The sequence below is a fragment of the Triturus cristatus genome, chromosome 7, assembly GCF_964204655.1.
Source record: "Triturus cristatus chromosome 7, aTriCri1.1, whole genome shotgun sequence".
In the NCBI taxonomy this organism is placed as follows: domain Eukaryota; kingdom Metazoa; phylum Chordata; class Amphibia; order Caudata; family Salamandridae; genus Triturus; species Triturus cristatus.
In genome coordinates this window covers 818178567-818250655 of record NC_140590.1, presented here as the reverse complement: position 1 = coordinate 818250655, position 72089 = coordinate 818178567, and positions in this window count along the sequence as shown.

Genomic DNA, 72089 nt, shown 5'->3' with positions numbered 1-72089 from the left:
CTCTCTATGCCTCACCACTCTACAACACTCTACTCCACTCTATGCCACTCTACAACACTACTCCACTCTATGACGCTCTACTCTACTCTCTCTATCCCACTCCATGCCACTGGACTCCACTCTATTCTATGACACACTACTCCACTCCATATCTCTACCCTACCCCACTCCACTCTATGCCAATCCACTCTATGAAACTCTATGACACTCTATGCCACTCCACTCCACTCTGTTTTTTATTTTATAAAGTTTCATATAGCGTGAACAGGATCCCGAAGGATATCAGAGCGCTTTACAAAAGGATGGAGGGAAGGTAATAAATGCAATATCGACATCAAGTGGTAATAACAAACAAGAATAATCACATGATTACAAGACAAAGGAGTCAAAGGCGAGTAATACAATCAACATGTACATAGCGGGCTACGAGGGGGGCACACGATAAGGTAAAGAAGAGCAGCATCAACTGAGGGTCTAATGGTTGCAGGATCAAGGACTTAGAGCTTTTGATCCTCACTCAATTAAGGTAAGAACTTGTTCATTAGGAATCTTTTGGCTTCCAGTTTGAAAGCAATCGTGGAGGAGATTCTGCGTCCTTCCGGTGGAAGAGAGTTCCATGTCTTCAGGGCAGCGCTCTATGCCATTCCACTCTCCGACACTACTCCACTCTATGCCACGCTGCTCTATGATAATCTACTCTGCATCTGCTCCACGCCACTGTACTCTACAATGCTCTACTCCACTCTAAGCAACACCCTCTATGCCACTCCACTCAGCTCTACACTATTCCAGAACATTCTATGTCACTCCACTCTATGACACTCTACAACTACTCTGACACTCTACTCCACTGTATGCCACTTCACTATACTCCACTCTACGACACTCCACTCCACTGCCTCCACAACACTCTACTACACTCAACTCAACTCTACTCCACTCTACACCACTCCACTGCACTCCATAACACTCCACTCTTCTCCACTTTATGACACTCCACTTCATGACACTCTCTTTTACCCCACTAACTTCCAGCCATGCTGAATAGCAGACATGCTGGTGTACAACATGGCTAAAACATATTGGCAAAGCCAATAGCTCTTGCATATACAAGACCTATTGACTTTGCCAATGCTTGTTCTCACTGTGACTGATTTTACTTTACTGCAGAAATGTGAGACACTGTGACTTCTTTTAGTGTGTTCTGCAATGCATTACGGAACTGGGGTCCTGGTCAGAGTCGTAGCGTATGTGTCATGGCAAAGGTGGAAGCAAGGACTAGGCCTTACGCCCACTTGTTAGGGCCTCAAACACAGCCACAACCGGGGTTCGGTGGCTCCCTAACAATTCTGGGTCCTGGTGCATTTGCACCTGCCACACTATTGATTACTACGTGCCTTCTTATCACTTTGTGATTAACTTTAAAGCAAGTGTAGTTCGGCAAATTGCATCCCTGTTTTTATGGTTTGTAGGTCCATCATGAAACTGGTGTTTTACGTCCAATTTGTTTACTGGTGGGGAAGGAATCACGCTTGGCAACCGTGCAAAGGCGTCCTGGTTGACCGTTAAACAATAATACCACACACAAATTAATTTGAACTGTGAATTTAATCTACCACAGATTTAATCAAAGACAAAAAGAAGCACATTTGCTCTGGGATAAACCGCGCAGGCAAATGCGTTTTATGTGGAATGAGAGTGCTAAAATGATGCTGAAATATTTGAAAAATCTCATTAACCAGAAGAATGCTGAGGCACTTTTACTGTGGTTTCAGAAAGCTCATTTGGAGCGAGGTTTATTGCGAAACTCATTTAGTAGGAATGCATTTCTTCCAGGCCTCCTCTTGTATTTCATTTCAATATGAAACAGTTTCCGGAGGCGGCCGGGCAGATGAGGGGCTGCTCTGCACGTGCACACTCTCTCTGCACGTGCACACTCCAACCGTGGCCCCTGAGCCTCAGTCCCCTCCCACTGCCCTCCCCCTGACACAGTCTTAACATTCAGACAGAACTATAGATATCCGATGTGATCGTACCGCGGCGGTTCACATCCAAATAAAGAAATACAAACGAAAACACAACTGCTAAATGCAAACACACACAAGATTAATTTCTCTTTGTTTGCACAGTGATTGGCCTCGAATGCCTAGTCTTCAAAAAGAGATCAGATTGTACACAGCACTGTCCAGCTCAATGAGCAGTCAGGTCCTTCATTAATTATACGTCTATTAATACACCAGCATCTATAAGTTGCTCCATATGTAACACTATTGACCAATTATATAGGTCCCACCAAAGATGCAACTGTTGTTATAAATGTCAATGCAATGTCATCGGGCTTTCTTCCTTAAATCTCACCTGAAATTATGAACTTTAATAATCGCACTCTGCGCTGCCAGATGGGCCAGCCTGAAAGAGTCAATGTGTTGACTGTGTGTGTTTTTGGTCCTGTCACGGCCCAGGGAGCCAACATCCTTGACACATGCGTTGGCAGTGCAAGAGTACCCGTCAGGCCAATCCAACTGAATGGAGCAATATGCTCTTGTGCTTTGAAATGAGACACTTAGAAATGACAACAAATAATTATGTCTGACTTTTGAAGATTTGTCTCATCTTACTATGTGCCGGGTGTTGCATGACTCACATGGCAGGTCTTTCCATGGATCAACCAAGGTTATTGCTCCTTGGGACAGGGTGTTGACTCTGCACACCCTATGGAATGTGCAGCTGCCATCATTTACATTTACACAGCAGAGTTACTAACACATTGCCTATAAACGCTGGTCAAACTGGTGTAGTGCTCAGGAGTTCCCAATTCAAAGGCTGTTCTACCTACTATACTGAAAAAATTATGTTTTTAGGTGTGTTTAAAACATCGAGAAGGAGGCAGCCTCTTGCACTAGGGCAGGAAGCTTGTTCCTTGCTGACCCCCTCAATAATGACAATTTTTAATCCATCACTTGATACATTTGGTGGCTTTTCAAAGAGTGCTTTCCCCTGTCCAAGTGGAAGCCTTGTTTTACCCAGGCAATTCTCTAATGAGGCTGCTTCAAACCAAATTTAAAAAATGGAAGATCTTATTGCGGACTGGCTGCCAGAATATTGTTCCTGGCTATCGAGGCATCAGCATATTTTCTCAGGCCGACACCTAGACTCACTGTAGCCGTCTGCACATTGTGCTGTTCATTGAGCTGGTCTTTGGCATCCCTCGCGCACCGTGATTCCGTAATACAGTTAAGGGGTTACTGCTACTCTGACCGCAACCCGTGAATTTTCCATGAGGATATTCAGTGAGGATCCAGCTTGGTTTTCGAAAGATCAACAGAATATTCTTCACTACTGGATTTACCAGAGGAAGGAAAGGGTGATGGCACCATGTAGCCTGTGAGGTCATCAGAGAGATAATTGCCATCACTTTACCCCAAAATATGGCCAGGTTCCTGCTGACTTGGAGTCAATCTCTCTTAGCCAGTTAAAGTGTTAACTTGTGTAAACACTCTCAACATGGCAGCTTGGCCCTCTGCCAACGTTTGAAATTCTTCTGCATCAGCCGAATTCTAAATGACCCCCTTAGATTGTTTTCTTTCCTTCTTATTCTACTCATACCAGTCACGTGCCATCTCCCATTATGTTACACCCTTCTCCTCACCCTTTCTCGTCATCAGCCCTCAGCGCCATCTGATGTTCCACTCATTTTACTACAGCTTGTCCACAGGAACTTTTCAGCATTCCGAACAACTGTTCCATTGTCAGCTTTTGGTCCAATGATCACTCATACTCCCCTTATTTTTCCAACTGGATTATTGTGCTCCTCTCCCTGGCTTTCTACTAGCACATGCCCTCCATTCATTTCAACTGATCTATAATTTTGCTATCTACTTTCTCTTTAAACTTGCTCCTTCTTCGTTTTTAGGTCGTAGGCTACTAGACAGCATGGCTGTCTGGTTTGATTAAGACTTTTTGAAACATTCTGAAAGCTTTTCTGGGAATGCATTCTACCCATTGCTGACCATTGGTTTTGTGTTTTGCAACTCACAGTTGCTTGATTTCTATTTGCTTGCTTTATTTGTTTTAGGGTGTCCAGCTTGAGTTAGTCCCTCCTGTGGAGCATAGCACGTGGTGCATAGCCTGTTCACTGTATTGTTCCATTAGTGCTCACTTTCTGTAAAAAGGTCTATACATGTTGTTCTTATCTTGTCACATTTGCTGTGCAGTTAAAGACAGTGGTCAAATGTCAGGCTTCTTTCTCTGATTTCAAAGTAAGAGGATCTATCTGACAATTTTGGGTGGGATGAATGGAAAGGTTTTATTCTAGCACACAACACAATTTAAATGTCTATAAATGAACTGTGAAGATTTTTCAGAATATATCAGAATTAGGAAGGCGCAATGACATACTTTTTTGTAATTCTGAAGTGTACTGGAAATAAATGTTTTAATACAATCAAAACAAATCAATACACTCGGTGCCGTAATTTACACACATTATCGTTGTGTGCTGCATAGTTTTATCTGTAAAACTGTATGTCTGTGCAAATGTAATGGTTATTTTAATTGAAATTGTGTTGTCTGTAATGCAATGCCCTATCACATCATGCCTACTCCTCTCTATGACACCCTACTCTACTCTATGCCATTCTACGCCGCTCCACTCTAGAACACTCTACACCACTACACTGTTTACCACTCTACTCTATGCCACTCCACTCAATGCCACTAAACTCCAGGTCACACCACTCTACTCTACTCTACAACACTCCGCTCCACTCTGCGTCATTCCACTCTATGATACTCCACACCACTCCAATCCTCTCTACAACACTCTACTCTGCTCTTCTCCACTCTACTCCAGTCTACGCCACTCCACCCTACCCGTGCACTCTATGACCCTCCACTCTATGCCAGTCCACTCTACTCCACTCTGTGCAACTCCACCCCACTCTGCAACACACTACTCTACTATACACCACTTCACTCTATGCCACCTCACTCTATGACACACTACTCTACTCTACTCCACTCTACACCCTCCCACTGTATGCCACACTACACCACTCGACTCTACACCACTCTACTCTAACCACTTTACTCTACGCCACTCCGCTCTCCACCTCTCCACTCCACATCACTCCACTGTACACCACTACACTCTACCCAGCTCAACTCTACTCTACTCCACTCTACACGACTCTGGTCTGCTCTACTCCAATCTGCTCCAGTCCATTCTACTCCACTCTACTCTACTCCATGACATTCTACTCTACTCCACTCTACCTCAATCTGCTCCACTCTACTCCTTGACATTCCAATACACTCCATGGCCCTCCACAACACTCCACTCTATGACACTCTACAACACTCAACTCTATGACACTCCACTCTGCAGCACTCCACAACATTCTTCTCTACTCTATGTAACTCCACAACCTTCCACTCCATTCTATGCCACTCCACGACACTCTTCTCTACTCCACTCTATGACACTCTTCTCCACTCCACTATGCAACAGTCTACTCCACTCTACTCTCCTCTACGCCATTAAGTTTTAGCCATGCTGAACAGCCACGCTAGTGTACAACACGGCTAAAACACTTTGGCAAAGCCAATAGCTCTTGTGTAGGCTAGAGTAATTGGCTTTGCCAGTGCTTGTTTGTACTTCCCATCATTTGCTCGCCTTCACCTCTTGAATAAAATGTAGCTTCCTCTTCATTGACTGTGTTCTCTCACTGGCCTGGACTCTGTCTGTTCTTTCATTAGGTCTCGCCTGACCCAGCGAATGCGCTAGTCTGGCGAGACTTATTGAGAGGGCTCCAAAAAGTGCTACCAGGCCAGCCTAGAGCCACAGTGCATGTGCGCGGGCGCGCGCGCCGCTTTTACCGCAATTACTTTCACTTTCGCGGCCGCATGGCCGCTTTGATGTTTGATCGCGATCACTTTCACTTTCGTGGCCGCTTGGTATAGCCAATAGGTCTCGCTTTTGGGACCTTATAAGTGTTTAGTTATGCAACTGTTGCATGGCTAAACACTTATAAGGTCCAAAAGGCGAGACCTATTGGCTATGCCAATGCTTGTTTTTATTAATCTCCCAGCTCTCTGCTTCGTTCAGCAACCTTGTTTCCTCATTCTTTTCCTAGCCCTGCTTCTGCCACTTCTTTTGTTTTTCCTCTTTTCTTGCTCCCTATGTTTGGAATTCTTTACCTCTCTCTCTCCACACTTCTCCTCTTATAGTTCTTACTCTTCGGTCTAAACGAAACATCTGTTATTATTAGGCACGTGTGGCTTTTTTACCTCATCATATTGCTGGCCATGTAAGTATTGTATAACGCTAGGAAAAGGAGATGGGATGGCAGAAGGCGTAAGACAGGGGTGATGTGACAGGTTTGTTGGACCCATGCACAACAGGGAGAGAGGTGGCAATAGAATTTTGCCAAGAGTGCTCCCTTGACAGTGAAAAAAGGCTATAGTGGGTGTTTTAAGTAGTTTGGTGCCACCACCGAGAGGTACCACAAGTGCTGGTTTACCGTGCCTTATTGAAGCATGCTGCTTCACAGCACTGAAGGCGGAGAGCAGAGTGGGAAAGGGAGGGAAGGAGAGCAGAAAGGAGTAAAACATTGGCTTTACGATATGTAGATTTTTTGTATACAAATAGGTCTCCTCAAGGCCACTTCAAAGCACATAGGGAGACCAGGAGAGACTCTGGTCTGATTGTGAATGCTTTTGATTAAATTTCCCTGCATTCCCTGCATGTATGCATACATGGTTAATTGAAAAGTGCAAACCTGGTTTTAAAGCAACAGCGCACTAAGGAAGTGAAGGGGTGTACAGTGATGGAGAGGCAAGTACAGCTTTCTATACATGAGATGGGCTTGGGATCTGGTAAGTGTTCTTAGATGAGAGGTGTGTCATCAGCTCTTTGATGAACAGAGGTAGAGAAGGTGTTTATGAATGTGGCTGGGTGAAGAAGTTACAGATTCTACGACTCGCCTAGCAGAGGAAAGCTTTTCTTCTGGTCTTTCGGGATTTGTCTCCCAGGTGCGGGTCGGTGCAGCAGGCCCCCTCTCTCTATCACTGGTGGCTCTCTAGCTAAGGTACAGGTTTAATGCTGACAAGCAGTGAGAGATCACCCAGCAGGACAACAAGCACCTTCATGGGCTTCAAGGGGCAGACAGCGATCACCCTACGCAGAGACGTGTACTGTGAAAATGTGGGAGGTTCAAAAGCATGGTAGTGTATCTCTATGTACCTTTCCAGACGCGTGCAGGTGGCAAAAGGGCAACATAGCTCGGACTCACACTCAATAGCCCTCCAGCCCAGCGGCTGAGACCCCATGGTCTTCTCTTCAGTGGCCATAAAGCGTCTCCCGAGCAAGGGGATACCCAACAGGGGCCATATAATGGAAAGGGCACGCTGCCCCTGTTTGCACCTCTAAACAGGTGTGCTGGGCACAAACAGGGACAGTGTGCCCAATGACAATGAATGAAGGCCCTGTCCCCAGGGTAACCACAGACGCATGCTGTTCTGGGGGCAGCATAGTCAGTCGAATAGAGTAGCTGCTTAAAAGCCGCTCCGTGTTTCGCATAGCAGTCGGCATGCCCCCTGCACTTTAAAGAAGAGAGAGAGGTTCCCCCTGCAGGCGGGTGCAGTGAGTGACTGCACCCGCCTGTAGGGGGATATCTGAAGGGTCCATAGGATCCCCTTTGCCCTCTCCAGAGGGCTGCCTTCAGGAGACGCACCGACTGTGAGCCACCTTTTTGTTGTCACTGTGAGAGAACCTCTTATGGGTCTGTTTGTGGCTGATCCTGCATCTATAATACGACGCAGGGGCAGGGGCAAAGAGATTCCCTCATTTGCGTGGGACCACACCCCCATGCAAATGAAGGAACTTTCACTCATGATAGCCTTGATGCTACATGTGCACCAGCGCTATCAGTATTACAGAATAGCATGCAGCCCCTTCTGTAAAACTATTGTGCCTATGGTGTGCCCATGATGTGCGGACACGCCCTTTGTACTTTCCCTGGCACTATGTATCATACAGCCCCAGTTGAGCTTCCCTTCTTGTCTGCAAGGTAGTACATTTAAGGCCTACCACTTGCACTACATTTCAATAATTTACACTCCTTTGCACCATTTTACACAGCTTTGACTCAGATTTTTAATGTCTGCCTGTCTGAGTGTACATATGGAATCTGCTACTTGCAGACTTTTGCACAACTTTGAACTCTCCGTTGCATATTAGCACTATGGGCCTGATTTACAGTTTGGTGGAGTGCCACTCCATCACAAACATGACGAACAACCTGTCCACCTTTTTACAAGTGCCATAGGATATAATTAAGTTATAGTAAGGCGGATGGGCTATCTGTAATGTTTGTGAATAAGTAACCCATCTGCCAAATTATAAATCAGCTCCTATGTCTTTTCGTGCCCCAAAATGTGAGTAATGTGTAAAAATATTTAACCCTTGAAAGTAGATTGTGAATTGAAGGGCTATTGCTTGCATTTACATCTCTTTAGTCTACCTGCCATATCACTGAGGGGAAAAAGGGACTTGTTAGGAGGAATTGGTGACATATCTTTTTTCATTTTAGTGGCATCGTGGGGCATATTTACAAAGAAATGATGCAGCACAGCGCTGCAAGCAATTTAGCAGCTCTGCACTGCGCCATTTTAAAAACGCAGGGATGCATGGTAATCACAAGAATACAGCACACACCTGTGTTTTCCCTTGTGCGAGCACTAAAATAGCTGCCTAGCGCCAACTCAGGAACCCTTCCGCCATGGTGCCTGCTTTGCAGGGATGATCGTTTATTGTGCAGGAGGGGTCACCTTCCTGCACATAAACAATCATTAAAGGAGATTTGCTCTTTCTATGTGTGCTGCAATGCAAAGTGGCTTAGTGCTGCATTGCAAATATGGAGCAAGGCATTGCACCACCGGAGCATTGGAAAAAGTAATGCTCCGGTGGCACAATGCCCTTGTAAATATGTCCCTGTAAATATGCCCCAGTATTTGCAAGAGTTCATTTTTAGCGGGACATTTCTTCTCTTGATGTGTTATAAGTATTGTGATTATCGGGGCTGTCTATTTTCTGTTTTTCTCCCTTTGCTCTCTGCCCTCCTCTAACACTGCTAGATAGGTCTGAGGCTTGGCAAGGTCATGTGATCTGAATCATCACTCAGAACACCTCCAATCTGGCCCTTATTACCTTAATGAGCTCCTTCTCCCAGGGCGTGGCTCCCAGGCAGCCAGGTGAAGCATTGCAAGCTTAAGGCATCTTCCCTGTTTGGGCCTCCTAGGCCCTGGAAAAGGTCAAAGGCAGAACTGCTGCTCCTTTGAACCCCATTACGTCAATTAAACCTGATTCACCCATTAAACACTTTTTTTTACTCCGAGGTGTTTTGATGCATATAATAGATGCAAGACAGCTCTCTTCCTCCGCTCTTCCTCCGTTGCGCCTCCTCCAGTTCTTGGTAGACCTCACAGATCTACTACTGTGTGTGGAGGTCCTTCACACAGTTGCTCATACTCCACGTCTGGGTAAGGCTCGCAGATCTACTAAGGTAGCATGTAGGCCACTATTCCACTTCTAGTACCAGGCCATCTTGTTACTAGGTTGACCCACTCATGCCCCATTATTACCACTCCTACCTGGTAACTAAGCGGCTACCACCAAAAGGCCTTGGAGTAGAAACTTCACCGATTTACCACACTAAAGTTCTTAAATCTTCTACATCCTCTACCTTTTGTGTTATTGACATATATCTCAGTCCAGAGCTGATTTATACTATGATCTGCACTTAAAATATTACTTTTTAGCAGGTCTTCCAAAACTTCTGCGTCTATTGCTCCTGCCTGAAATGCATCAAGTTATTCTTCTGCTGGCTTTACAGTACTTCTAGGCTTTGTGGCTTCTATTACTCATGGATGGACTCGATACAGTGTCCCATCTGATGGCTTAACAGTGCCACAAGGAGTCTGTTGCTTATGTTGCTTCTAGATTGAGTTAACAGTGCCTCCAAGGGCATGTGGTTTTCATTGCTCCCTGATGGGCTCCATATAAAGTCTCATCTGGTGGCTTAAAAATGGCTCCAAGGGTTTCAGATTCATTTACTCATGATGGATTCCCACCAAAAGCTCCATCCTGGGAGCTGTTTCTGTGACCATACAGACAAACCTTGGACATGCTCCCATAGTGAACAATGATCACCTAAAATCTCCATAAACTCAGTACAGTAATAAGACTGGGATGCTTCCAAAATCTGACAAAGATGACTTTAAGTCAAACTGATTCCTATACTCTGCCTGTGAAACTATCATTCTTGCTACCTGTGCATTCTGGGTCTTGCACAAAATGCTTCTATATGCTGCCGTGCCAAGCTTGGGGCACACTCTCCTAAATTCCAATACTGATAGATGATGCAGCGCCCAACACCTTTTCCTCATCATGAAGCTTGAGTAGCTACCAACTCGACCATTTGGAAAGCACTTTGAGGATTCGAGCTAGGAACGCACTCTTGAATTGTCATGATGCAATACACTACAATAAAGTAACAGAATCTTAAAAGGCATGTGAAACCCAGAACAAAGGGACAGTAAACATTTCATGAAAACCAGGGTAAAGGCCCAGTGACTCCGGAATGCCTTTTTAGGTCGAAGCCTACCAGACAGTGCAGACTTCTTAGGGACATTCTGAAAACTTCCCTGGGAATGCATTACGCCCATTGCTTACCATTTACTTTGAGATTTGTAACTCACATTTGCTTGCTTTCTATTTGCTGGCTTTGTTTGTTTTCGGCTGTCCAGCATGTCTTTGTCCCTCCGGTGGAGTATAGCCTGCTTACCGTCGTTCTTTGTATTCTTCTACGAGTACTCGCTCCCTGTAAACAGGCCTTTGAATGATGTTCTTATCTAGTTACATGTGCATTTAAAGGCAGAGGTCAAATGTAAGACTCTGTCTTCTGAGAGAGCTTGGTGTTTTCTTTTCTTTTGTTGACTTCAAAGTGAAAGGATTTATGTGAATCTTGCTGGATACTGTGGGTTGGAAAGAAAAGCTTTTTTCCTAGCACACAACAACATTTAAATGTCTGTAAATTAGCCAAGCAAATATTTCAGAATATGTAAGAAAAATGTCTGTAAATGAGAATTAGGAAAGCACAAATGAAACAATTTTTTTAAAGATTCTGAAGTGTGGTGGAAACAAATATTTTAATGCGATCAATACACTAGGTGATGCCATTTTCACACACTATCATTAGGCATTGTGGGGCAGATTTATAAGAAAGTGACTCATCTGTATAGATGCGTCATTTTCCCTGTGCAACCCTGAGAAACACTTGCGCCACCATGGATGCGCCGCATTTACAATACGGCACACCATGGTGCAAGGATTGACAGATGCCTCAGAAATTCTGACGCATCTGTTAGGGCAAAAGTCACGCATTGCTGGAGTCATGCCGCAAGCACAACGCAACTCCAGCAATGCATTTTGAGGCCTATTCCCACTACACTGTGTCACTCCTTACGCCTGCTTGAAGCAGGCGTAAGGTTTTGACGCAGTGGTGTTCCAGAAGGGACAAAGTGAAATCTTGTAGATTTCAGTGCGTCACTTCTATGAGGCTTTTCTGCATGGGAATTCCCACCCTGCATACATTATATCTGACGCAGGTATAATGTGACGCAGGGCTTTACAACGTGACGCGTCTCCCTAGATGCGTCACGTTGTAAATTGGCAGCACAAAAGTGACGCAACAGCGGCACAAAAGTGTCACAAGGGGATTGTAAATCTGCCCCTGTATAGGTTTATCAGTAAACCTTTGTGTACATGATATGGTCATTTCGATTGAAAATGTGTTGTTTGTAATGGCAGTGCGCTACCACACCATGCATACTCCACTTTACGCCACTCCACTCTACAACACTATACTGCTTTCTATGCCCCTCCACTCTAGCCCACTAAAAGACGTTCTATGACACTCCACGGCACTCCAGTCTACAACACTTCACTTACAACACTCCTCTGCATGACACTTCACTCCGCAACCCTTCTCTCTATGACATTTTACTCTACCATAATCCACTCTACGACACTCCACCTTACAACAGTCTGTGCCACTCTACAGTACTCCACTCTACAAAACCTGACTCCACTCTACCACACTTTACTCCACTCTATACTATGCCACTCCACTCTACTCTACTCCACTCACCACTCCACTCTACTCCACTCTACAACGCTTTACTCCACTCCACACTATGCCCCTCTACTTTATCCCCCTCACCTCTACGCCCCTCCACTCAATTACACACTACTCTATTCCACTCTATGACACTCTACGACACTCCACTTTAAGACACTCTACGCCCCTCTATCACTCTACTTACGTCACTCTATGCCACTTCACTCTAGGCCACTCTACTCTACTCTATGCCACTCCTCTGTATGCAGGCCACTCTATGATTCTACACCACTCAACGACACTCCACTCTATCACACTCTACGACACTCCAATGTACTCCACTCTTTGCCACTCCACTCTGCTCCACTTTACTCAGCTTTTCGCCACTCCACATAGCTCCACTCTACGTCACACCACTCCACTCTATTTTATGACACTTTACTCCACTCTACGCCCCTCCACTTTATGACCCTCCTCTTTACAACCCTCCACTCCACAAAAATCCACTCCACAACACTGTACTCCACTCTACGACCCTCCACTCTCTAACACAACACTGTACTCTGTGACACTCTACTCCACTCTATGCCACTCCACTCTATGCAATTCCCTTTATACCACTGCACGCCACTTTACCCAGCTCCAACCACTTCACTCTACTCCATTCTATGACACTCCACTCTACGACGCTCTACAACCCTGCACTCTATGACACTCCACTCTACAACACTCCACTCCACACTATGCCATTTCACCCTGACACTCTACTCCACACCCCTCCACTTGAATCTACACCACTCCACTGTACACCAATCTATGTCACTCCACTGTGACACTCTACTCCACTCTACCCCACTCTACTCCACTCTACACCAGTCCACTGTACACCATTCTATGTCACTCCACTCTACGACACTCTATGCCATTCCACTCTACGACACGACACTCCACTATGACAGTCTATGACACTTCGCTCTACTCCAATCTATGACACTCCACACAACACTCTATGGCACTCCACACCACTAACTCTTACCCATGCTGAACAGCGGCCACGCTGGTGTACAATATGACTAAAACACAGACCGATTGGCTTTGCCAGTGCGTCTTGTGTATAATAAGCATGACCATGGACATGGCCGATTACCCTTTCAAAATCCTTTTCTAACTTTGTTTGTATTTATGTTTGTATATATAGCGCAAACTGAAGATACAATTGCTTCTAGACGCTGAACTATGTAGGCACTTTTTAGTAGTCCGACTCATCAAAATGAAACGCAACTTCAGCCATCTTTAAAAGGCGGTCAAGGGTTAACGGGGTGAAAATGGGTCTCTTCAGCTCTTGCCTTCCAGATTTAAGCCAGTAAATTCAATAATTGGAGCTTATTTCCTTTTCAAACACACTCCACTACACAGTATCCTCCCTGGGGGGCTGCCAGGGGTCCCGGCTGAATGAAAGGGGGTCTTACAGTGCCGGACTCTTCAGCTATGGCGTCCTTGTTCTTGGGCTGGGAGCCTGGCTAGAAGCAGATTTGGTTTCACAGATTTGCCTGTTGATATTTTCATCAGGAAGTTGATGGGCGTGGTCAGTTTAACTATAAGAAAAACATCTCTCGGGACCTTAACGCAGCATATTGCAGACTTCTCTTGCTATGGGTTCTGACGTGGTGACCTGCTGAACCCAAACACAAAAGGGTTAAATGTGTGCAGCGAGATACTATCTCAATACTCTACAGATTATGTAAAGAACTTCACACAACAGAGGCCCTGGGGCCGGATTTCGCTTCCCATTTTGAATGTTGTGGAACATTTTCAACCCCTGGTTCTCTCCAGGAATTTAAAGGAGCGGGTCAGGTTATAAGCCACTTTTTACTGAAACGCGTTATTTCGCGATGCACAAACGTACAAAGCATGTACTCACACTGCCGGTTTCTGGTGTGCTTTATGGCGCATAAGCATGGACTGGAAAGACCTACTTTAAAAATTAAAAAGAGTCTCACTGCTTGCTGCAGTCGCGTCAGTGCTTAATTTGTAAGAAAATAAGAGCCAGGGCTCTCGTGAGGAGGCCTCTGCAGCTTGCACCACTCATTGCCCCTGCCAAGCTGCAAATTATATTAACAATACAACTACTAACCATCACACTCCTGAAGTGGGACGTTTCAGACTTTTCCAGGCCCCCGAAGCTATAAGAATGACTTGGGTGTCAGGTAATAGTCATGTTTAATTAATTGTTGGTAGTCAGACAGTGCAACCTTGTGGCAGACTTCAGCGCGCCAGTGTTGACAATCAAGTGCCAGTGCCGAGCAACCAGCGGCTCAAATTAAGCACTGAGTCACATAACTGCCAACTCTATTGACTTAGTCATTTTAGCTTTGTCTCACCTAAAACTTCCTCCACTATGAAAGCTAATGGGAAAACCTAGGGGCGGATCACAAGTAATTTTTAACTGGCACTTTTTTTAGGACCTTAGTGGTGAGCTAAAGCAGTCCTTGGTGCAAACACCTTTTCTCAGGGTATCATGGAAGCAAGTTTCTGAAGTGGTAATGTGTCACAAGAATGTTGGTGCATATTTGTTGAGTATCTGTTTGTTGTTGTGGCTGTAATGATGGGTCCTAGGCCCACATCCTAAGATTAAGAATGACACAGGCCCCACTACTTATCTTATTGAACTGGCCCAGGAAACGTGCACCTGGCCCTTTTTATTGGCAGGGTCATCTGACTGGTGACGCCTGTGAGGGATGGGTGTAGACTGGGTGTTAGGGCAGCCTCTGGGAAGGGTCTGCATCATTATGCGTCCAGCACAACACTATCTTCTTCCAAAAATCCAAACAAAAGAACAAGTCCAACTGTGGAAACAAAACAAAAATAAATTGTATACCACATAGTTCATCAGTCTCTGGAGTCAAAGAGCAGGACAACAGTGGATGCATGGACTGATGAAGCTCACTGCAACAGGACATCTCTGCTCAAGACCATAATTTAATCTCGATTAAGACAAGACACGAACACTGGTGCCAAGAAGTCAACATTTTCTGGCAGCATATAGGTGGAAGTCACGTCCATAGTATAGAGTTGACCCAGTCTGCTGATGTTCTGGGTGACTTGTGGTTGATGCCAATAGTTCAAAACAGGGTGTATTAGGAGGGTTGTCGGAGTCTACCTCGAAGCATCCCTCATGAAGCTTGCTTTGGAGGTATTGCTTGGCTCATTGAACATGTCTGCAACCTGTTGAGGTCCCCACTGCTAGGACTTTCCACCTCCTGGTATTCGACGGTGGGGCAGTGTCAAGTCTATCTCTCCCGATTGTGGTGGCCCCATGGATGGGCTGCAACAGGACTGCGTGTGGTCTGCGCTGGGACTGCGTGTGTGCCGCATCTGGGACGCTGCAAGACCGCCGAGGAGCTACTGTCTAGTCACTCGTGCAAACACTGGGGTAGATAGAGCGTGGTCAAGACTCAGTCTCACCAATGGTATCAGGGTGCACGCAGGGAGAGCAGGTATTCTCTGGTTGACGGACTCTTCTGAGTGTCACTGGTGCTTCTCGTCTGTAGTTCTGATAGCGGTTTTGGACTCTGCTTGGGATGTTCAATGCTCCATGGATGGTAGGGATGACACCTTAAGACAGGGCTGGCATGCTGGGGTTACCAGTCGTATAGTGAACCTGCACGATCTGGGGCGACAACTTGCCTTGATGGTTGAAGGCATTCTTTCTTGGGTCATCGGCAGCTGGATTGATGGTGGTCAGGTGCTTACATTCTTTCATTGAGGAAACTTCGGCGTCCGTTTCCTAGATGTTTTGAGTTGCTGAGCCATTGATGACTGTGTCTGGATGGGTATGTTGGAAAGCGTGGGGAAGAGACTCGCTTTACATGTGCTTGCGGCTTACTCAGGGTTCTCCTGCTGTGCTGTCGCCAGATTGTCCTCTTTTCAGCTTGGTGGCTTGCTGCTTGTGTCTAGATGTGCTCTGTCAACAGGTTAAGTCTTCTCGAGTATGCCTTTCAGGCCGAGCCTCTGTTGACCTTCCCACCTGGGGCATTGTTGGTCGTAAGGATTCCCAGTGTGAACCAGCAGGTCACACTTCCTTCTCCTCTTTCTCCTTGGTGCTTTAGCATGGACCTTCTTGCCACTTCTGCTGGTGAGAATTCTCATTGCTTGTGTCTCTTCTTCTGGGTGCAGCATCATGCATCATCTTCGGGAGTATGCTATGACATCTTCATTCAGCGCATTACGGCGTCTTTAGATAAGTTGGCCCCATTAAGAAAGAGACGAGACAGGAAAAGGGTTGCCATGCCTTGGTTTTCGAGAGAGCTTCTCCAACTAAAACTCCAGTGCAAACGGGCAGAGAGAAAGTGGCGGAAACATTATCTGGCATCGGATCTGCTACTTTTTAGGCGTGAGTTGGCAGCATATAAGATCCAGATTAAAGGCGCAAAAGCAAGGTTCCTTGAGGAGACTTTGTTGTCAGCCTCTAATAAAGCTCAGGCCCTATTTAAAATGGTTAATGAGTTATCTCGACCGGCTAGTGCGTCCACCGCCATTCCTGCCTCTCAGTCACTTTGTGATTCGTTGGCTGCGGCCTTCGAAGACAAGATTGCGACCATCCTGAGTAAAATGAATCCTAATATCTCGGTGATTACTCCCTTGTCTACACTGGAGGCGGAGGATGGAAGAGCAAGGCTGGATAGTTTTCCCGCCCCTTCCTTTACAGAATTTGTGGCGTTAGCTAATAGTGTGTCTTCAGGCTCGCCCCTAGACGTTCTTCCGCACAAGTTCTGGAAGGTGTTTGGGCGGGAGTTGTTTCCTCCTCTCCATGCAATCTGCTGTCAATCTTTAGGCTCTGCCCAGGTCCCGGACAGCTGGAAGCTTGCGGTAGTTTCTCCGCTGCTGAAGAAGGAATCACTGGACCCCTTATCTCCTGCTAATTATAGACCGATCTCATTGCTCCCGTTCCCGATTAAGATTCTGGAGAAATTGGTCACAAGACATCTATCCAATTTCCTGGAAGCTAATGATTATCTAGATGCAGCGCAGTTTGGGTTCAGACCAGCCCATGGAACCGAATCAGCTTTGGTATCCGTTTTGAGCGACCTTCGTTCGCGTGCCGATCATGGTCAGGCAGCCTTTTTAGTGCTGCTTGACATGTCGGCAGCGTTCGATACGGTCAATCATGCCATCTTGACCAGGAGGTTAGAGGAGGCTGGGGTGATGGGTCTGGCCCGAGATTGGCTTGTTTCATACCTGACCAATAGACATCAGGTGATTGCCCTTCCTCCCTTCAAGTCTACCATCAGAAGGGTAGGGCAGGGCGTACCCCAGGGATCAGCCATCAGCCCTATTCTTTTTAATCTTTACCTCCGCCCCCTGGTCAAATTAATCAAATCCTTTGGCATAACGGTTACCAATTATGCTGATGACACCCAACTCGTCTTCTCCTTTGAGGGGGAGAAAGCGGTGTCATTGGAGACCTTCCATCACTGTATGGTCTCCACGGCAACATGGCTAAGTAACAATTCGCTGCAATTTAACAGCTCCAAGACGGAGGTGTTGCATTGCTCAGTGGATCGTGTTTCACGTCCTCTGCCGCAAGACTTCTGGCCTCCTTCTGTTCAAGGCACGGTAGCAGCAGCAAGCTCGGTTCGCAATCTGGGTGTGATCATGGAACCCAATCTTCAACTTGAGGGTTTCATTGACAAAACAGTGTCTTCCTGTATGGGGCTTCTACGTACCCTACGGAAGATTCTTCCTCTGCTCCCTGCCCATGCCAGACCAGAAGTAGTGCGTAGTATCATTCTTAGTAGACTTGATTACTGCAATGCACTACTTCTGGGGGCTCCCATCACGGCACTGGGCAAACTGCAACGGGTCCAGAATTTTGCCGCCAAGCTAGCACTCTCTCGCCGACGGTTTGATTCATCATCTGCAGCCCTCAAAGATTTGCATTGGTTGCCTATTGCTCAGCGGGTCGAATATAAAGCTCTGTGTTTGGTCTTCCGGGCCTTACATGGTTTGGGACCACTCCCCTTACAGGAGCTGTTCAGTTGGTACAGCCCTGCCAGACTTCTTCGCTCTGCGTCAGCCAGCTTGGTAACGGTCCCCAAAATCCGGAGGAAGCGGATGGGGGGACGCTCTTTTGTCTACATGGCATCTAAGCTGTGGAACAATCTCCCATTGTCGCTTAGATGTGCTGCAGACTTTCTACCCTTCAAAAAACAATTAAAAACTCATCTGTTTCCTAGGATAGAGTAGCCTGTCGCTGTTAGTATTAACGTTTATACAGGTTTAGTCGGATTATAGCGCCAGGATGCCCGTTGGGTGATTGGAGCGCTTTACAAATATGTTATACATACATACATACATGCTGTGAGATTCTAGTCACTTGAGTCTCTTCACCCTCTGGGTGCAGCAGCATGCACCAGTGTCAGGGCTGGTCAACAGGGCCTCTCAGTGGTCAACTGTCTCTGTAGTCTGGCCTTGGGTGTTGGGCTCTGGCTTAGTAATGATCAGACCAGCCGCTGATCTGGTTCTTCTTTTCTTAATAAGTGCGGTGTAGTGTCCAGCCACGAGTTATGTGTTCCCTCTTCAGGGACCTTCTTGGAGCTCCTACTCCAGGGTGGTCCCTTCTTTGGGGACTTTGTGCCATGAGCAGTAAGGCGATGTGGCTCTGACACACTTTCCCTGGGTGGCGCAAGACTTGCATCTTGAGGCGTCGCTGCCATCAGGCATGGTTGGTGGGGTGTGACACGGTGTGCCTTCAGAGTGCAGGATGATGTGGTCCTAGTGGCTGGACCCACATACACGGCGCTGAGTGCTTCTCTCTACCTTCTGGTCCAGACTTGCTCTCCTTGTACCTTCTTCTGCTTGGGTCTCTGTCCAACTGGTAGTCTTAGACAGACAATCTGATGACTCTGGGGCTCTCTGTCTCTTCAGTGGGTGGCACTAGGTGGGGTGCACTTCCTGGGATGCTTCCACATCCCTGTCATGCTGAGGAAGTGTCAGAGTGCTTGCCTCCCTTTTCTGCTCAGCTCTTCTGATCCTTGCTGGGGTAACACACTTCTGTTCGCTTACTCTCTGGAGCCCATTCTCTGTTAGTGCCACAATGGAGTAGAGGTCTCTCCTTCCGGCTTGTCAGACCATACCTAAGTGTCGCTGGGGCCGACCACTGCTGTCGGCTCTGGGCTTGGGTGGCTTTGTAGGCATTGCCACTAGAATACAGGTACATGAGGCACTGACTGAGGTTTGGATTCAAGCAGGGGGTTGGCGGTCTTGCTATAAGCACAGAGCTTATGTCTATCTATGGTTGTATGTATGGTGAGATGTACCTTCCCAGTTTTTTTCTTGTCGAGGCTATGGCTCTTTGAACCTGTCTCTCCCTCTGGACAGTGTGGATTACTTCAAGCCCTGGTTTTCCTTCCCCCACACACACAGCATTCTTTTATTCATTGTCAGTAGATGGGAACACTACTATTTTGTCGAGGTCCTGGCCAGTAGTGAGTCTCACTTCTCTTGGCTACTGCACTCCAGTGCCCTCCCAAGTTAGGACTGCTAGGCTGGACAATTGCGGTGGAACAAATTAGCTCTGGCACCTTCTGGAGCCTTTTAGTGGTACTGCAGGGTTTGTCCAGATGGCCTCATCTCACAGGTCTCGGCATATCTGGCCTGCTGCTCTGTGAAATGCAGCTCTCTCATAGCAACTGCTGCAGTCTCTCCTCTTATTCAGCTGTTTAGCTGGTGTCCTTAATGTGGCATTTATTGGAATGCATCTGTTTCTCTTTCAGGTGAGAATGAGACCTGTGTGCCCAGTTAGCCCACCTGCTGCTCGGGTCTCAGGCTGCTATAGATGTCGTCTCTGGTAGTGCCCTGAAGGCTGTTTGGGTTTGCTCACATTTTTTTTTTGATAAACACATTTTTATTTTCATATAGGCATCAAGATCAACAAGCATTGGCATAGGCAATAGGTCTCGCCTTTGGGACCTTATAAGTGTTTAGCTAAGCAACAGTTGCATAACTAAATACTTATAAGGTCCCAAAAGCGAGACCTATTGGCTATGCAAGCGGCAAGTGAAAGTGATTGTGATCACGATCAAACATCAAAGCGGCCCTGCGGCCTCGAAAGTGAAAGTAATTGCGGTAAAGCGCGGCGCGCGCGCCCGCACACATGCACTGTAGCTCTATGCTGGCCTGGTAGCACTTTTTGGAGCCCTCTCAATAAGTCTGGCCAGACCAGCGCATGCGCTGGGTCAGGCGAGACCTAAAAAGGACATACAGCAATTTGAGCAATTTGGCAGCAACCAGACCTGTCACATAATCATTAAAAATCAGCAGCACGAGTATTCTCTCCTACCCCCCCCCCTCCGTTCCCGCCCTACGCATACCCTCCCCTAAACAAAGCCCCCAAGCCATTTCCCCCATATTTTACTAAACTGTCTGGGGCAACCCCTTGCAGCGTACAGTGTCCGTTCTTGTGCAGCGCACCAGTCCACCCCTCTCCGCCATTTGTCTCCTCTGGGTGGGTCAATCTGCTTCCAGGCGGCTGCGATATCCCTCTTGGCCACCACTAGGGCCGTGGTTAGGAAATATTGCTCGTTACGGGAGCCATCCAGCCCATCCGTTATTCCCAACAGCGCTAACCGAGGGTCATGGGGGACCTCCCACCTTAGAACTTCAGTTAATTCAGTTTCAATCTCCCCCAGAAGCTTTCCAGGCGAGGGCAAGACCAGACCATATGAAAGAAATCTGCCGGTTCCACCACGCACCGAGCGCACGAGGTCCCTTGGCACAGGCCCGCTCGAAACAGACGCTCCGGGGTCAGGTATGCAGTGTGAAGATAATAAAGCTGGATAAGCCGCAATCGAGCCGATGCGGTGATCGTCCTGGGCGCCATAAGGGTGTGCCTCCAATCATTGTCGTCCAGAGGACCCACCCAAGCCTCCCACCGCTGCTTCAGCCCACTCCAATCCATCGGGGTATTATTAACCAGGGATTGATAAATACGGGATATGCCCCCCCTCCCAAGACATCCCAGCATCACCTGAGCTTCGGGCGGGCTATGGTCGGGGAGTTTGGAGTCTAGGGGGACGTGAGATTGGAGCGCATGGCGCAGCTGGAGATAACGATAGAATTGCGAGGGATGTAAAGAAAAACGGCTCCGGAGCTCTTGAAAGGAGCACATGTGGCTTCCCCGCCAGACGTCACCCAGGCAGGAGATCCCCAGGAGGTCCCAGTTGCGAAAGCCGCCGAGCCCCGATACCTCCCGCATCCAAGTGCCATGCCATAGCGGTGTAACCCGGGTTAGTACCCTCGACCAGCGGGTGTGGCGTAGGGCCGCTCGCCACGCTAGAAAGGGGGCCCGCACGACCTCCGGAAGCGATCGAGGGACCGTCGCTCCATAGAGCATATTCTGAATAGAAGAGAATCCGGTGATCTGCACCTCCAGTCTATAAGCCGTATCATCCCACCCACCCGAAAACCAGTCGTGGACCACCAGCAGCCATATAGCGAGATAGTACAGGTAAAGATTAGTCATGCTCAGGCCGCCGTCATAGGAAGGAACTCAACAGCGGTCTAAAGCCAGCCGGGACCTACCTCCACCCCAAAGAAATTTAGTCGCGGTCTTGTCCAGGTCCCGAAACCAAGAGCGGGGGAAGGAGCAGGGCGTGTTTTGGAGCATGTATAGAAACCGAGGGAGGATCATCATCTTATAAAGAGCAATCCTTCCCAACGGATTCAACGGGAGTGACTGCCACTTTATCATATCTGATCTGGCCTTATTATCCACGGGGGCCACATTGAGAGCCTAGCACAGTTCCGGGAGAAGGGTAACCCAAATCCCCAGGTATTTAAAGGACAGTCGTCAGAGGGGAATGTCAGACTGCCAATCAAAACACTCCCGAGAAGGGTGTAACGGAACCAAGACAGACTTCCCAGAGTTCAGACGGAGTTCAGACGGAGACCAGATGCCTGTCCAAACCGATGAAGAATCCGGCGCACCCGAGGACCCGAGACAGCCGGATCCGAAAGATAAAGAAGAACATCGTCCGCATATAACGCAATTTTATCAGGGACCATACCCGGCCAGTCCCAGCCACGGAGAGCAGGATCCGCCCGGATGAGCACAGCCAGGGGCTCCATCGCCAGGGCGAAGAGGAGGGGCGAGAGCGGGCAGCCCTGCCGTGTCCCCCGTCCTATGGAAAACGCGCGGGACAAGGTCCCATTGACCAGCACTCGGGCCCGTGGGTCCGCGTACAGAACCCGAACCATGGCGCGAAACTGGGGGCCGAACCCCATTTGCTCCAAGGTGTCTCCAAGATATTCCCACCCCACCGAATCAAAGGCCTTCTCGAAGTCAACCAGTAGAAGGGCCAGATAAGGAGAAAGGCGCTCTCGGTGGGCCAGAGCAAGATGCAGGCGCCGCAGGCAGTGTCTGGTTCCTCGGTTCGGCATAAACCCGCATTGGTCCGGGTGGACCAGTGCGACAAGAAGCGGACGCAGCCGTTGTGCAAGGATGGTAGCGTATATTTTAAGCTCGGTGTTGATGAGAGATATCGGCCGGTAGTCGGAGCAGGACTCCGATGGGGGTTGAGTCTTCGGAAGGACGACTATAGTGGCGGTATCTGTTTCTCGGGGTAATGAACCCTTCTCCACCGCCTCTGCAAAGAGATCCAGAAGCCGCGGGGCCAGGGTGTCACGGAAATGGGCGTAATACTCCTGTGGAAAACCATCCGGTCCCGGGGTCTTCCCAGGCGCCAAATGGGTGATTGCCGTCTCAACCTCCTGCAGGGTAATGGGCAGGTCCAAGGCCTCGCTAGCCTCCTGTCCCAACCGCGCAAGGGCCGCCCCACTCCCCCTCATCAATCCCACAAGGGAGATCCCCTGCGCCCGCGCCCGGTATAGTTGGGAGTAGTAGTCCGCAAAGGTTTGAGCTATTGCCACCAAAACCGTGTGTGTCCCACCCGCGGCGTCCGTGATGGCCGGAATCACCCGGTCCGCACGAGGGTATGTGGCCAGTCGGTGCAGGAGCGTTCCGTTCTTATCCCCCCACCCGTAAACCCGGGCCACCGAGGAACGCCAAAGTGTCTTTGCCGCCTCCAGAGAGTGCATGCGTATCTCCTCTCGGAGAAAGGCCAGCCGTCGCGCCCGTGCGGTGTCTCCCAACGCGTCCTGGTCGCGCTCAAGCTCCAGGGCCTGCGCTTCACAAGCTGTAAGTTGCTGGAGTTGGCGTCGACGCTGCTGCTGCAGATGCCCCTTTGCAAACCCTCTAATAGTCGCCTTGCCGGCCTCCCAGAGGACGGCCGAGGAAGAGACGGAGCCCACATTGTGAAGGTAGTATTCCGTAATCCCATTCTCCACCACCCTCCGAAAGGCTTTGTCCTGAAGGAACCAGGCATTCAAACGCCACGTCGGACGGACAGAAAAGGGAGGTGGGCCAAGAGCAAGAAGCACCGGCGAGTGATCAGAGAGACCTCTCGGAAGAATGTGGACATCACAAACCCCTGCACATTCGGTAGAGGGGACAAAAATTAGGTCAATCCGGGCGTGGGAATGGTGCGCCGCCGAAGTGTGGGTATATTGGTGCCAAACTCTCCAAACGTCACACAAGCCCTGGGCCTCAGCCCAACACGATAACTGTTTCGCGCGAGCGGTCCTGGTAAAGGAGACCGGACCCGTCGAGTCCAGATGGGGTGTGTAGGTTTGCTCACATTTTATTTCTTTTTATACATCAGTTAGTTGAGCAGGCGGCGGGTGTATAGGTAGCAGTACACGGTTATCTGCAGCTGTTCCCTGTGGTGGCAGCAGTCAATGTTGCAGCACAGGAGGCTGGGAGTGCACTGAGTGAGTTTTGCTGGTGCTGCAGAGCCTCTCATCCTCTCACAGCAGCTGTGTACATCTGAATCGAACCCATAGTGGGCCTCCGCTGGACGCTTTCCTCCTTCAGTGCATGGTATCACACGTCACTCTTTCCTTCTCATGTTTAGGTGGAAGGGGTGGGGCACAGTTGGATCTACAGGGTTTACTTCCAAGGGGCCAAAGCGGTCTTCCCATCTCCTGCGATGGTGGAAAATTGTCAATAGGAGGCGCTCGGCGCTCCTCAGTAGCTAGTGCTTTGCTGGTTTAGTACTCCATTGGACCGCCTCTTTTCACAGTGGCTGGCAGTGTCCCAGTGCCTCGTGTCCTGAGGGCACCCTCCATTGGTTAGTTGTTAGCATTGCGCTACCTCTCTGAGAAAGCACGGTTGCCTCTAAACCACTCTGTGAGGTGCGGTGGGAAGACCCTTTCCATGTGTCTCGTCAATTCATGGGCTGACTGTGCACAGGTGCGCGCTGGCTTGACTGACCTGGAGTGCTCCTGCCCTGGAAAGTCTGCCGGTCTCTGGACCTGCCGGACGGTCTCCCACTTTGCACAGGAACACACAGCCACAGTAACTTGGGTCAGGAGCTCTCTCTCGTAGAAAGCCCCTCTGCACGGCTGCAGCTTGACCACTCTCTACTCCATGGGACAGACAAGAACTCTACCTCGCCCCTCGCCACGGGCTGTGTTACTAGCCCATTCCTGCCTCTGGGCCTTTCCGAGGGGGGGATCTCATCTCCTGGTTACAGCGCTATCCTGATCATGATGGGAGCTTTAGGGCGACCCTGTGCTAGAGGAGGGAAGCTAGGGTGGATGGATAGTGCCTAGGCACTGTAGGATCAACTGTCCTCATCACCAATGAAATGATGGGCCCTAGGCCCACATCCTAAGATTAAAAACAACATGGGCACCACTACTTATGTAACTGAACTGGCCCAGGGCACGTGCGCCTGGCCTCTTTTATTAGCAGGGTGACTGGTGACATCTGTGATGGATCGGTTTGGGGGTGGGTGTTAGGGCAGCCTCTGGGGAGGAACTGAGTCATTTTTTGTCCAAAAGAACACTACAGTGGCGATGTGTTGTGTTTTTTTGCTTTGCCTTGTTTTTTGGTGCAGTATTGCAATGTGATGCATTGTTATACTGTGTTTGTAGTGTTTCATTCTGTTTTGACTGTTATTGTTGTCTCCTCTTATGATTCGTGGTGTTGTGTTGCTTTGTCTATGTTATTGTGTTATGTTCTATTGTTTACTTTAAATACGTGACAAATGCACAGCCAAAATCATCAACTGCTTTCAAAGTTCCTGTGACAAGCAACCATTTACCACTGTCTAATGAGAGCACAGCTACCAGTGGTGCAGCCGATGAAATGGCACCAGGGTCCCACTACAGTAGCTTCTTGAACCATGAGAGGGCACATAATAGAGACAAAGCTCTTACAGCACTGGGAGCTTGTTGTTAGCTGATTCCTTCAGCTGCAGGATTTATACTCAGCATCGCAAAGGAACTCTCCAACCCCAGCGCCAACGACATCCCGCCTTCACAAGAACTGTGCAGTCACTAGCGATCTACTTCCACCGCATGATCACTGACATCCACGACAGCTTCAACACAACAACCGCCCGACTACGCTAGACGCCACCCCCCCCTGCAAACATCACCAGCACCAACCGCCTGACCTCCTGGACCAACGTCAACGACGACGAGACTCGCAAGGTCATGAACTCCATCCACTCAGGATTCCCGTCCGACCCGTGCCCACACCACGTATTCAACAAAGCAGACGCAGCCATCGCACCCCAACTACGGAAGGTCATCAACATCTCCTTCGATACAGCGACATTCCCGGAGGACTGGAAGCATGCCGAAATCAACGCCCTCCTCAAGAAGCCCAAGGCGGACCCCACGGACCTCAAGAACTTCCGGCCCATCTCCCTGCTCCCATTCCCAGCAAAGGTTATCAAGAAAACCGTCAACATGCAACTGGCCCGCCACCTCGAAGACAACAACATCTTGGACCCGTCCCAGTCTGGATTCAGACGAAACCACAGCACCGAGACAGCCCTCATCGCCGCCACAGACGACATCAGGCGCTAACTAGACAAAGGCAAAACATCAGCCCTCATCCTCCTGGACCTGTCAGCCACCTTTGTCACGGTCTGCCACCGCACACTAAAGACACGCCTCCAAGAAGCCCGAATCCAAGAGAAGGCCCTCGACTGAATCACGTCCTTCCTCTCCGGCAGAACCCAGAGCGTCCACCTCCCACCCTTCCGATCCGAAGCCACCGACATCATCTGCGGCGTCCCCTAGGGCTCATCCCTCAGCCCGACGCTGTTCAACGTCTACATGGCCCCCCTCGCACAAGTGGCCCGCCACCATGACCTCAACATCATCTCCTAAGGCGACGATACCCAGCTCATCCTCTCCCTTGTAGAACCGGCTTTTTGAAGACCTCCCCCCACTAGGAGAGTCAAAGCCAGTGGTGCAGGGAACACCTTAAAATCTACGGGTTCTTCTTGCTCAAATCATACATTACCAAAGAGACCAGGACAACCAGCCGTGGAGGGAAGTAAGTTATTTATTAGCTCGAGCTAAGGACAGAGGTCCCAGAATGGTACAAAGACAATTCTACGGAGTCTGCTGTTTTACTCCACAGCTTACACATATTTATAGCGCTAGCCACGCCCATTTGTACAATACACAGTTCCCCATTTTGATAAGCTCCTCATTCTGACAAGTTCTTCGTCAGTCTTGTGGTGCAATCGTGGACAGCGGACATCTGTTCTCTGATTGGACTATGTCCACAGCCCCGTGCTTCCTTGACCAACTGGTGTGGTCATGGGGCACAGCCTCGTGCTTCCTCTATTAGTTGGTGTGGTCACAGTGCACAGCCTCGTGCTTCCTCTATCAGTTGGTGTGGTCACAGGGCACAGCCTCGTGCTTCCTCTATCAGTTGGTGTGGTCACAGGGCAGCTGGTCGTGACAGGTTGAGTTACCAACAATGGACAGAATGTGGCTGAGTCTCTGGCACAACTGGGGGGTGAGGCACACAGGCAGCTTCTTGGAATCGGCTCGACCACAAGGAGCAGGGAGGGTTTAGCAAGTTTCAACAGGGACGTGGAAAGCAATTCTTCATCAGGTTGCCGAGAGCATGGCAACACAAAATGGAGTCATGTGGGTCATTTTAAAATACAGTTCAACAGTCTCTTCTTTTGCCATGCAGAGGCAACAATCAGTCGTCATCCAGGTCAATGTCCATCATCTCCTGGACCTCTTTCTCGATCATCATCATGGCATTGTGATGGTGTGAATTTACTTGTTTGTGTGCCAAAGAGGTGGCACAGAGCCCACACAGCGCGGGCACGCATTGAACACAGAGGCAGCAAGAGAACAATGCGGCTGCAAGGATTGCAATGAAAATCATTATCTTCCATCCCCACCGAGATGTTACTGAGGGCACCGGCAGTTGCGTTGATGGTGGCTTCTACCACCCTGGTGAGATGTCAGAGATTGCGACTATTGACCATAGGGCCCCAAAAGGGGAGGAACCCTTTAGCAAAGTCACCAAGTCTTGGCCAGCTGTGACTTCAGTATCAACCACACCTCTCTTCTGGATGTGGTGTTTTGCATCAGCTGTGTAGGTGGGGGGGAGCAACCAAGCAATGTAACAGATGCCTGCCCAAGACTTGGGTAGCCAGGTGTAGGCCTTGTTCCAACGCACAAAGTACGTGTTCAGTGAGGACACCAGAGCTGGGAGAGTCGAACCATTGAGCTGGAGTGCGTAGGCACAGTCACTTTCTTCCACCCATACTGTTCCACTGCCCTTCATGCAGTATTTCCCGGGATGTGGGTAGACAGGGAGATCTCTGATAGGTGGCAGTCTTTTTTTTCCCCCACCATTGTAGATGTTCGATGGATAGAAAGACCCATGATTGTCCTCATATTCATTCTTTTCTGCTGAATCTTTATTCAAGCTTGGTCACTCCGCAGCCATGATGTGGTGGAATGCTTGTCTGCTACTGATCTTTCCCAGGGATCGTGTGGATGTGTCACTTGAATAGAATGCATCAAAGAACACAGTGTACCAGCCGTAAGCCGAGCCAGCTCGAGAAAAAGGAGCAGGATTCAAGGACATCCCAGTGTTTGCTGTATGGGGCAGCAACCCACATACCCAACAGTTTTTCGTGTTCACCACAAGCTGGTGCTGGTGTAGCATTTGAATGAAAGTGTTGTTAAAGAAACCTGTCCTTCTGTTTCTCTCATGGGTGGGTAATGACACATGTTGATGAGGCGATTCTGTAGTGGTAGGAGGCTCAGATGCTGCAAGAGTAGCATGTATTACCCATCCGAGGCAGGCCAGTCCCAGTGAAATAGTCATTAATACGATTAGACAGATCGAGTACCGGCCACGTATTGTCTTCATGTACTCTTGTTTCTTTATTTCTTTGCTCTTCAAGCTTTCAGTGTTCATTTTTTTCATCGTCTGCTTCACTTGGTCTTCCCTAGTTGCTGCCTGTGATTGGTGGTTGCTTCACCGGTCAGTGATTCCGGCGGCCATATTGGCACGTTCCGGTCCGCTGTAACGGCTCCGGCCAAAAGCGCCAGTGTATCACAGCCCTGCAGCGGTTTGTCGGACCATGTCAAGCAGAGGGCAGAGACTCTTGTCTCTTCAGTCCGTTTTTCTGGGTCGGAGGTTGTACCGGGTGGACCTGGGCGTTGTCTGATCAGGAAACAAAGGCTCTGGCTGTTGAGTGTCCCGCAACCTCAGATGCGGAGGAACGGCAGATTGCAGGATGTCGTCGTCCTCTCGTTCAGATGAAGCCCAGGCAATATTGGCGTCACTGAAGGGTACAAATCCACTTACTAAAGGCACACACAACTACCAGGACATATCGGAGATTGTTGCATCTTTCCATCTGTATGTAATCTATTTGGAGCACTTCGAAGGGGTAAGATGGGGGTGCAAAATTCCCAGCAGGTGTCGTGTGCCTTTTCCGGGGTTATGTATCAAACAAATCATGCAATGCCTGACTAACCTCTCAGGATATTTTGGGATGTGTTTGTTTTGCCATACCGGAGCTAGCAATTTGCAAATACCTTTTGCACTAATGTGAGCTGGGCCATGAGCCATAGTGACCACTGGCAAAACATAGGCATCGGGTAACAACCATCGCTGTTGTTCAGACAGATCAGTCCAACAGCCATTCTCATTCAATAGGCCTGTTTGCTCTTCCCAGAGAACCTTTTCCTCTCTAGTCGCCTCTGCCTGTATTTCCTTCACATTCTCAATAGTGTCCTCGTGCATCCCTTTCTCCGGTACCCAGTTTGAGGGGCCAGCTACATACATACGAGCAGAGACATCTTTAGCTGTCATCTTTGCAGTCTGGTCAGCAAATGTATTACCCCTTCCTATGTCATCAGTTACTTTCTTGTGGGCGCTACATTTGATCACAGCAATCTTTGAAGGAAGAGTCAATGCCTCTAACAGCCTTCTGACCAGATGACCATGCTGTATATTAGTACCGTGAGAAGTAAAAAATCCCCTCTCAGTCCATAGTCGCCCAAAATTATGCGCCACGCCAAAGGCATACTGGCTGTCAGTGTAGATGTTGACGGCCATCCCTGTACTTAGATCACAAGCTCTGATCAGTGCTTCTAACTCAGCAGCCTGGGCTGATTGGTAAGGTATTCTCTCACTCTCCACTACTGTCTGTAACGTGGTGATGGCGTAGGCAGCAGTTGTGCTACCATCAGGGAGTTTGAAGCAAGAACCATCCACATACAGGGTACCATCAGGGTCAGTTAGGGGTGTGTCAGTCAAATCCACACGGCCTTTAGTCTCTTCCTCCGTCCGGAGGACACAATCGTGCGGATCAGAATTAGTGTCATCATTAACATAGGGTAGCAATGTGGCTGGATTGAGCGTAGTGCAGCAGCGGATGGTGATATGACTGGCTAAGAGAGTCAATTCATATCCGGACAAACGTGCACTAGTAAGGTGTTGGGTTTTTGTCCTATTTAATAAAGTGTCAAATGCGTGAGGGACCATAACTGTAAGTGCAGTATCAAGGACCAGACCAGCAGATTGGCGAATGGATATGGCAGCAGCAGCTGCTGCCCTCAAGCAACTGGGTAGTGCACGGGCCACGGGATCTAAGACTGCAGAAAAATATGCACTGGGGCGTTGTCTGTCACCAAAACGCTGTGTTAGCACTGACAATGCGCAACCATCATGTTCGTGTACAAAAAGAGTGAAGGGCTTCTGATAACTAGGGGTGCCTAGCACCGGGGCCGAACACAAAGCTGATTTCAGTTCTTCAAATGCATGCTGGCACTCATTTGTCCAAGGGAGTGGGTGAGGAACATCTTTAAGTGTGAGGGTCAATAAAGGTTTAATGAGTAAAGAAAAATTGGGTAAACACTGGCGGCATTAGGAGGTGATACCAATGAAAGCACGGACCTCCTTCTGCGTCTTTGGTGGGGGCATTTTACTGATGGTTTGTATTTGTTCAGGGGTGAGGTGGCATCCCTCCTTCGACAGGAGATGACCTAAGTAGGTCACCTCATGTCGACAATATTGGAGTTTGGATAAAGAAACTTTGTGATTGAACTGGGCCAGATGTAGGAGCAATTTAATTGTAGCTTCTTTACACAACGCCTCGGTGTCTGCTACTATAAGCAAATCATCAACGTACTGGAGTAGTGCTGTACCTTGGGGTAGGGTCAGGGAATCAAGTTGGCCCTTGAGGGCCTGACTATAAATTGAAGGGCTCACTCTATATCCTTGTGGAGCTCTGCAGAACCGGAAACTCCGTCCTGCCAATGAGAATCCAAAAAGGTCCCTACTCTGTTCATCAACGGGTATACTAAAGAAGGCGTTTTTTAAGTCAATGACAGAGAAAATAACATGCAGACGGGGGAACCATAGTCAGTAGGGTCGTGATATCTGGGACCACAGGAAACTGGAGAACTACTATTTTGTTTATCTCGCGCAAATCAATGACAAAACGATAAACAGGGGGCTTGGAAGGATCGGTGCGTTTTTGGACAGGCAAAATTGGGCTATTGCACACATTTCCTCTTGTCTCTTCAACTACACCCTTGTCAACAAGTTCAGAAATGATCTGGAGTAATGCCCTTTCCCCTTCTTTGGGTATTTTGTATTGGGGAAGTCGGGGAGGGTGAGCATTTTCCTTCAGGGTAACAGAAAAGGGGGGTATGGACATAGGCCGACATCAGTATCAACTTGGGCCCAAAGATCAGGAGGGACATTCTGAAGTTCCTGGGGAATTGGATCTGAGGAGGCTAAATATACTGGGTGTGTGGTGGGGGGACCCATAGTGATGTAAACCCCATCAGGAGAACAGTATATTGTTGCATGTAATCTTTTTAATAGATCTAAACCCAACAAATTTTCGCCACATGTGGAAGTCAAAACCAAAGGGGAATCAACTGTGTTGGGTCCTATCGTTAGTTCCAGTGGTTGTGAAATGGGGCTAGAAACTGGGGTGCCAGAAAACCCTACAGTAATGTTATTCGCGCCAGACAAGGGGGCCCCAGGGACTTTGGACCTAGCAATAGAACTTTTGGTTGCGCCAGTGTCGACCAAGAATTTTTCCGTAGAGCCCAGTGTTGTAACATGAACATACGGTCCCTTCTGGTCAACAGGAATAGGCACGGGTTCCTTCTCTTGTCCTTGGCAATCCTGGTGGGACAAAAACCCAGTCCCTTCTTCAGGCTCATAATCCTCAGTAAAGAAATTGCGGTCCTCATAATTAGCGGTATCAAATCTATTCTCTTGCATAAGGGAGCGCCTGTCCTGTAACTGTGTTCTAGGTCCGCCTCCGCCTCGTCCTCTCTGGGGACGTTGTCCTGTGAAGCGGTCAGCGGGAACAGAGTTGTTCTGGGCCAACAAGGGACACTCGTCGCGCCAATGACCCTCTTGGCGACAATAAGCGCACTGGTTGTGTCCCAGCGGCGGGCGAGGAGTCACGGGGGCAGGTCTCTGAGCTATTTGTTTAAACTTAGGGGCACCTCTGTTTTGGGTCTGGGTCGGGTATGCTTGTTGGAGTAAGACCTTTGTCTTTAAGTCTTTAGTCTTTTTATCCGTTCTATCTCGCTCTTCATTCTCCCTATTCTCATAGTACTGGGTCATTGTCAAAATACCAGACGGGGTGGAAATGGGCCATTCACTTTCTGACATTTTGAGCATAGTCCCAAGTTCTGGCAACAGATTAGACACAAATGTATCCACAAACAGTCACTGTCCCCCTTCTGTAGTCATGTCCTGTCCACTATAGTCGTTGAATGTGCTTTCGAATCGTGTGAAAAAGTCAGAGACACTTTCATCTTTCTTTTGTTTGCAAGCAGCTAATCTGTCCCAATTAATACGGTGGGGTGTCAACATCTTTTTCATGGCAGTAAGTATCTGGGCCGGAAGGGCCAAGACCATGGGATCGGGTTTCTCACCGCCAGTTCGAGCTCTGTCAGCTTCCTCAAATTCCTTCCACGTATGGCCAAATTCTGTTTGATCATTATGGCGTATTTTGGACCATACTTCAGTCGGTACTACTTGTCCCATTAACATATCTATATCTGCTAAAGTCATTACGCAAGATTGGAGTGTCTGAGTCAATTCCTTATAATAACCTGCTGGATTTTTACGCGGGTCAGGCAATTGATTTTTAAGTTGGAGGACGTCAGACCTTTTCTATGGGACATGGACCCACATCTGCCTAAAACCTGCCGGTATTTCAGGGTTGCCATCTGCGCCAGCAAAGCGGTCTCTCCAAACAGGCTGTACCTCCCTCATTGGGAAACCCTTATTTAACGAAAGACCAGATAATGAGTCTCTGTAGGATACTAACGTGATTAGATCGCATAATAGTGCTGGGCCCTGAATGTCCCCTTTTTCAACCTTATGGCAAAGGTCAGACAGACCTGGGGGTGGACCTGATTCTACAAAATCCTCCCACATTTGGATCAGTATGTCACACATTTCACAAAAAATGTCAATCTGTTGAATGCCTGTCCACTGATCCATTGTCATCCATATATCCTGAGCAGTGTACATAGTGTTATTTTCCATTCATACATGAGCTTGTTGACTCATATCGAGTTGTTCCTGTATACTACCTATCAGTCTGCGCAAGGTGCGTCGTCTGGGAGTGGGTGGTCTATGCGGAGTTACATAAGGGATATAATCACGGACCACTGACCATGCATTCGCTAATAGCCCTGCACTGGGGGAAGGCGTCGGATGACTGTCAACAAGAAATGGGTTGGTTGCAACGGGAGTTAAAGGCACATTAGGTTGGACAGGTACGGGACTAGTGGAAGGTGCAACAAGGGGAAAGGAAGGGTGGACTTGCATTGGTGTGGTGGCCTGAACAGTCGGGGCGTTGGGAACGAGTGGCTGAGGTATCGGATGGACCGAGGCATGGGCAGGGGCAACAACTGGAGCAGTAGCGGGGGTCAATTGGGCGGGTCAAGGGCCGGATACATGGCGGGAGTATAAGGGGGAGGGGTGTTCAACATGGAGGCCATGAGCATGTATTACTATCCATCATGTATTACTATACCCTCTTCTATTCTCTGATTATTATGATTCTGGGCTTTCTGAATCACACTCATACGCATTATTTTAGCTTCGTTCTTTTTGAGTTTGATTTCTTTCTGTTTGGACTCCTTGCGCCAAACCTGAAAGGAATCAAGCATTGCAGGCCTAACTTTTCTCTGAAACAATTTCTCCTCTAAATTATCTAATACAGGAGGCTCAAAACTACCATATATTGGCCATTGCAATTCAGTATTACCCTTTGTATACTTGTGCCAAAGTGAAGAAACATAATCGGGCCAACACCATATTTAGCATAGACTTCATGATTAGGGGTCCCCAAAGGAGGAATCGGACAAGATTCCTCCACTGCGGAGTCCTGTGTACAATAACAACAACACCATTTCCGGAATTTACTAAGTCCAGGCATCTCTAGATGTGTATCCTGGATCCAAACGTCAAAGGGTACAATCGAATATTTACAGCCTATAACTGTGCTTACCCCGTGGCTTCGGCTTTTGCAAAAGTCAAATCAAATACCAAAACCAAAATATAATTCACCAAAGAAGTGGGCCACTCCCACTCTTACCTGACCGTTAATCTTCCGTCACACGGCAAGTGTCACAAAAGTCTCGATCTCCAAAGACTAGGAACCGGAACTGGGGCGTCAGTCGGGGCCGCAGTCAGGTAGCCCACTGGAGGGAGGAATCACGCAATCGGAGACCTCTGGCCCACAAAAACAATTTTCAGCCAATGTAGTGGAGCGCCTCCCTTGGAATTCGATCACGGACCCCTCACGACCACCAGGCTTGATGACGACCACTGAAGACGCCCCACGTTGGGCGCCAGATTGTAGAACCGGCTTTTTGGAGACCCCCCCCACTAGGAGAGTCAAAGCCAATGGTGCAGGGGACACCTTAAAATCTACGGGTTCTTCTTGCGCAAATCATACATTACCAAAGAGACCAGGACAACCAGCCGTGGAGGGGAGTAAATTATTAGCTCAAGCTAAGGACAGAGGTCCCAGAATGGTACAAAGACAATTCTACTGAGACTGCTGTTTTACTCCACAGCTTACACATATTTATAGCTCTAGCCACGCCCATTTGTACAATACACAGTTCCACATTTTGATAAGTTCCTCATTCTGACAAGTTCTTTGTCAGTCTTGTGGTGCAATCGTGGTCAGGGGACATCTGTTCTCTGATTGCACAATGTCCACAGCCCTGTGCTTCCTTGCCCAACGGGTGTGGTCATGGGGCACAGCCTTGTGCTTCCTCTATTAGTTGGTGTGGTCACAGTGCACAGCCTTGTGCTTCCTCTATCAGTTGGTGTGGTCACAGGGCACAGCCTCGTGCTTCCTCTATCAGTTGGTGTGGTCACAGGGCAGCTGGTCGTGACAGGTTGAGTTACCAACAATGGACAGGATGTGGCTGAGTCTCTGGCACAACTGGGGGGTGAGGCACACAGGCAGCTTCTCGGAATCGGCTCAACCACAAGGAGCAGGGAGGGTTGGGCAAGTTTCAACAGGGACGTGGAAAGCAATTCTTCATCAGGTTGCCAAGAGCATGGCAACACAAAATGGAGTCATGTGGGTCATTTTAAAATACAGTTCAACACCCTCACCAAGGACCCACACACTGCCAAAACCAACCTCCACGAGGGGATGAAGGCCGTCGCCGACTGGATGAGGGGCAGCCGTCTGAAGCTGAACTCGGATAAGACAGAGGTCCTCATCCTTGGACCCACCCCCTCAGCCTGGGACGACTCCTGGAGGCCGACCGAACTGGGAACAGCACCGACACCCACCGACCACGCACGCAACCTAGTATTCATCCTCGACTCCTCCCTCTCCATGTCCAAACAGGTCAACGCCATCTCCTCCTCCTGCTACAACACCCTCCGCATGCTCCGCAGGATCTACAAGTGGATCCCGACCGAAACAAGAAGAACGGTGACACAGGCCCTCGTCAGCAGCAGACTGGACTACGGCAACGCACTCTATGCAGAAATCCCAGCCAAACTCCTACGACGACTACAACGCATCCAAAACACCTCCGCCTGTCTGATCGTGAACGTCCCCCACCACAGCCACATCACTCCCCACCTTAGAAACCGGCACTGGCTCCCAGTCGACAAGAGGATCACCTTCAAGCTCCTCACCCACGCACACAAAGCACTCCACAACGCCAGACCAGCCTACCTGAACAGCAGACTCAGCTTCTACACCCCCACCCGCCAGCTCCACTCCGCCAACCTCGCCCTCGCCGCTATCCCCCACATCCAACGAACAACCTCCGGCGGCAGATTCTTTTCCTACCTCGCCGCCAAGACCTGGAACACCCTCCCTACCCACCTACAGCAGACCCAAGACCTACTCGCCTTCAGAAGACTCCTCAAGATCTGGCTATTCGAGCAGTAGCAGCACCCCCCCCCCAGTGCCTTGAGACCCTCATGGGTAAGTAGCGCGCTTTACAAATTCTCTGATTGATTGATTGATTGATTGATACCCTGAGCAGCAGAATCTTCTGAAGCACATCTGGGTTCACTGTGAAGGCCTGATTGCATGCACTAAATGGTACAGCAGTGCGCATGCTCACTTTTGTCAATGCAGAATGTGTCATTCGGCCCTGGCTGCCTGCCGCCAGCAGAGGTCGAAGAAGAAGTTATGCCCATGCTGCTGCAATAAAAACAAGACTGTAATCACTGCATTCAGCCTGACGGGGGAGGTCAGACGATGGCTGTTTGTAAAATAACATAGACTTGCTGAGGCTAGAGTGCTGGAACTGGGAACATTAATTGTTTGAGTGTTTGTTTCATGTAATCCTGAGAATGTACAGATAACTTTAAAACAATTTCTTGGGGTCACTAATACCAAATGTATTCCTTATCAAAACCAGAAATAGGAACAGTTATCCTTCTGAGACCCATGGAAACTGACCAGAATTTCAGAAAATGAGATGTTTCTCACCAAAGCGAAAAACTGAGAGAAGGAGAAATCAAGTAACTGTTATAGAAAGCACTATAGTAAGTAGAGGTGGCTGAGCCAGCAAATTAACAAGGAGAGCCGAGCCAAGAGTTTGTCTTGACTCTAAGAGACCAGCATGAAAATCGTCCAAGAAATATTATGTATAAATATGATAAATTGTCTTCAAAATTCCAAAAAGTATATTTCTTTAACAAGTGTTTAACCTTAGTACATCAGTTTATATGACTGCATTGGGAGGTATTTAATAAGAGTGATTGTTATTAAACATGAACTTAGAAACATTCGTGTCCTCACCCTCCACCGACAACATTAGTGAACTAAGCGGCAAGTCAATTGTCATGTGCACCCTATATGTGGGCTTTTTCCTATTGTACACGGAGCCACATTATAGTGGGCTGTACAGCACACACCCTAATGAATTTCAAGGTTTTCTCATACAAATAGGAGGCACACTGAAATAAAATAATTGCTCAGGATCACACAATTTGGTCAAGTGGCCAAGCGGGGATAGAGGCCAGGTTTTCAGATTTCACATTGTGTAATTCAGCCACTAGATTGTTATCCCTTTCTTGCTCCTGTTTGACACCAAAGGTTAATGCTGTTTCTTTCATTCTTGGTGCTTGAGGTTAGAGCATGGGTAGCATGCAGAAGCAACATGAAAGCTCAGCTCATTTTGAGTGTGGGGGCTCCAGAGGTTCGCGAGCTGAACCAGAGCCTGGCATCTGGCTCGAGCCTTCAGTGGCTTGCCCACCTCTAAACTTTACTCTGGGTATTCGGTGGCAGAACAATGCTTAGAAGCCGCTGACAGGGTGATACATGTTTTGTATCTGAGGATATTTTGACTTGTGCTGCTGCTGATCATCTTTTACCAATGCTCTGTGTAAGGGCATCAGATTTGTTTTTAGCCTATTAAAATCTTGGTTTCCATCACACTACAGAATTACAAAACAACACGTGCTTCATTTTTGTTTTCATAACTGCTGATATACATTCAAATATTTGTACAGTACATTTACAGGCATGAATCTTTTTTGTAGTAGAAACAAATTGACACCCTACAGCTTTCTTTTCACACTTCCTGTACACAGGGCTACTGGGATTATGTGATTTTGTGGCCGCAGCGTTTGCAGCATGATTATGAATTTCCCACATGATCCATCATCTGGTGCATAATCTGCAGATTTTAACCCCAAAAAATGTTTCTAGCTCAAGCGGTTACATTTTTGTAAAAATGTTGCAACATGTGCTGCTGAGCAGTAGACGGACCTTCGTAAAGTTTGACCGGTAACCTTTCAGGTACTCTTAGCTGTATTTGTATGTAGAGCTGGTACTAATGAAGTGAAATTTTTGCCCATACAGTGCTAACATGTAAAATGACGAAATAATGAAGTAATACTATCTCAAAATGTGCCACATTAGGCCACATAATATGCGTTTTCTTGCTGCATAATTTAGTTAACCTTGCCACATAATATGGGCCTCCCCTGCCACATAATTCCAGTGGCCCTGCCTGTACCCCAGTGGGATTGTCACATAGTTCACTTTATAAAATCATCTCACTTTGTAGTCAAAGAAAGAAAAGTAAACAACATCTCCAGTTTAAAAGACTAATAAGCAATTTGTTCAAAGACATAGCCTGACATTTAACCTCTGTCAATGAAGATGCAGCAAATGTAACGAGATGAGAAACATTTGTTGTTGCTCATTCGCCTTCTAAACTACTGCGTGTTTTTTTTCCGATTAGACGGTATGCATTGAAATGTGAATGCCACTAGTTTAACTAAACTGGGTTAAAAGTGGGTTTTCAGTAAATAATGTGCCAGCTGATTTATTAATTTGGGTGGGGGGGGAGATGACTATGCGCGGACCCGGCTCTCAAATGCCCCCAACCCCGTGGTTACAGCCCTGGTGATATATCAGTGCTGTGAGACCCTGCACAAAGGTGGTCTTGGGCACAAGCAAATCGGTTTGGAAAGACTCCATCACATAATGCTAATGTATGGAATGTTGAAATCGAATCAACACTGGTGGATTAGTGACACCTAGTGGCTTATTAGAGTACGGCTTTGACTGAGGGACGGGTAGGCACTAGTGTCGCACTGAAGGAATCACTGGGTCCAGTCAGACCACTTCAGTCCTTGAGATCCTGGGTACATAGGAATACGGAGAAGCACTTGTTGTGATCATTTAAACTCAATCCAAGTGACATGCCAAATTCTGGAATTTGCCGAGGTCAAAGAACGGATGTAACAAATAGACCCTGCATTTACTACAATAGTGACACCTAGAGGTAGATCTGCATATTGTCCGAGGTCCTTGTAGATGTAAATAGTAGGCCTGGGCGAAGCACTACGCTACGCTCGCGTAGTTTGCGAAGTTCGCGCTACTTCGCGCTACGCGAACTGCACGTAGCACAGTGCGAACACGCGTAGCTTAGTGTTGCGTAGTGCTGCGGTCATTTTTTGCTTGCTCGCGGTCCTCAACGTCAAGTTGGCGACCGCGAGCAAGCAAAATGACATCCTGGCGAGACTTTTTCCTTGTTCGCGATCGCGAGCATGGAAAATAAACCTCCCGGCGAGATTCCCAACGCGAGAAGGTCAGGTTTCTCATTGCGAGGGGTCGCGTATGCTCGCGACCGCTCGCGATGAGAAACTACCAGTTCGCGTTGAGAAAGCTGCAGCTCGAGTAAAAATCTACTCGAGCAGCAGAAAACTACAGCTCGCACTGTGCAAGATGCCATTTTCAATGATTGCACAGTGCCGGTTGCTTGTCCGCACTGTGCAATCATTGAAAACAACATCTTGCACAGTGCGAACATGTTACTTCGCAGTTCGCGAAGTGCTACGCGTAGCTCGCGTAGTGCGAACTTCACTTTGCGTAGCTTCGCGAAGTGCTACTTCGCGAACTACGCCCACCCTTAGTAAATAGGCAGTGGTGCAGCAGAGGCCAGTCAGAGTATCGTACTGTCTGAATTCTGACGGGAGAAGTCAGACAGGGATAATAATCCAGTGACATCTACTCGCTGGCCAAAGTATGGTTTTGGCTGAAGTTTTTGCTGTTGTCTCCAATCTGCACACTTCATTGCAGGGAGTCGTTGCAGTGCCTGTCTTTACTGTAGAAGAATGGAGAGCCAGAGCACCAGTCCAGAGTCCACACCACATTGAAGCAGGGTGCTTAGCAAAACAAATTCGAAGAAAAAGTTACAAGCTCATGAATCTGTTGGAAGCCCCAGTAACTGGTTCAACGCCAAGGTTCGCGATGACTACAGTAAGAGGTTTATTGGCTTTCGTTCATGTTTTTTTTTTCTTGCTTGTCATAGAACAGACGAGGCCTGGAAGGATCTGGCTGGATGTCAGAGGTGGGAGAAATGCTCTCATGTGAGTCTCACAGCAGGCTGGATTCCTGGAAGCGAACTTGGAAAATTCACATCTTTTTCGTAAACGAAGAAAAGCTTAAACTGCATACGGCCTGGTTGCATTTCCTGACAGAGAGCGGGCGAATCCCACATTGTCATTCTAATAGTGAGTTTACCTGATAAGGAATGGATAAACAAATGGAAAGGTTAACGAGTAGTAAACAGAAGAAAAAGAAAAAATGAGAAAGAAAAAGAAACACACAAGATAGGAGAAAAAGGATGTACACAGGCCTATTCAGCTTAATTAATGTTGACCTTCTCAGTTCCTTCCAGCTAATTTACAATTCTCGTTTAATAATAACTGTAGTCTCTTACAATGTTCTATGACAGAACCCTTTTGGCTCCTAACGGACTCCGTGGAGCTGTGACATAGGTGTCAGAGTGCAATGCAGTGAAAGTTTGTGGGGTTCGCAGTTACATGCAGCACAAAAAAAGACTTGCAATACTAACGTGAGTGGTGTAGTCATTAGCGGGTACCCATGCTGGGGAGGATGCTACAATGACTAAATTTCCAGAGTTTGTAATGAAGTTCCAAACATTTACTGACATAACATAACTAGAGCAAATGTCATACCCTCATGTCAGACCTCTAAATATAGGAATCTCCTCTAGATCTCATACTTGTTCCAAAAATACTGTATACTTTTGAACACACAGCTATCGCATCCTGTTATTATCCCAACCCTATAAGACCTCAACCTAAAACACTTGTTAAAATGCCCTCACCCACAGCTTCCTTCTCCAACCGCCACCCCCTTTCCCAAAGGAAATACTTACCAGACTTCCTTCCAACATTTTGTTAGCAGATATATATCGATCTCACTTCATGCATATGTCATTTACCACTGAAAGTACATCACCTAACAAGCCTTCAGTATATATTATCCACTGAAAACCTTCTCCCCTCCTGCATCACAGCCACAACCCTGGATATTACCAAACAGCCAAATGTCTGGCTTCCCTCTACCTCTCTGACATCCTATTCTACATACCTCATCAAAATATGCAAGACACAGACCTCTGTAAATAACAGGTACATGATATTCTTCCTCAAGACTATTTTATCGACTTCCCATACTCCAAATATTACCAAAGGAAGGCTTACCTCAAAGTCGCAACCCAGGATTTTTTAAAATACTTTACCCACATCTCGCCAGAAGAGCTGGATAGCTGGACACTGCCAAAAGAGGTGTATACCATCTGCATGTTTCAATTGACATTTCGGGCAGCATCTTCTTTTACTACCTCCCATCTTAGCGAGTTTCTTGGGAGATCAGTAGGCCCTGTACATGGTAAACAAATGATTTCTCCTAAGTGGAGCCGACATCACTGAAGCCCATAGTGTAGTAGCAGATACCTGCCATAAGTTGTAGATATCGCAGCCTGGCATGTCCAGCTTCCAGATTTCTTCGGGCAGGGTCGCACAGCCATCATCCCCTTGTACCAATGCCCAGTACCACTTTGAGACTTCCTTCCTGAGGGTTACTCTAATGACTACTGCAGGCAGGGAAATTTGTGTAAATTGGGTCTCTGAGCTCTCCTCAACCTGTGCAAGTTGGCTAAATTTCACAAGGCATATAGCCAGGTTAGACTGCCAGATGGGTTTGTCCAAGAAAGAGACAATGTGGGCTCCCTTTATCTCACTGGATCTTTGAGATCTGCACTCACAATTTAAATTTTCCAGGGGAATCTGAAGCGACATTTTTTGTTGGGTCACATCTTCAGCCTAGGCCAAGGATTAAGACAAGCTCAATGAGTTGACAAGATTAGTGGTGGCTACCACTAGACCTTTCATCAACTGCGAGTCGGATAAGGCCTGCTCCCGGTGGAACAGATCTTGAAGGTGCGTGGTTCCCAGACCTTTCAGACCTTCAGATAGATCTCGCTCTCGGCCTTTGTCAAATATGAGGACTAATTAAAAAAAAAAAAGACACAAACCTCTGTTATGATATGGTAATAATTTGTCGCATGCATGGTTGCCAATTGATGTCTTGGTGCTCGTGTTCACATAGGGTCCTAACAAGCGACAAGGCAGAAAGCCTAATTTTCAGTAGGAGCGAAAAGCCAGGTTTTCAATATTTCCTGAATTTTAGAAGGTTTGGCTGGGGATTGGCTGTGTTCTAGATTCTCCTGAGTTATCATGCCCCACATTCAATTTCCTTTGTTTCTACATCTGAGGCTTCTGCTTTGGAACTCCACGCACCAGACCTTTGGGCTGTTTCCTCTCTACATGAATTCAAAACAGCAATGAAAAGTCGTTTTTTTGCAACATGAAAGAGGGTGCTCATCCCTGCCTTGCTGTAAATATGTATAATTCATGGCGGTGCTTACCCCTTGGCGTTCTGTAAATATGTATTTCATGTCTGTAGGTTTCTCTATCGACTATAAGTTAAATTATTTAGTTAAATGTTTTGACAATATATTCTATACGGATACCACATTTTAAATTGTCTTCCTTAATTCAGTAATCTGTACACTCCCAGAATCTTATACAAGCACCGCCTTTCAGTCACAAAATGTTATCTCTGCTCTTAACAGGTTGATAAACAACAGGATAACTTTAAAATGTGGGGTTGACCTTTAATAATCACTGAAATGGGCAATATTTCCACACTCCATCAACACAAAAATATATAAAATATCGATTTTATACTCGTGTATTTTGGCTTTATATTTCACTTCTATGGTATTCTAGGTTATGTTATGTTATGTTATGTTATGGTATGGAATGTTATGTTACGGTGTGTTATGGTATGGAATGTCATGTTATAGTATGGTATGTTATGTCATGGTATGGTATGGAATGCTATGTTATGGTATGGTACGTTATGCTATGGAATGTTATATAATGGTATGGTATGTTATGGTATGGTAGGGCATGTTATGTTATGGAACGGTATGGTATGGAGTGTTATAGTATGTGATGGAATGGTATGGTATGGTATGTTATGGTATGGAATGGTATGTTATGGTATGGTATGGTATGTTATAGTATGTTATGGAATGGTATGGTATGGTATGTTATGTTTTGTTATTTTAGCAGCAATGTAAGCTGAGCACTCGGAGAATTCAGTCAGTCACCTGGTCACAGGTTAGCCCATGCGAATGCCAAGCTCCATTTGCTTTTCCTGCTAACTGTAAGAGGAGTGCATCTCACATTAGATTGTAAGTGCTTAAACCTCGAGCGATGAAAGTCCTTGCACAATGGTCAGAAATAGCGTGATTTGTTAATAAGCCTGGCAGGATGGCTACTGAAGGGCGCGTTTTGCATCGTTATCAGTTATGAGTCCAGTGATAGGTCACTTTGCCCTTCTCCTGCTTCTGACGTCCAGCAGAGCACATTTCATGGATGTAATAGAGGTCTGGTCTCAACAGAACCTCTCCATGACACCCTTTAGTCTGTTATACAACAAATGATTGGATTTTCGGACACTAGTACCTTGTGTTTTGGGTTGGTATTACCCCAGCAGATGATTCCAATGCTGCTTTTGGTGATATTTTATATACCCTTGCTTCCGTAAAGCTTCTAACAACGCCTTATTGTGAATTTTAATCTTTGGGCAGATCGTCATAATAATTGTTGCAATTTACTGGGAGCCTTTGCAGTGCTGTTCTGGGTTCAGAAAAAAGCTGCCTCAGCCACACATACAGCCGGATATACACCTGATCGTATCTACACTAACGCTGAGGAGCTTCAGGGACCCTCATCTGAACAGTTCCATGGACAGACAATCTTTGGATCCAGTGTGATCCATGTTTTCCATACCAGTTAAAAATCGTATTCCTTGTCAACATTACTCTTAAACCTTAAAAGGGTGCTGGCCCAAACTTACCTCAGTTTGCTTTTTAACTGCTCTTCAGATTCTCCCTGACTTTCCTGATCCCTCTGATGCTATCAGGTGCTTCTCTCTAAGTGACTCACATCCAGACCTGATCATATTGTCATGCTCGCAAAAGATTTTCTTGCTGGACTCACAGTAATGCCTTATAGATTGATGATAAACTGAAGATCCATGAAACTAAGGCCCATAGTATTAAATTCCGATTTTGCGACTCCCAAATAGCGAATCCTTAGAAATTTCGGTTTGTAAATCGCAAAACGGAATGTATGTAATCTGCAAATTCCCAATAGCAATCCCTACGCATTCACTATTAGGAAATTGCAAATGAGGAAATCGCTAAATTTCGATTTCCTAGTAGGAAATCACAAACGTTACACTTATGGGCCTTGCATCTCCAAACATTGCAATGGCTTTAAGTGTTGAAGAAAGAACTATTATAGTCTCTATTACTAACCTAATGCCCCTCTCTCTCAGTAACTTAACCTCACTGTGAGAGGGCTACAGTAACATGTGTTGGCAATACCACTATATTTGGCTTTTTGTATTTGTCAGGTATTAAGAGGCATGTAATGTTTGGGCGCACACACACAACGAGCAAAAATATGGAAGTCACCGACAGCCACCCTTTTTACATTTAGGTCCCTATACCCCTTATCAATACACACAGGCCACTAGTCATACATAACCTGTGTGGTGTAGTATGCAGCGGTGTGACGTGCACCAGGGAGGCACAGGGTGACGTGTAGAAGAGGAGCACAGGGTGATGTGCACCAGAGGAAGTACAGAGCAGGCGAGCACTGGTTTACGCCCTTCACAAGAGCACTGGCTGTTGTACTGTTTAGTGGCACAGAGCCATGTGCATCATTTGGGCATATGGGATGCACAATTAGGGGTACTTTGCCTGTTCCATCATGGCTCACAGCAGTACTATTATGAGTCCAAATGACTGCCAGGCAGTTCCCTTTCACAAGAGTTTACCTGGGAACCTCAAATAGGTCCTGAGACCAATGATCCACCAAGGAAGCATTTGGATCTGGAAAAGTCTTTCAAAGGCTGGAAGTGACAAAGCAGACAAGGTGTGACCACGAGCATTGTCGGCTTCTTGGGTAGTCCACAGTCCAGAGACCTCTGGCACTCAGCTGCCACTGGCAACATCTGCTGTTCAGTGCAGAGACCCAATTCCTTTCCTCACCGCACCCCAGCCACACGTTTAAGCACAGAGGTCACGCCTCCTATGAATGGTCTCACCATCGAGAGTGATCATTGGCCCATTAGAGTGCTCCTTTTTAGGTCTCGGCTGTCGAAAGCAGCGCATGCGCTGCTCTTGGCTTTCAAGAGCTTCTTGGAATCAATACAGATTCCAAAGCTCTTGGAGGCGGGGTTGAAACCCCGCCCATCTTCCTCATTGGCTGGCTTCATCCTGCTTGCAAAACGCAGGCTCAGGATTGAATAGGAGGCTTTTTAGTCCCTCCTTGTTGCCGCCTTGTCTCCTTTTAGCCTCACCCACCGGATTGGATCGCTCACTCGTGGCCTCACACACGCTCCTTCATTAGCTGGGACGCACTATGTTTCAATTTGGTGCCGCTGCACAATGCGACGCTTTGTCCACTCTCGCTTCGCTCTGCTGCAACAGACTCATACATATTTAATAACGAGCTGGCGGGTAATGTGAATAATGGAACAACTTCCGTCACTTTCACTCAGCGCCCAAGCCAGGGAAGCCTGAAATAGTGCGCTCTATGCAATCTGGTGTCTCACAATACAACTGTACCCAAGAATGCAAAGCTACGGAAGCAGACTCTCCGGAAAACAAGATTAGAAAAGTAATGCATTGGCAAAAGCAAGAAAAAAAAAGAAAAAAAAAATGTGTGCGTTATTGCTTCAGGTTGCCAAACTGCCAGTGCTTACGTCAAAAAAGTAGGTCGTGGAACTCAAATAGGGCGCCGATTTACAGTGGTGAAGAAGATATAACACAAGTACTGCTACATTTGTACGAAATTAGCTGAAATTCATTTACCTGTCAAGAGTTTTTCGTTTCTTTACTACTTTACCCCCTATGTGTTGCATAACAATGTACCCAAGCTCTGTACTCTAGCCGTAATGCAATTCTACAAATGCGTTTAAAACGGCTATGAGGCACAGTAATAACAAAAATACTAAGAATTTGTTTTCATGGCGCTTTACTGCCATTCTTTGGTTTCTATGCACTATAAATATATTTTTTTTACTATTCCCGGTTTCATAGTACCCATAGGATGCCATGGAGGCCACTAACATAGGATATTGTGTGTGAAAAAACGCTGAAATTGCCTTTCCATGGACGAGCGAGGCCTGTTGCAGCTCCGGAGGAAGAGCGGGGAGCCACTGGCATCTTTCACCCGGATCATCGCGCATGCCCCACCTCCCCCCGCTGAGCCCTGGACCACCAAGGGGCCACGGGCTTCTGAAAGAGGGCCTTGAGGGGTTAGGAAGCACCCATCGGCCAAGCTTTTCAGTAGCGCTGCGTTCACTAATTAATTGGTCTCTTGGCGCTAGCGGGGCAGATTGTGGCGTTCAGTTTTAGGGTGATTTCCGATAGAAGGGTATCTGGTATGCGGGTATCGGAGAGGGGGGCAGAGAGCTACTTTGTGTTTTTTTTGCTATGGGTGTATCATAGGGGAGGAAGAGTTCTAGACCACCTATTTCCGGTGTAATGTAACAGTGTGGCAGTTGTGGGAATTCTAGCAGGCCTTTGTGCGGATGAGAGATATCTTGTTATTTCCCACCCTGAAATATCACATCACATCCAGTACTCCATAGTAGAGAGTTTATTTTATATTGTCAATGTCTCTCCCCCTCACTCTCTCGCACTCTTTCACACAAACACACAGTGTCTCTCCCGCTCACTCTTTCAGACACTCTCTCATTCACTCTCTCTCTCACTCATTCACTCTAGTCCACTCTCTCCCACTCTCCTCTCCTTCACTCTCTCTCTCTCACTCTTTGCCACTTTCTCACTCCCTCTGTCCCACTCACCCCCTCTCTCTCTCACACACATACCCTCTCACACTCTCTCTTTCTCACTCTCTCCCACTTTGTCTCTCACTGTCCCACTCACCCTCTCTCTCCCACTCTCACTCTCTCTCCCACTTACTCTGTCTCACTTTCACACTCTATCTCTCACTTTCTCACACACTCTCTTCATCTCTCTCTCATTCTCTCTCCCTCACTCACTCTCGCACCCTCTCCCTCACTCGCGCCCACTCGCTCTTTCTCTCTCTCTCTCTCTCACACACACACTTCCTCACACTTGCTCTCTTTCTCTCTTTTACACTCTCTCTTTCACTTTCTAACACCATCTCTCCCTCTCTCTCTCACTCGCTCTCACTCACTCACCATCTCTCAATCACTCTCTCTCTCCCACTCACTTTCTCACAATCTCTTGCCTACTTTCTCACACTCACTCACTCGCTCCCTCACTCACTCTCTCCCTCTTTCTCACTCTCTCTCTCTCACTATCTCCCTCTCTCTCTCTCTCTCTCTTCTCTCACTCTCTCCCAGTCACCTCTCTCACTCATTCACACTCTTTTACACTCTCTCACTCACTCTCTCCCACTGACCCCCTCTCTCTCTCATTCTCTCTCCCCCTCTCCCCCTCTCTCTCTCTCTCTCTCTCTCTCTCTCTCACACACCTCACTCTCACACACACACTCTCTCTCTGTCTCCCACACACCCTCTCTCTTTCTCTGTCTTACTCCCTCTCTCATACTCTGTCTCTCACTCATTCTCTCTAACTCTCTCTTCCACTCACTCTGTCACTCACTCTCTGTCACTCACTCTTTCTCTCTCTTTCCTCACACTCTCTCACTCTCTCCTCTCACTCTCACACTTGCTCTCTTTCCCACTCACTCTCTCTCCCACTTTCTCAGACCCTCTCTCCCTCTCACTCTCTCACTCACTCACCCTCTCTCATTCACCCACTCTCTCACAATGTCTCTCTCTTTCTCTCTCTCCCTCCCTCACTTTAACACTCACTCTCAGTCTCTCACACTCGCTTGTTGGTTTACTTTGAGGGTGCGATGCACACTGAGTTCCTCGGCACAGTGGTTGTTATTTACGGAATTTGGTCGTTTACCATCTTGTACCAGGAGGTAGACCATTCCCACATACAAGCGGGGAAGCAATGACCCCACTGTAGGCCTTCATTTGTAAAACTGACCCGTGAATAAATGCAGGTGATGCTCTGAGCTTCCCTGCTGAAGGGTCTCTGGGGCCTCCTTGCTGCCATGTAGACACCAGCGTGCCCTTAGCAACTGGTTAGGAAACGGTGTTTATGGTTAGCCGAGCAGAAATTAAGCCAAGGCACCACAGAACTGTACAAATAATGCGTGGTTTTTATACCGGATTCCACATACCGTATGCCTCTTTGCACTTAATAAACGTGATTGTTGGCCCAGATAATAGTACTTGTTTTGTCGACCTCCGAAGGAAGAATCGAAATATTTGCTCTGTTAGGATTCCCATCTGTGATTGCAGCGCTCGGTGGGGACCGGATCAGGTTCTTCCCGATTTATATGGGTTTCAGTGTACTTAGTAGTTTGACATCTCATTGCCAGTATAGAGTATCAGTGGAGGAATGCATAATTGTTAAACAAACTTTTTTTTTTCCAAGACAAAAATCGAGTTGTTTCCTTTAGAGATCTCATGTTTTCAATTAAAAGCTACAGTGGCATTGCAGTGTCTGAGGGCCTACGGCTCCACTGACAGGTTGAGAGCTACGGCAATACTCTGGTATTAAAATAATAAGAAAATACATCAGTTTGTTTTTCTAAAGCAAAAAGCAAGTTCCTTTTGTATTTTATGTCGGATTACTTTATTGGCATTCTAAAAAATATTACATTATACAGTGCAGTACCAGCAGTAAGGAGTCCCTTGGCAACAAGAATATGCCGATATTTAAAATGCAATAGGTCTCGCCTTTCATTAAGTTAAAGCCATTTGCTTTGCTAAACAAAACCATTAGCAAAGCAAATGGCTTTAACTTAATCAAAGGTGAGACCTATTGCATTAACAATGCTTGTTTGACTTTAGGAAGAGAGTTAAGCCTTGATGACATGCACAGAGGTACCACATGGAGCAGATGGGTTGCTGCTGAGATACCCAAAAACACGCCGACACCTGGGTTACACAACTGCAACCTCGAGAATTAAAGGCAGTTCTTGTCCACAGGCAATGACCACACAGGACCGATGATGTCCATCTCCCCACGGACTAATTTGTAAAAGAATATTAAGCGCAGGGGCCAAAGGTGTTATTTGGAGCCTTCGCCAGCACAACTGAATCCTGGCCTGGTGTGGCCTAATACCAGGGCTGCCTGGTCTTGATTCCACCTCATGCCTCTTTCTTCCATCATCCTACATCTCCTACCTTTTTACCTCACTGTTGCGGTCTTATCGTTCCCTCCACCCCAGTAGCCTCTGACCTCAGTCTACCTCTGATCAAAATATTCTCACAAGAGCTCCCGACCTCGCCCGTGCGCTGTACATAGTTTTTAAATTCTCCAGACTCCGGATCTCCGAGGCAGTCAGTTTCCTTCCCTTGTCCTTGCTCAGCAGCATGCATCACCCCATCTGGCTTTTGTCACGCGCACGCGATTATCTGCAGCTGGAGCTGATTAGCGCTCCTCAAAAGAATTCTCTCCGAATGCAATAGTGAAAAAGAGGGTCTGTGGCTGCGAAACGTACCCAAAAAAGTACAAATCCTCCCGAAGTCTGGAGAGAGGGGATCAAAAGTCTGAGCAGAAAGAAATTAAGGCCTGGCTGCAGGGAGAAAAGACAATTAATCATAGACAGATGGAACTAAGCGGAGGTTGGACAGGAACATTCGTCACAATTAAGAACGATCATTTTATCTTTATTGACTGTGTGTAAGCCTTCTCCAGATCATAAGTCTGTTTTTTTAGTTTTGTAGGGTTTTGTCATCCCTTTCAGTTCATGCCCCGGGATGTATGGGAAGGCCCAATCACAGATGGTATCAATTTTAATGTTACCATAAAAAGTACATGAATCAGGTAAGCAAATAAATATAAAATAAAATATATATTTAAAATGAAAAGATAAAGAGATATAGCATGAAAAGATAAAGAGATATAGCAGGGATGCACATATCTGTGTCAATAAAAGAAAAGTCGTAGGACCTAACTTGAATATAATAGACTAATCTATAGGGTTGTCAGACAGCCTGTTGCTGTGTCAATTACAATTTCTTCTGCTACAGTATACAGCACGGGGCCAATGGGTCAAACCCACTTCAGCCATTTGCTAACTTCACTATGCATGGCAGCATTCTGCTCTTTCACAAATCCTCACCTAAGATAGTGCCCTCAATGACAAGGATTGCTTTAGCAAGTTGTGCTTTTTGAGACCCCAAAATCTTTTTGCTTTAGCCAATATTTTCTTTCGTTTATATTGTTGATTGCCCAGCAGCTCCCCCTATAATGTTTTTAAAAAATCATCGCAAAACAAGCATTGGCAAAGCCAAAAGCTGGCCATACAGTGCCAGACCTATTGGCTTTGTCTGTGCTTGTTGCCTGTGAAAGCGCAGATTGGGGCCAAAATTAAATAATATGGGTCACCTTTTCAATTCCCATCACTTACAGGGCAATCATTTTTTTATTTTCTTCTTTATTCGTATTGGTCAATAAATCTTTAGTAAGTTTACAGAAATCTTATTAAAAGGTTTGGCTAGAATCAAATAGATAAATAAGACATCAAGTGTGTTAGACCTGTCAGCCCTTTGGGTGGTCCCTCCTCATCATTATTTATTTTGTCCCACTTTTGCCTCAAACCCTGTTAGAATTTTTCCTTTTTGGGAACCACCAGACTTTTTAGTGTTGATGCAGGGTCAGGGAGCCATTTTCCCTACCCCTGGAACTTCTGTCTGAGGGCCTGAGACACAAAATGGTGGCCACCCATTGTCACCTGTGACATCATCAGAACCCACTGGAGATTTCTAGAACCTTCCGTAACATTCTGGAACCCTGTGACAGTGAGAGGCAGTTTAGAATGTTGGGAGGCCATCTCAGTGTGGCAGTTGGCATCTGACTAGAGAGGAGAGAGGACCAGTTCAGAAGGAGGTCGGAGTAAGGCAGCAGGGGTGGAAACCAGTGCTTGGAGTGGGGTCCAGAAACCCACCCTTGATGCTAGTCCCTACTGACCAAGCCCAGCCTAGAGCCCTGTGTGGGACCAAGACCAGAAAAACCATCTTAAGGACCTAAATATTGTGAAGAGGCCTTAAAGAAGAAGACCAGCAAGCTCCTGACCTGTTTAGCGGTGTCCTCCTGGAGTCCTGACGTCGAGAAGCCTGGAGACCTGAGGCCTGAGGTGGAGAAGCGGCGCTGATAGAAAGCAGACGTCGTACCCGGAGCCGTCAGAGGTCGAGAGAGGGCGCCGACGGAGGTCGTGGAGAGGCACCGGAGGTCGAGTAAGGAGTCACCTGAGGTCGAGGTGAAGCGTGCCGGAGGTCGGGAGTGGAGATCGCACTCCGGAGTCGCCGGAGATCGAGGTGAAGCGCGCCGGAGGTCGGGAGTGGAGATCGCACTCCGGAGACGCCGGAATCTGAGGTGAAGCGCGCCGGAGGTCGGGAGTGGAGGTCGCACTCCGGAGACACCCGGAAGCGGGGAGACCGTGACCCTGCGACGCCGGAAGGCGACATCGAGCCGGAGCAGCCCAGCGACATCGAGCCGAAGCCGCCCAGCGACACCGAGCCGAGGCCGCCCAGCGACATCGATCCGGAACCGCCAGCGACACCAATCTGAAGCCGCCCAGCGACACCGAACCGGAGCCGCCCAGCGACATCGAGCCGGAGCCGCCTCACGACATCGACACGGCGCCGAGCGGAGCCGATCATCGTGAAAAGGGCAGTAAGTGGTAGAAAGGGCATCTGAGGCCCTTTGGAGCCCTAAAAGACCATTCTAGGGGCTAGAGGGGTGTTAGAACCAGCCTGGGAGTGCCAGGGGTGAACTGAGACTGGTGCAGTGACCTCTGTGAGGGGTTGTGTATTTTGGGAGAGCCAGATCCTTAGGTTACCCTTATTCTACCTCAGTTCAGGCCCAGCCTTGACCAATCTAGGTGGGACACCCCCATGTCATCCCAATGACCACAAGCTGTACTTGGGCATAGTAAAACCAAACTACCTCAGGAAAGTGATGTGAACTGTAATTGTCATTAATTGTGTTATTTAAGTTATTGAAGGTGCTTTATTTATTGACTGTATTTATTGTCTGACTGTATTTATTCCTGCATTGTATTTATTGTCTGACAGTATTTATTAGCCATTTGTATTTATTGCACCCCTATTTATTCCTTGCTTATTTATGACCTGATCCTATTTATTGAAACCCCACTGTAGTATTATTTATTTGACCTGCCCTTTTAAAGGAGAATCTTATGGTACTGTATTTATTTTATGAACCCTGCAACTAAGAGAAAATAAGATAAAGACAAACTACTTTCTTTCATAATTTTTACGGTGTAGTGTCGTTTTTGGAACGGATGAACGCATGGTTATTGTGAGGGTGTGACGTACGCTTAACACGGTGCCTGACCCCCAACCGCTCGAGCCAAGCTACCATTGTGCTGGGAACCTGGTGACTGCTAACCCGGTTGCCCGGTTTCCAACATAAAATTGGTGTTCAGTGGTGGGATAGAGCTGTGCTTGCGTCCACTCGACAATCACTGTGGGTAGTCCATAGGCCTACACCGGGAGTTTTCTCCAAGCGGACTTCCTAATTTTGAGTTTTGTTTTTTCCAAATTTACTTCTGGTGGTGGGAGGAGGTATTACAAAAGGTACCCCCCTGCATAGCTTCTGTAAGCAACTGTCTTCTATCCTGAGTGGGCAAAATGGAGTTTGTATTGGAAGATGTGGAAACTTATACTGTGGCCCAACTCAGGGAGTTTTGTGAGCGAGAGGGGGTGTTTTGTCCCCAAGGTGCAAAGAAGGGTGAACTCCAGACCAGCTTAAGGGCTTGGGGGGAGGCACGACGAGAAAGTAAGGTTGAGAAGGAGGACAGGGATGGAGAGCCTGACAGCGAGGGGGCTGGTTTGTACCAACCTGAGGTGGGGAACCTAGTAGCGGGGCCCAGAACACTTTCAAGGAAGGGCAGCAGTGTCTCTAGCAACGGCTTATTAGAAGCAGAATTCACTGACCGGAGGGAGAAAAGACAGCTCACATGGGATTTGGCGAAGCTGGAGAACGAAAAGGAGGAACGGAGGATGGCTCACGAGTTGAGGCTCAGGGAGATAGATCTCCAGATCCTACGGGTCGGGGCACACCCTGTTCCTAGTGGTGGCAGCGAAGAAAGAGAAATCACCAGGGAATCCAAACCCTATCTGCCAAAAGACATAGTAGCTAGCTATAGTGCAGGGGATGATATCGCCAAGTGGCTAGCGGCCTATGAGGTCTCGTTAAGAGCCCATGGGGTTCCAGAGAAGTATTGGGGAGGGGGATTGTATAAATACATGCCTCCAGCTGGTAGGGATACATTATTGGCCCTGGAGCAGGATGAGCAGACCCACTACCCCACCATGAAAGTGGCGCCCGTGAGGAAGTTTGGACTAACACCCGAGAAGTATAGACAGAAGTTCCGGGGTAGCCACAAACTGGGCACACAGAATTGGGTGGATTTCCTGGACTATGCAAAGAAGGCATTGGAGGGTTGGATACAAGGCAGTGAGGTGAGGGACTACGAGGGGTTGTTTGATTTGATGTTGAAGGAACACCTGCTCGAAAAATGTTTCCCTGAACTGCGTCAACACCTGGTGGATAGCAAGCTGACCAATCCCCGGAAGCTTGCTGAGGAGGCGGACATTTGGGCTAGTACCCGGGTGTCCACAAGGGGGACTGGAGGGGACTCTCGCAGGACCGGACAGGGCGCCCCCCAGAAGAAAGAGGGAGGGGAAAAGAAAACAGAGTTCTCCAAAGGCCCCCAAAATAGTTTCCAAGGGAAGGGAACAGGATTCACCCCTAGGGCTAACCCACCCAGAAACCCTAATCCTGGCCAGAGTCAGCAGCCAAGGGTTGTCCATTGCTACGAGTGCGGTGGTGTCGGACACTATAAGGGAGATGTGAAGTGCCCGAAAAGACCACCCCCTCCCATCGGAGGAAAGGCCCCCGGAGTAGCTAGTGTAGTGCTCGGGGAGGAGATGCCCTTAGATAAGGGAAGGGAGTGGGCGGGTGTCACTTTAGTGTCCCTGGGAGAACGGGAGATGGTTCCTAAGATCCAGGTGCCCGCAAATACCACAAAGTATGGGCAATGGGTCACCATCAATGGCCAAAGAGGGGAGGCTCTGAGAGACACAGGAGCCAGTATGACTATGGTACGTAGCCAACTGGTGTCTCCAGAGCAGGTGATTCCCCATGTACTCCACCCTGCCGCGATGGCTGACGGCAGAATGGGCCACTATCCGGTGGCCGAGGTTCCATTTGAATGGGAAGGGGTTGCAGGTTCACTTCGAGTTGCCGTAAGCCCTGCCGTGCCAGTCGATTGTCTGCTGGGGAATGACATGGAGCATAATGCTTGGAAGGAGGTGGAATACCGGACTCATGCTGAGATGCTGGGTACACCTGACTGGGCCTGTGTCAGCACAAGGTCTGCGACTACCCGGAGGGGGAGTTCGTTTAGGCGGGAGCCTGGAACAAAGGCACCGCCGGCTGCCAATCAAGGGAAGAACCGAGGACAGGAGGAGCCTGCCTCGGCATCCTCGCCCCGTGTGACGGATAGGCCATCGGAGGTGGTGGACCAGGAGTCCGCGGAGGGGGATGTTACCAACCTGGAGAACCTACCCATCCCGGCCGAGTGGCACGTGGAGGGAGGGCCGAGCAGGGAGGAATTCTGCAAGGGCCAGAGGGAGTGTCCTACCCTTGAGGGGCTGAGGCGACAGGCCGAAGCCCAGGCAGCAGGTAACGTTGAGGGGAACTACCACATTTACTGGGAGGATGGCCTCCTCTACAGTGAACCCAAGGCACCCATGCACGGATCGTCACGGGCCTTGGTTGTCCCTCAACGTTACCGAGCCTTCCTTCTGGAATTGGCTCATGAAATCCCCTTGGCAGGACACCTGGGGCAAGACAAGACCTTTGCCCGTCTTGTCCCACACTTTTATTGGCCTCAGATGAAAGTGTCGTCCGACACCTACTGCCGGACGTGTGTGTCTTGTCAAGCCAGTGGGAAAACAGGGGTGAAGCTGAAAGCTCCCCTGGAACCACTTCCTGTCGTTAGCACCCCCTTTGAAAGGGTGGGCATCGACATTGTGGGTCCGTTAGATCCGCCTACTACAGCTGGTCACAGGTTTATCCTGGTTTTGGTGGATCATGCCACACGGTACCCAGAGGCTATACCTCTGAGGACCATTACTGCACCTGTTGTGGCTAGGGCCCTGATGGGAATCTTTACCCGAGTGGGTTTTCCCAAGGAAGTTGTGTCCGACAGGGGGACCAACTTCATGTCAGCATACATGCGGGCGATGTGGAAGGAGTGTGGAGTGACCTACCGGTTCACCACTCCTTACCACCCCCAGACCAATGGTCTGGTAGAGAGGTTCAATAAGACCTTGAAAGGCATGATCAGAAGTCTGCCTGAAAGCCTGTGGAGGAAATGGGACGTCCTCCTACCCTGTCTATTGTTTTCCTACAGGGAAGTGCCACAGAAGGGAGTGGGCTTCAGCCCCTTCGAGCTTTTGTATGGGCACCCTGTGCGTGGACCTCTCAGCCTGGTGAGAGACGGATGGGAAAGAACTCCCAGAAAGCTTCCCCGGGACATGGTGAGCTACATGCTGGCCTTCCGGAGCCAAATGGCTAAGTTGTGGAAGCAAGCTTCTGACAACTTGGAAGCCAGCCAAGCAGTGATGAAGGCGTGGTATGACCACAATGCTCACCCGGTGGAGTTGGAGCCTGGCCAGAAGGTGTGGGTGATCGAACCAGGAGAGCTTAGCGCCCTCCAGGATCGCTGGTCAGGACCCTTTGAGGTGTTGGAGAAGAAGGGAAAGGCTACCTACTTGGTAGACCTGAAGACCCCTCGTCAGCCCCTACGGGTGCTGCATGCCAACCGCCTCAAACCCCACCATGAGAGGCCCAAAGTCCTATTGTTAATGGTGACTGACGGAGCAGAGGACGTGGAAAGCGAGCCTCTCCCCGACTTATTTGCGTCTCAAGAAAAGGATGGGTTGGTGGAGGGAGTGATTCTCTCCCCGTCCCTAACTCCTGAACAGCAGGAGGACTGCCGCCAGGTCCTGGGGCAGTACTCTTCGTTGTTCTCCCTTGTTCCGGGTAGGACTCACCTGTGCGTCCATGATGTGGACACAGGAGACAGCCCACCTGTGAAGTCAAAGATCTACCGGATGACAGACAAGGTGAAGGCCAGCATTCATAGTGAAGTCACTAAGATGCTGGAGCTAGGAGTGATTGAACCTTCCAGCAGCCCCTGGTCCAGTCCGGTGGTACTAGTACCAAAAGCTGCACCACCGGGTGCCCAACCGGAACTGAGGTTCTGCGTGGACTACCGGGGACTGAATTCAGTAACCAAGACTGATGCTCATCCGATCCCGAGGGCGGATGAACTGATTGACCGGCTGGGAGCTGCCCAATATTTGAGTACCTTTGACCTTACATCCGGGTACTGGCAGATCTCTCTGACTGATGGAGCTAAGGAAAGGTCAGCCTTCTCCACGCCCAAGGGCCACTACCAGTTCTGCGTGATGCCCTTTGGGCTCAAGAACGCCCCTGCCACGTTTCAGCGTCTGGTGAACCAGATCCTCGCCGGAATGGAGAGTTTCTCTGCTGCTTATCTGGATGACATTGCCGTCTTCAGTAACAGCTGGGAGGATCACTTGCGTCACCTGCAAGCTGTTCTCCAGGCCCTGAAACAAGCTGGGTTAACGATCAAGGCCAGTAAATGCCAGATCGGGCAGGGGTCGGTAGTGTACCTTGGACACTTGGTGGGTAGGGGAGCGGTGCAACCCCTCCAGGCGAAAATAGAGGCTATCATGGCCTGGGAACCCCCCAAGACTCAGGCTGAGGTCCGAGCTTTTCTGGGCCTCACAGGATACTACCGCCGCTTCGTGAAGGGGTATGGGACCATTGTGGCCCCCCTCACGTAGCTTACGTCCAAGAAACAACCTCGACGGGTAGTCTGGACGGAGGCTTGCCAGCAGGCCTTTGTGAAACTGAAGCAAGCCATGTGCGAGGCCCCGGTCTTAAGGGCCCCAGATTTTTCCAAGGAGTTCATTGTCCAGACGGATGCATCGGAACATGGCATTGGGGCAGTGTTATCGCAACTCAATGAAGAGGGTCTGGATCAACCCGTGGTCTTCCTATCCCGGAGACTACTTCCCAGGGAACAGAAGTGGAGTGCAATAGAGCGTGAAGCCTTTGCAGTGGTATGGGCTCTGAAGAAGTTGCGGCCATACCTGTTTGGCTCGCACTTCCTAGTTCAGACCGACCACAGACCCCTTCGTTGGCTGATGCAGATGAAGGGGGAGAATCCCAAGTTGCTAAGGTGGTCTATCTCCCTACAGGGAATGGACTTTCAGGTGGAACATCGGCCTGGAGTGGACCACGCCAATGCAGACGGTCTCTCAAGGTATTTCCGCCTTAGTGATGAGAACTCCCAAGGGGTTGGGTAGCTCTCCCCACTTTCAGCTGGGGGGGACGCGTGTTAGACCTGTCAGCCCTTTGGGTGGTCCCTCCTCATCATTATTTATTTTGTCCCACTTTTGCCTCAAACCCTGTTAGAATTTTTCCTTTTTGGGAACCACCAGACTTTTTAGTGTTGATGCAGGGTCAGGGAGCCATTTTCCCTACCCCTGGAACTTCTGTCTGAGGGCCTGAGACACAAAATGGTGGCCACCCATTGTCACCTGTGACATCATCAGAACCCACTGGAGATTTCTAGAACCTTCCGTAACATTCTGGAACCCTGTGACAGTGAGAGGCAGTTTAGAATGTTGGGAGGCCATCTCAGTGTGGCAGTTGGCATCTGACTAGAGAGGAGAGAGGACCAGTTCAGAAGGAGGTCGGAGTAAGGCAGCAGGGGTGGAAACCAGTGCTTGGAGTGGGGTCCAGAAACCCACCCTTGATGCTAGTCCCTACTGACCAAGCCCAATCTAGAGCCCTGTGTGGGACCAAGACCAGAAAAACCATCTTAAGGACCTAAATATTGTGAAGAGGCCTTAAAGAAGAAGACCAGCAAGCTCCTGACCTGTTTAGCGGTGTCCTCCTGGAGTCCTGACGTCGAGAAGCCTGGAGACCTGAGGCCTGAGGTGGAGAAGCGGCGCTGATAGAAAGCAGACGTCGTACCCGGAGCCGTCAGAGGTCGAGAGAGGGCGCCGACGGAGGTCGGGAGTGGAGATCGCACTCCGGAGACGCCGGAATCTGAGGTGAAGCGCGCCGGAGGTTGGGAGTGGAGGTCGCACTCCGGAAACACCCGGAAGCGGGGAGACCGTGACCCTGCGACGCCGGAAGGCGACATCGAGCCGGAGCAGCCCAGCGACATCGAGCCGAAGCCGCCCAGCGACACCGAGCCGAGGCCGCCCAGCGACATCGATCCGGAACCGCCAGCGACACCAATCTGAAGCCGCCCAGCGACACCGAACCGGAGCCGCCCAGCGACATCGAGCCGGAGCCGCCTCACGACATCGACACGGCGCCGAGCGGAGCCGATCATCGTGAAAAGGGCAGTAAGTGGTAGAAAGGGCATCTGAGGCCCTTTGGAGCCCTAAAAGACCATTCTAGGGGCTAGAGGGGTATTAGAACCAGCCTGGGAGTGCCAGGGGTGAACTGAGACTGGTGCAGTGACCTCTGTGAGGGGTTGTGTATTTTGGGAGAGCCAGATCCTTAGGTTACCCTTATTCTACCTCAGTTCAGGCCCAGCCTTGACCAATCTAGGTGGGACACCCCCCATGTCATCCCAATGACCACAAGCTGTACTTGGGCATAGTAAAACCAAACTACCTCAGGAAAGTGATGTGAACTGTAATTGTCATTAATTGTGTTATTTAAGTTATTGAAGGTGCTTTATTTATTGACTGTATTTATTGTCTGACTGTATTTATTCCTGCATTGTATTTATTGTCTGACAGTATTTATTAGCCATTTGTATTTATTGCACCCCTATTTATTCCTTGCTTATTTATGACCTGATCCTATTTATTGAAACCCCACTGTAGTATTATTTATTTGACCTGCCCTTTTAAAGGAGAATCTTATGGTACTGTATTTATTCTATGAACCCTGCAACTAAGAGAAAATAAGATAAAGACAAACTACTTTCTTTCATAATTTTTACGGTGTAGTGTCGTTTTTGGAACGGATGAACGCATGGTTATTGTGAGGGTGTGACGTACGCTTAACACGGTGCCTGACCCCCAACCGCTCGAGCCAAGCTACCATTGTGCTGGGAACCTGGTGACTGCTAACCCGTTGCCCGGTTTCCAACAAAGTGCATTCCAGAAAGGAAGAAAACCCTATTCTAAAAGTTCAGACCAGAGTTTCAGAGTTAGTAGAACCCATGAAGAGTTCAAGTCTAAAAGAAAAGCTCAATGGCAAATTAAAGCAGCAAAACTTCCCATAAAGAGTAGTTCATGAAACTCAGTCCAGTCTCAGCAATACGAGCAAATGATTATACAACTGCAGTAGCAATCTGTAAAAATAAAGCCTCAAAATGAAGCAAGGACGAACAGAAGCAGCAGGAGCTACAACCACCAGTCTAGGACAAGAAGATAGGTCGAAAGTTTTGGGAAAAAGAGCATTGAAACTAACTAGGAACACACACAAATATAAAAGACATGAATACTTGTTGCAGACATTGTAGCATGCTTCTTCAACTCTGGGCCAATCAAACAGCAGCTCTCCTCTTTCAGTAGGTTCAGCTCTTCCTTTCCCATGAAAACACATGCAGATTGCAAAGCTTTATCACAAGTTAGCTACAGACATTCTTGTATAGTTAGGTTCTGGAAACCTAACCTTCAGTTCCCATAGACATTAAAGGCATGTTGGCCTTCTAAATATGAAATGTTTCACTGCGTACAAAATGAACTATGCCAAAGAAGAGATACATTAATTTGCAAAAATACTATTTAGTAATGCATTTCATTAATACAAACAAGAAATTTGTTTTGAATGTGCAACTATTCTATTCAGGCATTAAGTGAAATAGTGTGAGAATCGGAAGTTAATCATTACAGACAATATGTTGCTTAGTAGATTAATACATTGGTTAAAAACCAGAACATTCTGCAGTTATGACGAACACTTCTAAGCATGTCACATTAAGGTCAGACTTCTAAATTACTTTTGTGCACAGTTCAGCAATATTAGCTTTTATTCTAGTTAAAGAAGTTTGTTTCTTAGTATTTCTATGGCCTATACACATAGCTATGACTGCCTATTGCAGTTTGCACATTTCAAATATGTGTCATTTCGGCTTTGAATGTTATGTTAATCATTGCACATTTGTAACTGTTCATCTAGATAATTTGCATTTTAATTAGTCGACCTTATTACCTACATATACTTAAACTTTGTAATGTACTGTATTTGTACATTAATAATTGATAAAAAAAACAAAACTGCAAGTATCAGAATGCAAAAAATGCCAGAACTGGGTGAGTTTCTCTTGACTTAGATGTGACAACTTGAGAGACTAGAGTGATTGGGTGGAGAGAGACGAGTGGAAAGAAAAATGTGAAGAATGGGTCAAAAGGATATAGAAAGGGCAGGGGCATAATCAGAAAGTACTTGGACTAGAGAGCGTTAGAGAAGAGGAAAGGAGATAAGGCCTTATTTATATCTCGGCAGATGGGTTACTCTGTCACAAAAGATATGGATATCCCAACCGCCGAAATATAAATCCCATTATATCCTATGGTAATTTATATTTTAGCAGATGGGATATCCATCACCGTTGTGACAGAGTAACCCATCTGCCGAGATATAAATTAGGCCCATAGTTTGGAAGTAACACAGAGATGAAATAATATGATGGTATATTACGGGAAACATCGTTTACAACGCGGGGATTACATCGCGATGCCATTACATTGCGGTTTTTACAACGCAAGTCGTTAAAACGACTTGCGCTAGATGGCGCTCTAGGACAAGGAATAGTATAATTTACCATCCAACACCTTCCCTACTGTACGTAGACTGGAGTTGGAATAGTAAATTATACTTCTCCTAAGTCCAGCGCCCTCCAACGCAAGTCGTTGTAACGACTTGCGTTGTCAAAACTGCGATGTAATGTACCGCAATGTAAATGTATGCGTTGTAATGTCATACATCTGTAAATTACAGAGGGGCTGAGACATCAGGGTTCAAGGGACAGGTGTCTCTTTTAGTACTAAGTGCAACTCTCCTGGATCACTGCAGTAAGCATGATGACAGTAGAGCCCAACAAGACCTGTGAAGGTATAAGGGGCAAGGTGACCAGCTCTGTCCTTCACAGCAGAATTTCTGGGGTAAAAGTTGGCAGCAGGTCAAGCTGTCTCTCCCATTGGTGCCTATGTGCAAAGGGCAGGCATTCTAACTGGAGGCACAACTAACACACCCAAAGCCATAGGACTAGTTTCGCAGCCTTTGCTTAGTTTGTAAAAGAATGAGTGCGGTGCCCAAAGCTCTGCTCAGAAGATCAAGCGTAGATGAAGCAGAGGCCCTTCAAGGAACAGGGTCGAGACACTATGGAGTATGTTAGGGCTGGTGGACTCAACTGGATGTGCAGGGCATTTTCACGGCAATTAAGAAGCCTTGGCATGCAGGACGCAGAAGACAAGACCCAATCTGTGTCACTGGCCTCTGGTCAAACATGACCTGGTACCAGTGCTTCCATTAGCAACTGAGACATCGCCCCATCCATCCTAGCACCGCACACGATCTCTGGACCATTGCACCATACTCTACTTCTTCCCTAATTGCCCCACCATCATATCTGTACAGACTCCACTGCTCCTGAATCAATAAGCATGCTTTATTAATACCCCAATGCATTGCATCATAATGGGGGTGAAATGTCTATAACAACCCAGGATATTAGAAGAAGACACGTAATGTGTACAGCTCTGACCTGACTGGGGTTTGTCAGGGAGGGAAGGTTGTTTCCTGTCCTTGGGGTGAGAAAGGTTTCGGGGTTGAACACAATACGATGGGATTTACATTCTCAGGATAATCCTCAAGAACTAAATGATGCCCTATGGGCACCGCAAGTGGGACTTAAGCAGTTAGGGAAGATAAAGGATAATTAGGGAACAGAGGATATTATCAGCTCACCTCCACTATTCGAGGTAGACCTGGAATAGGTACCTACTATAATACAGCTAGAGTATTTTTGTATCTGTTTTTGTTGTTTTCTGTAGCGCGACCATATGACAATTGGGCCATCTCAGGACACTTTGAGACTACAGAGAAACAAGAAAAAGAAAAGAGAAGCTAAATGAAAAGATAAAATGCACTTAGGAGGAAACCAAGGAAAGTGAGAGATGGAAATTGGGCGTTTCAATGTGCTTTGAGACCCTGCAGTGCGCAGAAGAAGGTAAGAGGTGTAGATACTGATGTGGAGAGTGACATGTTCATGGGTGGAGGTTAATGATCTGGAGCAGAAGACAGCTGGCCCTGGGAAGGGTTCAAAGCACACATGAGTGAAGCGAGGACACGGGAGGGTTAGGGAAGGAAGATGGAGGGCGGCGGTAAGGCTGACAACCAGTGTATTGCATTCAAAGTGAGACTAGTTACCAGAGTGCTCTGTGCAGAGTATTCTGTTGTTGTTGATGTTTTGTGAAGTGCCACTGTCTCATTTCGGCATCCTCAAGGAGCGTCAAGACTCTAGACAGAGAGGGGACAGATGGAGGCCAGATACTGATAGAAGTAAAGAAGGGGAGCACAAGAGAAGTGGACGGTGATGTTCATCACACCTTTGAGGCCTGACAGAGAAGGGGGACGACCAGGAGGGGTGAAAATACAGATATTGATAGAGGTAAAGTAGAGCAGAATTTGGGGGAATCTAAATGAGAAGATGTGAATATCTCAGTAGCAACGGGCGTGATGTCACATACCGGTGGACACCCCCACCCACGCCCAAGACATTGTATGAAGTGGCATCAAAAGTCGCCTGGCCCACAAAAAGTGTTATGACATGTTCCATGACCCTCACAACATCACAAACTGCAACAAGTGCAAGATTACTAAACAGTTATTAAAGCGCATATAAGGCTATTGTGGTTACTCCTCTTCTATTGTGGATGCTGACATGATATGGCGGGTGCGGTCTTGATATGGCAGGGCGCCGCTTCCCTGCTAGCACTGGCTTGTTGCAGCTCTCGGCCATGTCAGGTGGGAGTGAGCATGGCAAGAAACACTCAGGGAGCTGCAGGGCCCTGGGGACAAGGGTCAGTTTCAAGGATTTAAATATCAAAATCAAAGTCAGAAAAAAGCCTGTGTTTCTTGTATAGCCTGTGCTTATACTACCCCATCTGTTTTACTACCTCAGTTCCCTCTGAAGTAAAGGTGGTCTATTGCCTAAGCTGAAACCAGGGAATAAGGATACAAACCTGGCGTCTGCACTCGAACAATACGTGTGATCCTGGGAAGGTACTGTCTACCTATATTCACATGGAACAGGGAACCTATGAGAGATGAAGTTCACAGCGTGATCCATGCAGTGCACTGCATTAATATCATGTGCCAATAACTGGCCTGCGACACTCACGAGATACTGCGCAGGTCAAACCATCACATCTCATCCTGTCACAGTTGTAACGAGTATCCTCTCTTCTAGACAGACTGGCCCAATGTGAAGGTTTCATTTAGGTACATTGGACACAATAGACATGATGCAGAGTAGGACACTGGTTACTCTTCAATGAAGAGTGATGGGGAACGAGAATCACTCGGAAACATGCCAGGCTGGAGAGGGCTGAGTTGCTTTTGGGATAAGGGGAGGGAAATGTGCATTTCCAAAGCATTTCCCCGGGGGAAAGATAGTCAGGTAGAGTCAAGTTTCAAAAGACCTTTATTCGAATTTGTTAAAATTCATAAAAGTACCGACACATCATGTACATACACATAATACAAAACAGTTGAATAAGTTACATTTCATAATGACAAGACAATTCATACAGAAGATAAACAGTAAATTCCATTAACTTATAAGGTTTAAGCAGTAGTATTTTTTGACTGGATCTGATTACAAGGACTTTCCATAGTCTTACGTGCACGTATGGCTAGTCTTAGAAAAGTGCTAGTGCGAAATGTCAATTCATCATTGTCCAGGGTGAGCAACAGCATATAGGATTCCTGGAGTGTAAGAGGTCTGAGCTTTCTAAAGTATGGGAATAAAAGCCATTTGGTATATCTCACATAATATTTACAGAAAAACAAAAAATGCCAATCATCTTGAGTGCTTGTACCGTCACAGGGGCAGGGAGTAAGGGCAGTATGATGTTGATACCCCAGAGGAAAAGAGAGCAGAAATTTAACAGTTCCTGCCCTTAGACGAAACAGTAAGGATCTTTCCCAGTTCGACATAGGCAGTAATAAGTAGGATGGCATAATTTGCATACAGAGACCATTACCAATGTATTTTTTGACCCCTGATTTCTGTAGTTCAATTCCAAGCCGTTCATTACGATAAAGTGCATAGAGTGCCTTTTGAACCTCATGTTTGTCCTTTGGTTCAATAGCCGTTGGCTCTGTAAACAAGATACCTCTTCCAATTTCATTAAATATTTTAAAAACTTCTTTAAACCAGGGGATCTGTATGCCTTTATCACTATTGAGGCAGTCCCTAATGATGTTTTGCGTAAGGGCTGCAGCCTCATTCCTCCAGATTCTAATCCAGAAGAGTGCTGGTCTTGCTTTAATAAAGTCGTTTATGAATGGGAGGTTAAGTTCGTTATGACAGATGAAATTGGAAGAGGAAATTGGAGCTCCCAGCAGTTTCCTGTAAAAGCGGTTTTCCTCTCTTTGGATACCAATGCTGCTGGCCGATCCCCAAACTTCAGCTCCATACGTAGCAACAGGGGAACACTGTAATTTAAAAATTTTAAGAATAGCTTTAGTGGCGCCAATTTTCTTGGGGCGTGGGAGACTCAGGACGGAGTTGTTGGCTTTCGAGAACTTGCTCGTGGCGTGGGCCACATGCCCACTCCAGGAGCCGTTCGCAGCGAAAACCAACCCCAGATAAGGGAACTTATGGACAGATTCAAGTTTATCTGTTCCAATTTGAATAGTGCCGAGTTTCCTTTTGCCTGGCCCACAAGGCATAATAAAAGACTTTTTAAAATTAACTTTTAGATCCAGTCCCTCCATAAAATTTACAAAACTATGTACAAGCAGACGTAGGGCGTTTGGTGTGCGTGCCATAAGGACAGCGTCGTCTGCATATAAAAGTACGGGCAGGGGATTTCCTAAAATGATTGGGACATCGGGGGTAGCTTTCTTTAAACAGTTGGACAGGCCATTAATATAAATGATAAACAACAGGGGTGCTAAAACGCACCCCTGTCTCACCCCCCTCCCTATCTTAATGGCTCCCGATACCTCTCCGCCCATACCAATACGTACCCGAGCTTTCAAGTCGGTATGGAGATAGGCTAAGAATCTAACAAGAGTGGCATCGAGGCCATTTGACAGGAGAGTTAACCACAGCTTGGATCTATTCACAAGATCGAATGCGGATGAGAGATCCATAAAAGCTAGGTAAACGGGGGATGAGCGGGCAATGCAGTATTTATCTATTATCAATTTTAAGTTTAGGCATTGCTCGACTGTTCCAACCCCACTCCTAAACCCCATCTGGCAGGGGTCTAAGAAGTCAGAATCAGATGCCCATAACAGTACCCTGTTATAAATTATTCGTCCTAGTATTTTTAGAGTATTGTCCAGAAGGGAGATGGGACGATAGTTTACTGGGTCAGACCTGTCTCCCTTTTTATAAATGGGGACAATAATACTGGTAGCCCAGGTGGCAGGCATAGCTACATGTGGAAGACTATTAAAAATATTTAAGAGTATTGGAGTCCAAAGATCAACATTAAATTTGAGGATATCTATAGGAAGGCCATCTGGCCCGGGCGCCTTGTTACCTAGGCTCTCTTTAATAGCTTTCCTGACTTCTGAGTCAGAAATCTCTAAGCCTGCTGTTTGGTTCGAGTTAGGGAGGGGTTGCTCATCAGAGGGGGCAGCATAAATATTAGAAAAATGAGTCTCCCAGGCTGTACTGGTTATGTTGCAACTAATTTTAGTAAGCTCTTTGCCCATTTCCCTCGTTCTCCTAACCGCCGTCCAAAATGGGCCGCTGCCACCCAGATTGGCGCTGATAACCAGCTTGTCCCAGTGATCGGAGAGCAAATTTGCCTTCCTTTTCGATGTTTTGTCTTTATAGTTTTTCCTAGCGGCTCGAACAGCGTCCTTACACCTGGGATTGGCAGAGAGGGCCTTTCTTAACTCTCTATTGGCCACGGAGCAAGATGTATCTAACCACCGTGGCTCTTTATGGTCAGTAGAGAGTGGGACTGACAGGAGAGTTTTTATATTGGTGCATAAGGCTTCAAAATCAGTAATCAGTTTTTCATTATTTGTGTTAGGTGAGGAGAGACATTTCAATAGATCCGGATATGCCATCTGAATTGTGTCTATAATGGCCCCACAATCAATTCCTCTCCATTTAAGGCGAAGGCCATCAATTGAGGGTGTAATATCCCTAGCTCCATTTAAATTCATAAAAATCGGACTGGGTGCGAGGTTAAAAATAGCAAACAAAGGATTATGATCGCTGAAGGAAGTTTGCACCACAGAGGATTTGATTAGGCAGTCAATTAACACAGGTGATGCAAAAATGTAATCGATAATTGAACCGTTATCCCTGCCCTTAAACGTCGGGGCATAGGGAAAATTCATATCATACCCTACGCTCATTACATCAACAAGATTAAAATCAGAGAGTATACTAATCAGTTCCAGGCCCCTGCGGTCATTACAGTGATCAAAGTTAGTGGATCCATAGTTATCTATAAGTTTCACATTAAAATCTCCCCCAATCAGAATACTAGTCTTAATATCTACTGACATGGAACAATCAATTATATTTAAAACCTTAGATAAGGCAACAAAATTTTTGTTCGGTACACCGTTAAAATCATTATTGTAAAAATTGATTAAATAAATTGTGGTCTTTGATTTCAATTTATATTCCAGGATTTGAATATTGGAATTAGCTAGGTTATCTGATTCCAAAACATTAATTGTACCGCCTGCTAAGATTCTGATCCCCATAAAGAGTCCACCCACCGCTCGACCAAAACTGGGTTTTAAAGCCGTCAGGCTGAAACAATGGTAGCCTTCGATGTACAGGTTATCAACAGCCCAGGTCTCTTGGAACATGAGTATGTCTATGTCCTTAATTAGTTCTGTCCAAACAGGGTCAGAGAGCTTGGGTTCTAAACCTGCAACATTCCAGCTTAGGATTGATAAGCCGTGTTTAAACCCCTGATTAATAAATGTACACCTAGTATTCCCCTTATCATAAATGGTTGATTCTTTTGAAATGGCCGGAGTACTATCCGACAATATGATTTCTGGAAGTACTGTTTTAGCGTGGAGTGATGCAAGTGAGTTTGTAGTTGTGGCATCCTCTTGGTTACTGGCTTTTACATTCTTGCATGATTCATTATTGAGGGGTATGCTCAGTCAATCCTGTTCGTCTAATGATGATAGATAGTCGAACCGATTGAAAGTTGGGATGTTGTACATTGGCCTGACTTGTGTTGTCTGTGCAAACTGGGGTGGGTTAGGGATTGGATAAGACCTATCCCTGTGATTGCTCTGACGCATAGTTGGGGCTTGAAAGTGTTGTGGATGGTTGGGGGTAAGAATTGGCATTAGAGGTTGTGGATGCCAATTGAGGTCGTTAAAAGAGGCGGCATTTAAGTTCTGGTTTTGGGCAAAAAAGGGTGATTTAACCCTTGCACCAAAATTCATCTCTTGGTATGGGTTAGTGGGGAAGTTGTTAGGAGGGTTAACCGTGGCTTGTTCTGAGGATATCAAGTGTCGATAAAAATAACCTAAGGGAAGGAGCGTGGTGTTAAATTCCCATGGCGATGGTAAAGGGGCGTTAGCTAATGTTTTCTCTGCCCAATGTGGTTTTCTAAAACTAACAATGACACAGTCGCCCTCAAATTTTTTCCTAAGGGGTCCAATCCAACCCACCCGCTGTGTGTTAATAATCTCCCTTGCACCATCAATCGGATAATTGCAGTTGGTAATTAGCCAGTGCAGGGTTTTATTTTTGAGTGATGTGGGATTTTCATCCTGATCCTCTCTTAGTTTGGTAACGTTTACTAACACTAATACATATGCACCGCATTCCGGAGGAAGATTAATGCGGGCCGGAACTTGTCTGGGCGGTTTTGGGATAGGTTGGGGCAAGGTAGGATTGCTTGTGGGAATTGAATATGAAGGGTGACCTGTAGTGGTCACAGTTGAGAGTGTGGTATTCACGGTGGTATAGATGCCAGGGTCCTTTCTTTTATCCGTAGATTTGCTGTTAATGTGTGATGTTACTGTTTTTTGTTTTGTAATTGGGCCATTGGCCAGCACGACAGGTACAGCTATATCTACATTATTTGGGGCGACTGGGGGTACTTGTAAAATGGTTGTTTTGGGGCCTACTATATTGGTGGGATTACTATTTTCTGTACTGATTGTAGGACCTCCCTTTAGAAAAATCTTAAGAGGGTTGCTCAATTCACCTAGCAGTTTTTCTAGTCGAGCAAGCCTATTTTCGATTGGGGATAAATAAATACTTAATAAATCCCCCAATCTTTCCAACAGGGGGTCGTATGCCTTATCTATGTTTCCGTTAGTGTTCGTTGTTCTGCCCTGCTGAACAGTTTCACTATCGTCCCTCTGAGGTGTTACCGTAACCTTAGTCGCGTTATGATTTTTGTCAGGGACGGAGTTGGTATTTTTCCCAGGTTTCTTTTGTGCTCGGCCATATTTCCTGATCTTAGTTATCCGGGGCTTGGGTACGGGTAACTTCAGTTTTTGAACTGCCCCCTCTCGCCTACCTCTAACATGCCTGGTGTTATCAGCAGATTGTACTTTAGGAGAGGGGTTAATTAGTAGATCTGGCGTTTTTTCCAGGTCTGTGCTAGTGTCAGTATCTGTGTCTAACAGGGGAATTGAGGCTGAGAGGTTAACCTCGCTAGGAATGGTGTGTATGTCAGCACAAACATCAAGTAGGGGTCTAATGTTGTTAGGCATAATTTGTGCAGGTGTAGTGGCGGTAGCAATAAGGCCAAGCGAAGAGCGTTTGGCATGCGCCAAGTCTTGTGATACCCTGCGTTCTAGTAAGTTTATGCCCTGGTTGATGGCATCATTGGCCTTAGAAATAAAAAGGTCAATGGGGCCGGTCACAGCGGCGGCGGTTTTGCTGCGGGTGCCTCTTGGAGCCATGCTGACGAATAATAACCCCTTGTCTGCGGTTTGAGTTGTTGCGCAGGGCTGCAGATACAAATATTAATGACAAGTAGCGAACACTATAGTTAAGAGGCAAATAGTCCCGGAATTAAATAGCAGTACCCACGGTTCCCAAATGAGGGATGGCCAGTGGACCAATGAACAGTACCTTCAAGTTGTAACGAATAGGTGACTGAAAGGAGGTGGCCCCGTCCCGGCCTCACTCGGTCCTCTGAGGGCCTCAGAGGGCCCGCCCTTTGTCCGGGCTTCGTCCGGCGCCGCCCGCGCGCGTCCCGCGCTGCGGGTGTGGAGGCGGGCTTTAATCCCCCCTGGCGCAGCCTGATGACGTGGATGACAGGCGCCGGGGACCGGGGAATATGGGAGATGAAGTATCGCTGGCCGTTCCCCTCACGGCGATGCCAGAGATTCGCAGCCCTCCAGGCGGGAGTCGATGGTGAAAACGCCGTTCCCCTCACGGCAGGACCTGCAGCCCCAGCAAGACAGCAGCAGGTAAGATTCGTGCGCGTCCCGCGCTGCGGGTGTGGAGGCGGGCTTTAATCCCCCCTGGCGCAGCCTGATGACGTGGATGACAGGCGCCGGGGACCGGGGAATATGGGAGATGAAGTATCGCTGGCCGTTCCCCTCACGGCGATGCCAGAGATTCGCAGCCCTCCAGGCGGGAGTCGATGGTGAAAACGCCGTTCCCCTCACGGCAGGACCTGCAGCCCCAGCAAGACAGCAGCAGGTAAGATTCGTGCGCGTCCCGCGCTGCGGGTGTGGAGGCGGGCTTTAATCCCCCCTGGCGCAGCCTGATGACGTGGATGACAGGCGCCGGGGACCGGGGAATATGGGAGATGAAGTATCGCTGGCCGTTCCCCGTCAGGTAGAGTCATTTTTATAGAGGGTTATTATAGTGAGGTGATTTATGCAAAATAATAATTCTCTGACTGTAAAATAAATCATCTTAAGTGTCCAGTACCCAGAAATAATAATGTGCTGACTTGTTCTTCTTGTCTCGTCTGCAGAGTTGGAGTGCTGCAACTTCCTGGCTCGTGCGGATGCACCCCTTCCATGCACCCCGTCCATGCACGTTTTCAAGGTTCTGATTCTAATGTGATAGACAACAGAGCAGAACCAACGCCCTCCAACATACCCTTTCTGAACTCAGAGGTGCATGCTAATAAGATCTTGATAGGATTAAAGCTTGCTTTTGCTAGTTCAGCTTCCCTTGCTGTTTTCTCTTATCTGTCCTCCCTCTCCCTGTCCCAGCGGGCTGCTCTGGTTTCTCTCTGCCCTGAGAGAATATTAACTATACAGGGCTTGGGCCTGGCTTTGCCACTTCCAGCAGTGAGTGCGGCACACAGACGGAAGAGGCCGCTCTCGAGAGCTCCTTACGCGAACACATCATTCAGTCACTCCGCCTGTGTTGGTGGGGGACAGAGGCGCAACTAGAGCCAAAATTCGGGGGGTGGGGCGGGGACTACCAAACATTACGAGGGGGGAGGAGGGCTGAGCCTTCTACTAATATGCAAAGTGGAGATGCAGAGGCTCTAAGAAGGGGTGAAAACACAACAAAGCCCCGTTTGCAAGTAAATATTCTTTTAAAAACCGGTGAAGTGCTCTCTTACGGGTGTGTGCGTGCCCGGGAAGCTGTCTCAGCCGGGCTGCCACACACGACGGGGGGGGGGGGGGGGGGGGCTGAAGCCCTTTGAGACCAATGGGCGCTGCGCGCCTGGCGGGGGGCGCCCTGCTCTGCACAAACACTGCTCCTCTTTTCTCTTATTGTTGCTGGACTCCTCGGCTCTATAAGAAACCCGACCCTCAGAAAGACATTGCATTAACCAATGCTTGGAATACATTTCTGGCTTTTTAGAATTCACAGAGGATGCCAGGAGTGCTTCTGGGGAACTGTGAAACTGTGGAGTGACATGTTCATGGAAAGCTCTTGAATGATTTTGTAATTCCCAAGATTATGTGAAAGCTTGTTTCCACGTGACGATGGTGTGTACGGGAATAAATTACTTGCAGAAGTGGATCTGAACTTTTACGTGTGTTTCTGTTTTTCTCCACCAGGGAAATATGATTCCCCTCGATAAACCTCTTTCTCTACAATCACTTCAGTTATGGGATTGCCCAACCTTACCACCTTGGATATAGATTTTCTCCTGCCCTCGACAGGAGTTAATCTTAGTCACAATGGGGACGTGGCTTGGAGAAGGTTGTGAATACCCACAAACTCGCACATTTGCTGCTGTTCTTCTTAGACCCCCCCCCCCCTTGAATAGCCACTCCCACCTCCTGTGAGTAGGTTTCCTCAAACGTAAAATGACACCGATGTTACAGTGATTTTGAGAATGGGGGCCTAGGTTACAGTGTGATACATACATTATTACAGAAAGAGGCGTGGGTGGTGCACTGCATAAGCTAGGTGAAAGGTATTTTCGTTCAATAAGGTCTGGGTGCGCAATCAGGGTGGTGTTATCCGTCCTAACACCATCAATGAACAGCTGAGTAGTGTCTTGCAGAGATCTGCAAGTACATCCCCTGGGTAGGCACTCCAATGGGTAATCAAACTAAGTTGATTCATGCAAAAGTGAATCCTTTTAAGATGCGTGTTTTTAAATGCTTTTATTCAGCAAATTAGTTCAATTCGATATTGTTTGGCATATCAAATGTTCATTTGTAATCCATACTAGCAGATCTATGAATCTTGATCTCCTATGCATTTCGGGCTGGGACGCCCTTGGTCACGGAGCACTGTTGAGGAAGGGAGGGAGGGATGAG